This window comes from Hibiscus syriacus, unplaced genomic scaffold (assembly GCF_006381635.1).
Source record: "Hibiscus syriacus cultivar Baekdansim isolate YM2019G1 unplaced genomic scaffold, ASM638163v2 tig00111402_pilon, whole genome shotgun sequence".
NCBI classification, from domain to species: domain Eukaryota; kingdom Viridiplantae; phylum Streptophyta; class Magnoliopsida; order Malvales; family Malvaceae; genus Hibiscus; species Hibiscus syriacus.
Window position 1 is genome coordinate 7,782,590 of NW_024063082.1, and position 70,949 is coordinate 7,853,538.

Genomic DNA, 70,949 nt, shown 5'->3' on the forward strand with positions numbered 1-70,949 from the left:
AAGGTGTCTTTGTAATCATATTGAAAGATGGAGCTATAAGCCGGCATTAAAATGCTTAAATTAGTTTATGATGCAATTTAATTCTAATATTTGAGATTTCTTTATATTACAGTTTGACTGAAACTACAAGAATCTGGCAGATTCTTAAAACAAATGAATCAAAAACGCAGAAGCATTTAACAGTTTTCAACAGTGTTGACCCACATGATAGAAAATGTTTGATTCTGTTTGAAACATAAAACTCAAGGATGTTCCAACATTTAGTATCAGACAAACAATGCATTACTAAATTGGTTCCAACATAAAACAATACATTTAGTATCTAGATTCTCCATTTCTTTCAATGGGAGTCTTGTGGGATTCTTTAAAGGCGCAAGGGGTGTTAGACAAGGGGACCCCTATGCACTCTCTTGTTTGTTCTAATTATGAATATTCTATCGAGAATGCTTGATGTGGCTGCAGGGAAGGGGATCTTTGGATTTCATACTTGTTGCAAGAAAGTTGGGCTAACCCACTTATGTTTATTTTTGGGGGGGGGGGAAATTACACTATTTTTAGTCTCAGGCTGAATTACACTATTTTCAATTGGAAGTTATCAGGGAGTTATTTAGTTTTTCATATTGAAAAATTGTTTGTCCGATATTTTGACGTGCCTCTTATTACGGGAAAGTTCACTGAGAAGGATTGTTATCCTCTTATCAATAAGATAAAGGACAAGTTTGGACTTTGAGAGAGTAGACATCTTAGTTATGCTGGCAGGATTCAATTGATTAGATCGGTTCTGTTCGGTATAACAAATTATTGGTGTAGGCATGTAATCAATGTTTTGAAAATCGGACCGGATTAGTCGGTTCAATCGGGAATCGTTGTCTAGTCCGGTTCAATTTACACCGGTTGAACCGCTACTAGTGAACTGCCGGAACCGCTGAATCAGAAAAAACCGGACCGGCTGAAAACCAGAAAAAACCGGAAAAAACAGCTAATTTTGTTTTTTTTAAAAAAAAAAAATTAAATCAAACGACGTCGTTTCTTAGTCGAACTCGAGTATTGCTGAGCTCGACTCGAACTTGAAAAACTTTAAAAGTAAGTTCAACTCGACTCAAACTCACGAGCTAAAAATTATCAAATTCAACTCGAACTCGAAATATATTATTGAAACTTGAACTCGAAAAGGTTTAAACTAAAAAAAAAAATTAGAAGCTCGATTGAAGCCTAAAATTCGAGCTTGATTGAAGTGAAAGAATAGTTCACTCGATGCTCACCAAAAAACTAAATGATTTTGAGTGCCAAATTACCTCTATTATTTATAGAAGTTAGTTTAGATGCTCTTCTATGTTTCTTAGTCATGTGGGATTGTTTTGTTATCATATTTTCTCTTTAGACTTTTGGGATGCTCTTCTATGTTTCTTAGTCATGTGGGATTGTTTTTTTAAAAAAAAATTAAACCAAACAATATCATTTTGTTATAATTTTTAGCCCCAAATTTATTTTTTAATTATAGTTATATAATTATATTTATTATTTAATATGTTTTACCTTAAATATTATGTTGTAGTTAATTTGAATCATTTTGTTTCACTTGGTTTTATGGTTTTTAACTTATATATGTTATGATTTGTTTTGAATATGACTTGTGATATAAAAAATTATTTTTTATTAAATATTTTTTGATATTTTTATTTAATTTTTTAAATAATTATGACGTCGTCCGGTTCTTTCGACCGGTTGAACCGGTTCGACTGGTTGAACCAGTGAACCGGTAACATAGCCGGTTCTCTAACCGGTCCGGTTCTGAAAACCATGCATGTAACACCCAAATTTAGGGGTTAAATTTTAATTTTTCAAAATTTATAGAAAATTTTAGAAAATTTCAGGTATTTTGGGGACTCATCCTGGAGTTGTACCATTAAATAAAATCAGATTATTCCCAATTGGAAGGAGGAATCCCTAAAAACTCTCCCCCGATCGAAACCTCGTCGGCCTCTCCAAGCATCGCCGTCCGGCCACCGTTCGGCCCACTGCTACCCCCATTTGACTCTTCGTTGACGGGAGACCAAAACCCCCATGGTCTCTCGCCGTGAAACGCTTCCGTCCGCCACGAATCGACGTTAAAATCATCGTTGAGATATGTCGTAGCTTCCGATACATACACTAAGGTTGCTAAGAGATACATTGATCATTCGTTTGTTTTGAAGTTGTTTGATTTGTTTGATTCAGAGGATCACAGGGAAAGGGAGTTTTTGAAAACCATTCTTCATAGGATTTATGGTAAACTCATGGTCCATCGACCTTTTATTAGGAAAGCCATAAATAATATTTTCTATAGGATTATATACGAAACATAGAGGCATAGCTGGATTGGGGAGCTTTTGGAGATTCTTGGAAGTATTATTCGCTTTGCCCATGAAAGAGGAACATAAGTTGTTTCTAGTGAGAGCATTGATTCCTTTGCATAAACCGAAACCAATAGCAGTGTATCACCAGCAGTTGTCTTATTGTATAATTCAGTTCGTTGAGAAGGATTCTAAGTTGTCTGATACTGTTATTAGAGGATTGTTGAAGTATTGTCCTTTGACTAATTGTCAAAAGGAAGTTCTTTTCCTTGCAGAACTAGAAGTACTTGAAGCAACTCAGCTTGCTGAGTTCCAACGATGTATGGTTCCTCTTTTCAGCCAGATTGCCCTTTGCCTCAATAGCTCTCATTTTCAGGTAATACATAAGGGCGTTTCTCTTTTCAATATGTCATTTTGGGTTTGTAAAATTCTGATTGTTTGCGTTGCCATTCATCTTTAGGAACCATTAGTATTCAGAATTGTAGAGTGATGATTTGTTACTAAAATTGGATTAACTATGATTTTGATATCCAATTGTTGTCAGGTTTTGATACTTTTCTCCTATAACTTTTTGGTATTTCTTATGAAAATTGTGATGGCTGTTGCGTTGTTTTGAAATATGTTACTCCATTTGATTATTAGTATCGGATAAGGATATCTTCGATTTTTCTAAGTTTCCCCCCCCCCCATCTATTGGGAGAGGTTTTCAAGGGTTATATATACTTGTTTCCAAATGTGTTGACATGTATTTAAACAGAAATTAGGAGGCAGAGCAATATATGATTTGAACCTTGTACATTTCACATTCCGGTATTTTCTCTCTTTCTGTCCAGCATCCAATTCAGTAAGCTATTAGTTTCAGTTTTCTCCCATGTTGTAGCTTATATGTGTTTGCTTGAATGAGATCCTTTGGCAGGGTTTCTGTTGGCCAAGATTCGTCCGACAAAGGGGAAATTTCAATTGCTTTTGCTTTATGTATTGTCTTGCATCTTTGAGTTTCTACTGTTGTCCTCATGATCAGTTAACTTTAAGAGTTATGAACAGTTGTATGTTGGCCCAAACTTTAAATTGTGGTTGCTTTGGAAGTTTTTTTTTTGTTACCGTTTACTTGCATTCAATTTAGTTTCTTGCATAGATGGTAATCTTTGACATAATTTATCCAAAATTTGAACAACAATTTCTTCTTTAATGATGTTAGTTTGAAGTTCATTTGCAACCCTTGTTGCCTGTAGATTCTATACATTGTAGTATCATCACGAGTCCCTTAATCATAATCTTCAGTCTGGTGATTCTACCTTTACTGTTTTTTTCTCCTACATCCCTTTTACCTTTTTTTGCTTTAGCATTTTGTGGCTTTTCCCCTTAAATACCATATGGTTGAATAATTATTAAGCTGTTGCTGTGGAGCTAAGATTCACCCCCAATGGGTTACCCGTTGCAAAGGAGTATATAGTGGAACATTTATTTTTTTGGTTTTTTTACTTTTGTTAGTAAGGTTTCTACCGTGTTCGTCCCAATTTAGAATTGTTTAGATGGAATGGGTTGCTACACAATTGTTGACTTCTTTAATACTTTTTTTCTTCCGAATTCTCAATAAGACCAATTTGTATTGCAGGTCGCAGAAAGAGCCCTCTTCTGGTGGAATAATGAGCACATTGTGAGCTTAATTGCCCAAAACCGGCAGGTGATATTACCGATTATCTTCAAGGCATTGGAGTAGAATATCCAAAATCATTGGAATCAGGCTATTCATGGGTTGACTGTGAATGTGCAAAAGGTGTTCATGGCAATGGATGCCGAGTTGTTCGAGGAGAGTGAGAGACAATTTGAAGAGAAAAAGGCCAGAGCCCAAGAGGTGGAAGAGCAACGAGAAATGACTTGGAAAAAAATGGTGGATGCGGCAGCGCAGAGAGGGAAAGATGATATGGTTACAGCCTAATGGATGAATCAGAGTTGATCCGTCAATGATTGGGTGCTGGGATGATGGCTGTGCTGCTGTTCCCTTCTCCGTTATGGTGGTATTCTCTTTTCAATTTTACTTTGGGGCTGAAAATGATCATTGAAGATACCTGAGAAAGAGCGGCGATCAATGTAATGTAAACTGTATTGAATTGGCTAGTAAAACATGTTGCAGATAAGAATGATATGCGAGGAACGACTTGTATTTTTTTCTCAAGCTATTTGTTCTTCCAACACGAAAATTATCAGATTTTTTATTTTTATTTGACAGTACTAGTTGTAATTTTAGTCAAAGCTTGGATCAAATTATTCTGCAATTGGATCTTAAGCTTCCAGCCCCAGAAGATGGTCATCTCAGGGAATCTAACTTTCCATTTTCTTCATGGCGGCATTTCATTTGGTTGATTGTAAGAAGAGATAGATAAAGGGGTATACGGGACAAAATTTCCTCGAAAATTTCAAATCATCATATATTTTAGATTTTTTTATTTTTTATTAATGATATATTTTTGTTCCTCTAAAATTTTAAAATTGTATCTCATAATATAAAATTTTATGTCTATCTTTAATCGCAAGTCAAGCTTCTCATGGTTATGGTTGGATCAAATCAAGATTTTTTTTTCTAGATGATTCAACCATTGTAACACAAGAATGATATGAAAAATAGAAAAGGAGCTCCCATTGGAAAGAAGAAAAGTTGCACTGATATTTAGTCTCCTTTATTAATTGATTTCATTTTAACTAATTTAAAGGAACAACCTTTCAAACTCACTTGCACTTGAAACTCTACAACTCGAGTTAATTCCCGCAATCAACCATTGGAAAGAAGAAATATAGTAAGATTTCTCTGCAATTTAAGAGCAACATCCACGGCCTTGATGAGCCTTACACTCTGGTTTCTGCTTCAAGATGTTTCTCTTCCCTACAGCAGAACCTTCTTCCAAAAAACTCGGAACTTCCATTATCTGTAAGAAAATCCACAGCTATTAGGAATCTGCAAATGGAGAACTCATACACACTAATGTGGTCCGACCTGATTGTCTGCATCCACGGATGGAAAACACAGAGATCACAAATGCTTTTGAATATTCATGTCGGAAACAACCATTCTCAATGATCCACTCTTACATATAACCCTACTGCAGGTTACTCATCATTTTAACTAACCCACCAGCCAATAATATCGAGTATATTGATTTATATTATTGAAAAGGTTGAAGCGCAAACTTGCTGTCAGGAAAACTTTACCTTCAATGCAAGCTCCTTAAAGCATTTCTCCACGTTTTCTCTTGTTTTAGCACTGCATTCAAGAAACATGCATCCGAGCTCTTTTGCGAGCGCGGTTCCTTCATCCCTACTTACTTCCCTTTCAGAATCCTGAAATGTAAACAAATCGAATGTAATGAAGCATATGAATCAAAAGAAAATGGCTCAAAAAGGAGTCGTCAAACAAGAAAACAGGACTTGCAACATCAACAGATCGGTAATATAAGAAGGCTGCTATCCCCAAGAAATCAATGCTTTGAAGTTTGAGATGACACGAAACGAAGAAACCTTCGAGGCATTTATGGGTCCTATGATCTTTATTAACAAACTTTGTTCCATAAGGTTTCTTCATCATGAATAGAGCAGATGAGTTCTTTCCAAGATTATGAAATTGTCAAGAAAAAACTTACTCTATCAACTTTATTTCCAACAAGCATCTTGACGCACTCCTGATTCGTAGAATAAAGCTCCAGTTCTTTGGCCCAAACGTCAGAAAGATTCGTGAAGGTTTCTCTCCTAGTTACATCATACACTACAGCCAAAGCCAAGAAATAAGTCACCATTGCAGTAATTTAAGTACCAGTCCAAGAGGAAAGTTCGATCGATATTCAACATCATGCATGCTAATATTCATGAAAGTGTCTGCTATAGGGACCTAGGATTCAGTTCAATCAAGATTGTTATCAGATGCATGAAAGCTTATGATACAATTTTGCAGAGAATCGGATGTCAACATTCGTAAACTGAAACCGTTGATGGGCTGCATCGAATCAAAATATAGAAAGTAGTGTATCTCATACATGCATCAAAAGATAAACTTACCAAGTATGATCCCTTGGGCACCTCTATAGTAAGAGCTTGTCAATGTTCTGAACCTTTCCTGTCCAGCTACATGAAGCATTATGGTTCCACAAAATCAATCATATGATTTCTCCATGTTCCAAGACAATTATTTTGATAAATAGAGAACTAATCAAAGGTTAAAATGGAACAACATCACATTTGAGAAGTATCAGCATACCACTAACAGAAAAATGAAAAGCAAGAAACAATTTAATGGATAAAAGGTCAAAATCCAAGCAGAAAACACTTAAGATTGACTTCAGGCTACAAATTTTGAAACTCAAAGACTAATAAGAAATATAAAATGGAATTGATATGAGGTTGATACCAGTATCCCATATAGTAAGCTTCAACCTCTTCCCACCAACTGTTATCAACTTGATCTTAAAATCCACACCTAAAACATGGATTCAAACAAAGGCCCAAATCAAATTTTACCATAAAATTATCTAAGATCCAACAATGAAAGAGTAAAAACGAAGAGAGAATGAACCAATGGTGGGAGCTAGATCTTCTGCAGAAGCTGAAATTAAGCTAACTAGCAAACTACTCTTGCCAACACCCGAATCTCCGATCAATAAGATCTTGAATGAAAGATCATAGCTTCCATTGCTTTGCCCTGAAGATGATCCCATCTCGATTTTTCTATGGTAGAATGAAAATCCAAAGTTTTATAAAAATCACTGCTTTTTTAATCTCTTTACAAAATCTCTATTGTATCCAATGATGATGACACTTATTAAAGAAATAAACTTGGGTGGTGAACGAATGGCCTTTTACTCTCAAAAGCACAGTGGAACTTGTTTTAATGGAGATGACGAAAGTAAGGAAATTTCGTTCAAGAGAAAGACCAATGAGAAGATTGAGAAACAATGTGTTTGTACGAGAAGAAACTAGAGGAGCACGGCCTAGCTGGGAACTCCCCACACTAACGTTGTTTTGGTTTTGTTTTGTGTTGTCTTTTTCATAGATTTTACTGACGTGGCACGTGAGATCTACGGACCGTGTTTTCGACGCTCCAACTTGTCGACTTTCATTTGTATCAGAAAATTTATTGAAATTTTGAATTTAAATATCATTTATGTAAAAGTACGAGTAGGCAATGAACTGAACGTTCAGCGAATCGTGCAGCGGAAAGTTCAGCGAATCGTGCAGCAGAAAGTTTGTTTATGTTCGTTTATTTATTAAATGAACGAACATGAACAAGATTTTGCGTTCGTTTAATTAAATAAACGAACACGAACAAAGGGCTTGTTCATTCATTTACGTTCGTGAACGTTCGATTATATATTCGTTTATGTTCGTTCATTTATGTTCATTTATGTCTTTTCATTTATGTTCGTTCATTTATTTTCAGTTATGTTCGTTCATTTATGTTCGAACACAGGGCAAGTTGAATATGTTACGAAGATTATTGAAGTTGTTTAGATTTCAAGAAGATTGTTTTGTTGAACAAAATTACTTTAAGACTTTATTATATTCATATAGCTTATTTATTATTTATGTATGTTTTTGTCATATTCGAACAAATTAACTCTAAAGTTACAGGTTATATTAATGAATTTTAAGTTGTTATTCTTGTTGTTTACTTTTTTTTACATTCATTTGTTGTGTTCGAATAAGTTTGTTTTTGTGTTTTTGTTGTTCGTTTATGTTCGTTCGTTTGTATTCGTTTACGTTCGTTTATGTTCGTTTGCATTCGTTTATGTTCGTTTGCGTTCGTTTATGTTCGTTTATCATTTAAATGAACGAACATGAACAAACTATATTCCTTAATGAACAAACATGAACAAAAAAAATTTGTTCGTTTATGTTCGTGTTCGTTTATTTATTAAATGAACGAATATGAGCATACCTCCGTTTGTGTGCGTTCAGTTCGTTTACAGGCCTAAGTATGAGTTTTATCGTTAATGGTAATATTTATTTCATATTTTAAAAAATTAAAAACTAATCTTAAAAAGTAACGATTTAAATAAAATTAACAAAAAAATATATAAAAATTAAAATTTAATTTAATTAATTTAAAATTATAAAAAATATTGTATTTATAAAATGTAATAAGTAAAATTATACTATTCAAAAAAAGAAGTAAAATTATACTATTAAAAAAAAGAAGTAAAATTATAAAAGCGTTCTCATCTTTTCACACTTTTAAAAATCTTTTCTGCACAAGTCTTTTATCATTTTAACTATAATCATTTGATAAAGGCCACTAATTTGGGAGGAGGTGTCTATTTCGTATATCAATTTTAAATTAAAAAATATTTAAGTACTAACTTGAAAAAAAAATATGACTAGTTCGCGTTTCAAATATATATTTAAGTTTTATATATTTTTAAAAATTAGTTTCAATCAGAGTTAACTACACAGATATCTCCAAAATATGATTTTTGTTTGAAAATGATCCCTAAATTTTTTAACGTTTTAATTCCATCCTCACACTATCTCTATGCGCTAATTATATCCTATGTAAATAAAAATGTTATAAAAATATTAATTATCATGTAAAAGCTGATGTATATTATGTAACAATATAATATGGCATAAATGATAATTAATTTTAGCTATAAATAAAATAATGATATAATTTTTAAACGTAGAAAATTATCAAATTGAAAGAACAAAAATAAAAATCGAAGAATTTTTCAATTTCATTATAAATAATGATTTCATAGGACCTGATACTACATTAATTATCGTTTATGTCAAATTATATTATTACATTATGCACACTGGTTAATAATTTTTTAATGGTTTTATTAACGAAGATGTGATTAGAATATATCGATAGTTTAGGGATGAAATTGGATCATTCAAAGGTTTGGGGCTTAATTTAGAATGAAGTCCTAGTTTGGGATGAAATTACAATGTTCGAAAGACTGGGGACTAATTTATAATGATGGCCATACTTGGGTATGAAATTGGAACATTAAAAAATGTAGGTGTCAATTTATAATTATAATAATATTTTAGGGACATATGATGCAATTAACTCTTTAAATAATAATTTTTTGATTTTAGTTAAGGTATTGGGTATACAAAGGGTCTCCGACTACGCTGCTTTATTGAGTTCTCTGACTATTAAAAGTTAAAAAATGATCTCTCGATTATAGGATGTTATTTTGTTGAGTCTATCGACTATTAAAAATTAAAAAAATCACTCGACTATTTATATGTTTCAATCCTGTCATTTTTCATTAAAAATTTGATAGCCGTTTGAACTAGACGTTAAATTATTAATTGAGATATGATAAAATCATATTTTAATGATGTTTACTGACGACAAAATTTTTCAAGCACTAGGTCGACGACATAATATAAATGGAAAGTCAATCCACAATTACAACTCAAACGATTCTGTGATAAGATTTTATTATATTCTAGTCAACAAGTTAACGTCCAGCCAGGGCCGGCTCTGGGCAGGGGCAAGAGGGCACCCGCCCAGGGCCCATAATTTTAATTTATATTAATTTATTATACTTTAATAAATTAAATTAAAAATAGGGCCCATAAATATTAATATATTATTTTCTACATTAATGCAAGAGGTCCCATAAATATTAGTGTTCAGTTTAAAAATTTTAAACGTTTTCTCATCATAACGTTAATGCAAGAGGATCCATAACGGTTACCATAAATATTAATATATTATTTTCTACATTAATGCAAGAGGGCCCATAAATATTAGTGTACATTAATGCTAGTTGAGTTTAAAATTTGTAAACGTTTAAATTGGATGTTCTCATCATAATAACGTTAATGCAAGAGTCAAGAGGGCCCATAACGGTTACTTTTTTTATTTCTTATAAATGATAGGAGAACAATGAAGTAAAATTAATTTATTTCTTATTGTTCTCAATTTTCAATTTCTCATATTTCTCACAATTCACAAACACAATTCCTTATCATAAATTGTGGTCATTGAAGATATTTTTAAAATCCTAAGTAAGTTCGTGTTTTCAATTTTTTTTCCTTTTTTATAATTCTAAATTATAGATAAACTTATTCTCTTTTTTTGTTTCATAAATTTTGGATATGAATGTCAAACGTGGATATGCAGATACTTCATCTTCCTTCTAAGTTCAATCATTACGGTGTTGTGAATTTGGCGTATAAATATTTCGATCGAGGATCTTCCCATTTACAGGTGTTATTGTTCTTTTCTACATTAGTTGCATTGTTATATAATGTTGCCTAAAAAACATTTGTCTAGTAGTGAAAAAAGAAAAAAAAAACACATAGACGATTTAATAGAATCACAAAAGGGAGCTCTTAATAAATTCTTTAAAAGTGGAGTAGGAGAGCCTTCTAATAAAAATTTAAATGATATTGTTGGGAATTTAAATAATCTTGATAGTTCTTCAAATTGTATCAATCTAGGTGTTACTGATGCAAATTATCATGATATCCTAAATCATATAGATGGTGACATTTCTAATTTAAATGTCCATAATCATGCACAAAATGAGTCTAATGTTGAAGATGTTGGGATTTATCAACACTTAGTCCCTACTGTGGACATTTATGATCCTAGAAATTGGGGTAATATTGATAATAAATCTAGAGATATTTTAGTTGAAAAGGGGCCTATAAGAGAATTGAATTTGAAATTTTCCTTAGCCAATAATTATAGGCATTTTGCATATGCTTATTTTTCTAAAAAGTTGAGTAATAGAGAGATTAACGATAGAAAATGGTTGGTATATTCTAAACATGTGGACAAAGTTTATTGTTTTTGTTGTAAATTGTTTACAAAGCAAAACAATAAGAGTTATTTAGCAAATGATGGATTAAATTATTGGAAGCATCATAGTGAGAGACTCGAACAACATGAAAATAGTATTGAGCATATGGCTAACATGAATATTTGGAGTGAATTAAGAGTGAGATTAAAAACTAATCAAACACTTGATAAAGATTTACAACAAGGAATTTCAAAAGAGAAAGAACGTTGGAGGCAAGTTTTAATAAGAATAGTTTGTGTTGTAAAATGTCTTGCTAAAAATAATTTAGCTTTTCAAGGATCTAGTGAGAAAATTTACGATGAGAATAATGGAAACTTTTTAGCATTAATTGAAATGATTGTTGAATTTGATTTGCCTATGCAAGACCATATTAGACGTATTCAAAATGAAAATATTCATTATCATTATCTTGGTCATATCATTCAAAATGAACTAATCTCTCTCTTGGCCCATAGTATTAGAACTTCTATTTTAAAGATCATCCAGAAGGCAAAGTATTTATCTGTTATTCTTGACTGTACCCCTGATGGAAGTCATCAAGAACAAATGACTCTAATAGTGCGATGCATAAATATGTCAAACAACAAAGTAAAAATAGAAGAGTACTTTTTAGAGTTCTTGAAAGTGGATGATACATCTGGATTGGGGCTTTTCAATGAATTAGTAAATACATTGCAATCTCTAAAGTGGAACATTGATGATGTGAGGGGCCAACGATATGACAATGGTTCTAATATGAAAGGAAAACACCAAGGTGTTCCAAAGAGATTACTTGAAATAAATCCTAGAGCTTTATATATGCCATGCGCTTGTCATAATCTTAATCTTTCTCTTTTTGATATGGCACATTCTTGTGTTAAAGCTATTTCTTTTTTTGGGATTGTGCAACTTATATATTCATTGTTCGCAAGTTCTACCAAAAGGTGAAAAATTTTATGTGATAATGTTCTGGAAACTGTGAAATCTTTATCTGATACTCGTTGGGAAAGTCGAATTAAAAGTGTCAAAGCTATTAAATGTCATGCTCCTAAAATAAGGTTAGCTTTGTTACAATTATATGAATATTGTGGTAATGATGCAAAAGCAAAAAGTGAAGCAGAAAGTTTAGCTAGTGCCCTTCAAAGTTTTGAATTCTTACTTGGAATGGTTATCTGGTATGATATTTTATTTGCTATCAACACGGTAAGTAAGAAATTACAATCTAAATCAATGTGCATTAATACTGCCATAAAGGAGTTGGAAGGTGTAATGTCATATTTTGAAAACTATAGAAATAAGGGGTTCGAAGATAGTACATATATTGCTAAAAGTCTTGCATTAGATATGAACATAGAGCCAATTTTTCCTAATAAGCATCGTATTTTTAGAAAAAGACAATTTGAGACCATGATGAAGAAATGCAATCAGCAAAGGAGTCTTTTAAAGTTAATTATTTTGTTGTTGTTGTTGATATGGCGCTCGCTTCTTTGAAAGATAGATTTGAGCATTTAAAGATTTTTGAAAATTATTTTCGATTTTTAATTGATTCTACAAGATTGAAGTCATTGGATGACAATAAATTAAAAGAATGTTGCAATAATTTTAAGATTATTTTTCTCATAATAATTTGTCTGATGTTGATGCAGATGATTTTTTTCTGAAATGAAAGTTTTACAATTGACTTTGCCAAATGTATTCATGTCAGCGCTTGAAGTTCTTGAGTTTGTTAAAGATAGAGATTGTTATCCTAATGTTTCAATTGCTTATCGAATCTTATTAACACTGCCGGTAACGGTAGCATCCTCGGAAAGAAGTTTTTCAAAGATGGAATTATTGAAGAAATACTTGAGGTCAACAATATCACAAGAAAGATTGAATGGGCTAGCTATATTATATATTGAGAAAAATATGTTGGAAAACATTGATGTTGACACTATCATCAATGATTATGCATCAAGAAATGCTCGAAGGCAATATTTTTTATAAGTATTTATATGCTTAAATATGTTTTTGACATTTTTGATATTGTAATGAATTAATATTTATTTAATTTAATAAAAATTAATTAAAATTTTATATTGCATATTTTTTAATATTCTTTTAAATTAGGGCCTATTTTTTAATTTTGCCCTGAACCAAGAAAAAGTCACAACCGGCCCTGCGTCCTGCTCAGACAACCGTTAAATTTTTAACAAAAAAATGATGAGTTTGAAACATATAAATAATTGAGTGATCATTTTGTAACTTTTACTAGTTGAGTGATTCAACAGCATAACACCCTATAATAAAATATTATCTTATAATTTTTAATGATCGGAAGACAATAAAGTAACATTCTATATAGTCCGGGACTACTTAATTATTTAATTTGGACTTTAGTCCAGTTCAGTTACCTTCATAACTTAATTTCCCTCACAGCGTCACTGACTCACTGTTAAGCAAACTTAAAACACCGCTTAACTATTAAGCTAAACCGCTAAAACCTAACTCGGTCTCAGTTTAGCACTATGTAATCCCCGCTCCATTCTCACCGTTAATAAAACAAATATCGATTGAAGAAAATTTGAAACCAAACGGCGATGGAACCGGGCACGTCAACAAGATCGGGAAACATAGGCGAATTGGCAGTCGACGTTGGAAACTTAACAATCGACGAGAACAAAATGATCATCAATGAACCTGAAGAATCCAATCTCAAAGCCGTATAAATACCTTAATCTAAAATATTTATAGTTTTTTTGTAGGTTTAATTATATACCTGTCCGTGTACTCTTCTGAATGTTGAAATTTAATCTTTCGGCATTGGTTTTTGAGAATTTAATCTTTTTTATTTGAAAAATCAATAAATGTCAACTATGTTGTTATCTATTGAACTTTGAGTTTTAAATCAAAGGTATCCGGGATTAGAAGTCTTAAATTAGAAGCACAATAAATGAATTTCGAAAATTTGATGTAGAAACTGAAAGCACATTTAAGCATTTTCCTTTTTAGTTTGACTGCGATACAGGGTTTTGATTTGGATTTTCTGTTTGGATTTTTTAAGTTATATCAGGGGATACACCGTACACATCGGCATTTACGTTTGAGGAATTGAATTTGTCACCAAAACTATTGAAGGGAGTATAAGTTGAGATGAAATTTGGAAAGCCTAGTAAAATTCAAGCTATTAGTTTGTCTATGATTTTGAATCCCCCTTACAAGGATTTGATTGCTCAAGCTCATAACGGTTCTGGGAAAACCACTTGCTTTACGCTTGGAATGCTGTCCCGTGTTGATCCCAAGTTAAAAGCTCCTCAAGCATTGTGTATTTGCCCCACTAGAGAATTGGCTATACAGGTTTTAGTCTTAGGAATTCTGAATTTTCGTTTTCTAATGAAATTTGGTTTTTGATGATGGATTTTGGATCCATTTTTGCAGAATTTGGAGGTGCTTAGGAAGATGGGGAAGTATACTGTGATCACTTTAGAATGTGCTGTTCCAACTGATCATATCCCCATGCATCAACGGCCTCCTATTATGGCGCAAGTAGTTTTCGGCACTCTTGGCACTATTAAGAGCTGGATGTTGGCCAAGAAATTGGGTGCGAGTTTTCTGAAGATTCTTGTCTTTGATGAGGCCGATCACATGCTTGCTGAAGTAACCTTTGTTTTAATAGTTTGTTTGCTTGTGTTTTTTATAATTTTATATTCTCTTATCCTCGGTATTAGGGAAAAAATCATCTTTGTTGCAATTTAATATTTTAAGAATGTTGTGTCTTGTGGAAAAAAAATTGGAGCTTTACTTGTCTATGTTTTTAAAGGTTAGATGATTGGTTTTGGAAGGATGAACATTGTTTTAATTATGTTGTGCAATCCTATGATTTAATGGATTGAATAAATGTCATGGTTTGATGAACTGATTGTTTTTTGTTGCTTGCTGGATGGATTTAAAGGTGAATCTTTGTATATAATGGAGAATATAAAAAACATCAGTTCTCACTGCCAGGTTTGTGTTAAGAGTCTTCTCTAAATGTTATTTATACGGTCTAGAATGTGGCGTGTCAGCCTTTTTCTATATGCTATCGTACAATTTCTTTATGTTAAGATTTTTGGATAGATTATTTGATTAATCATTATTATTAAGGATTCCCATGGATTAGAATGGCTAATTAACTTGATGCCAATGAACGGATACTGTGTTTTGTCTACAAACACTAGTTTATATGGGTATTAAAAGTAGGTATCATCACAATTTAGTTGCATTCGTCGTTTTGGAATACAGTGATTGATTGAATGCCTGGATTTGAATCAATGCCTAGGTTCTCCTGTTTTCTGCCACTTTTAATGGCATTGTCAAGAACTTCATATCCATGATAGTGAGTAGTGATCGTAATCAATTATTCGTCAAGAAGAAAGAACTATCATTGGAGTCCGTGAAGCAGTATAAAGTGAATGTCCCAGATGAACTTTCTAAGGTTATGGTGGTCAAGGATAGAATTATTGAATTGGGGAGCATGTAGCGCACACAATTATATTTGTCCGCGCAAGGAATAGTGCATAGGTCCCTTGCCGACCTTGGTTATTATTGTACAACGATTCAAGGTGCTCTCAAACAAGAAGACCGAGATAAGATAGTGAAAGAGTTTAAAGATGGGTTGACTCAAGTCCTCATTTCAACCAATCTTCTTGCCCGTGGTTTTGACCAGCAACAGGTACCATTTCCCTCCATCTTTCTGAGTTGCCTAGCTGCTATACGAAATGCATCATCCTGATATTGTATCTTTCTACAAGTCAATTTGGTGATCAATTATGACCTTCCTGTGAAACATGACAATCGCACGGTGCCTGATTGTGAGGTTTACTTGCATAGAATTGGGAGAGCAAGGCGATTTGGCTGCTAGGGTAAGTTACCAAGTTCTTGAAATGAAAATGTGATTTTCCTTTAAAATGTTTATATGGGAATTGAATCCCTTTACATCCCATCCCTGTGTCTTACTTTTGGTAGACATCACATACATTTATTCAATTCAACAGTTGTTTAACAATATAAATTCTTCTTGTGTTACTTACATGGTGGTGGAAGAGCAAATTATTTATTTCTATCTGATTTACAGGAGCTTTGTTCAACTTATTATGCTGGGATACAGACGAAATGATAATGTCAAAATCGAAAATCATTTGGGCATGAAAGTAGCAGAGGTAAGCCTTCCCATGTCTCTAGTTATTTGTTGTTTTATGCTTTTGATATTTGAAATGTGATGTGGATGCAGGTTCCTGACTGGAGAAGTGAATAGAACTTTAAAGCTGCTCTCAGATCAGCAGGCTTATTGTAAACTAATTTCGTTTACAAGTGTCATGGATTTTTGCAGAAACAAGTCTTGATAACTTGTGCAGTGTTTATTTGATTACTTGCTATGTTTTATGAAGTCAATTTATGAGAATCAAAAGCTTTGTTTTATCACTTGAATATTTGACATATTAGGAAGTAAATATTTTTTTAAAGAAAATTATGTGCAATTATTAGAGTGTCGTCTCTCTTTCCCTTTCTTTCTCACTCGTTTATTACTATAATCTGAGTTTCTCTCGTCACCTTGTATAATCTGAATCTTGTCAATTCCGACCGGCGGCTTGTTGTTTGACATATTCAATTAGTAGTGTAATGTTAATATAAGATGACCCTCCTTCTTCAGCTGCTGTCATGGCCATTTTCGCAAGCTCTTTTGCCCTTTTCCTTCTATCTTCTCCTTCATCCATTAATCTCTCCACTGCATTCACAATATCTTCCTTCTTCACAATGCCCCCCAGATTCCTCCTCTCCCATCTGCACAGCTGTTTCAACGCCCACACCAACACCAATTTTCAGTATCTGTACCACCAGCTTGCCGTTCATGAATTGCTCGGAGAATAAAGGCCACGTTATCATCGGCACACCCGCGCAAATCCCTTCGAGCGTCGAGTTCCACCCGCAGTGTGTCAAGAACCCTGCCGTCGATGGGTGTGATAAGATTAAAACCTGTGGCGCCCATCCTCTTATCAACAGCCCTCTCCCCTTTATCCGATCCTCGAATCCTTCCTCCTTTAACCATTTCTCTATTTCTTCTTTCTTATAACCTCCTCGGGCTCCTCTGATGACCCAAATGAATGGTCTTTTCGAAGCTTCCAAGGCTAAACCAAGTTCGATCAACTGTGTTGGTGTTTGTCGACTAAGGCTACCGAAACAAGCGTAGATTACTGAATTTGGTGGCCATGAATCAAGCCATTTCAAGCACTGGTTTTCATCACCAAATGAACCGTCGTTTCCCCTTTGTGCTTTCTCGACATTGTTCCTGTTGATTAGTGAAACAGGACCTATGCACCACACTTTTTGTTTCGTAACCTTTTGAAATGATTCAAAGTACTCACTTTCCAACTCCTCAAAACTGTTTATAATCAATCCATCCGCTCCTTCTTCTGCAATGCTTTGCCTTTTCACTTTGTTCCTTCATGGCTGATGAAACCCCAGGGTTGAGGTTCCCAGGTAGCTGCGCCGCCCTGAACTCGATTCTATCGGATAATCCAGGCACCGGAAAAGTGACTGCCACTTGGGAGACGCGTTCATGGACCTTGGATTTGGTCAAATTATGATTACACAAAAGAGAGAAACAGTTCTTTCCATCAAACCAGATCCTCGGAATTTGATACTTGGCAGCCGTTTCACCTATCCAAGTGAAATTCCTGTCATATATAATGCAGCTCGGCCGGGGTTTCAGCTCCTCGAGAATCTTCTCCACCGGTTGTTTCATAAAGCTCAATGCAGTGAAGAAGCTGCCCATCAGCTCCATTGATGGGAGATTGTCCACTGCTTCACACCCTTCGGGCAAACCGACATCCGCAGCCGGAAACTGAAACTGTTCGACACGGATAGCTAGATGGCTGCCGCCTTCGATGGAGCTGATAAAGCGGGCAACGTTGTTGGGTGTGGTGATCACAGTAACGGGTACACCACGACCGGCCAATATCTTGGCTATGTCTATCATCGGAATAAGATGTCCCTGGCACATAAATGGTATCAAAACAAAATGAGGCGGAGAAGACGAGTTCAAGGCCATTGAATTGAAACTTCAGTGTGTTCAAGCGAAAACGTAAACGAATTGGATACGGGGATTTTTTTTTTTTTTTACTTTAATGGTTCGTTTTTCAATAGTGTGGGCAAGCGGTTATTTATACATGTGCTGAAGTGTTTGTAGCATTACGTAAGGATATACGTTTGCATCTTCTATTGAGTATTTGTACCTTTAAAGAATAATTTTTAAATTCAGTGTCTGACGGCTGCGATCTTTATTTATTTTGTGATAACATCCAAATGCAACGAATCAAAATAGACCAAAACTCTTAATTATGATTGGATTTAATGACATTGTGGGTCCTCCGATTTTTGTTTTTAAAAGTCATTTTAATTTTGTTTCTTGTAACTCTCAAAATTTTATTTATTTGTCAAACTAAATAAAAAGCAATTTTTTATAATTTTTTGTAATTTAAATATATAGTTTTACATTTTTTAATATTTTGTAGTTGTTATACTTTTTGATTTTTTAAATTTGCGTGTAAAAAGACAATAACTTTCATCGATATTGATAAAAATATTTATTTTAATTTAATCATTTCTTATCCGATGATTTAATTGAATTTTAAATAGAGACTAAAAAGGAGAAAAATATTAAAAGTTAAAGTAACTTCTATGAGCTAAAATTATTATTTGTATTTACAAACAGATATTCAGTCATAGGACTGTTTGACTGGGAGTGTGAAAATCACATATGCTTGCTGCCAAAGATACATAAAATTATTATACTTTGACCGAATAGTGTCGACATCCCATATACTTGATGTCCAAGACAAAAACTAAGCAAAGATGACCACATTCCAATGCCATTGCTGTCGACTCCATATAATTTCAGAGTTCAATATTTATAAAACATTGATCCACATTTATGCACTTTTATATTATTAAAATACCGATAATTTCACAAACAAAGCGATCTTGGTATAAAAAAATTATTATTCATCGAGACCCTAAGCCCGTACACCATTAATGTCAAACATGTGAATATTTAATGTCAGATGATATTTTCGATTACGCCTATTCCACTATTTTTTTAACTTTAAATTAAGTTGTTCCTTACTTGATACTCGATTCAAAAAGCTCGCGAGTAACTCAAAAAATGTTTAACAATAGACACCTAAAAGTATAACAAAGAAAATGTAAAACACATATTTCTAATGAAAAATTCTTTAGTTATCTAAAGTTAACTTAAGGTATAATTTAGACATTTATTTTTACATTAAGTCTTATTTTAATTTAACTTTTCCAAATATAATGTTTTACATATTTTTTACTTTGAAAACATTCTTAAAGTGCTCGATTAATTTCTGTATCACTCAATAACACCAACTCAAGTACTCAACTCAAACAGTACACAAAAGTCGAACTAAAAAAACTTAAAAATATAGATACAAAAGAACCTAAATTTTAGTACACTAGCAAACCTCCCAAGACTTGATACAAAAGAAAGACGAGCCACTAAGGAACCGATTAACAATAGAAACAATGAACTGCAGTCCCACTGTAGTAGGAATCGACTTACAGAAAAAATCCAAGAAATCAAATACGAAACCTACTAACCTCCAGTATATATTCACCATTCGTCCCTGGCTGTTTTCGTTAAGACAGGCAACAGCATTTCACATTGGAGCTCCTTCCGGTTCTTCACAAATGGAGCTCACTTCTTTATCTTTGACCTTTAACTGGCAGGGAATAAGACATTTATGTACATCCATATTTGTGTACATGCAAGAATTAAATAAAACAGAAACGCAGAGATGCACCTCATTCGGCTTCAAGACATAGCTCTCCCTTTGACTGCCCTGATATATAACTGTTGGTTCCGTATTAATAAAATCTCGACAAGGAGGAACTTCTCTTTGGAGCATTGAAGTTCCTTGGAAAATAACCATCTGGCAGCAGGATCGTTTATATTCCCTAAGCTGAAGCACGAAGAAAGACGTTTCAGAAAACATGGCAACTGAGTTGGACAACAAAAGAACAAATTACCATGTATTGACGAACCTGATCTAGTCCTAATTTCTTGAAACCAAATTTGTCTATCCAGATTGATTCTGCTTCTTCGGCAGCCGGAAGCAAAATGTTTTTGACGTTCAGGAATGCAAGCAGCTTCTCAATACAAGTGAACAATAACTGGAAGTAGCCCTAAAAGGTAATTTAACTCCAATGAATCAAGATTCATCCAGGTATATATATTATGAATTCAGAACTAATAGTTTCCTTCAAGGACAAGTGTAGGAAAATTAACTTTTAAGGAGTAGTCAAGAAGGCTATTCTACAGGTTGTTTGGGCAGGGAACAATTCATATGAGAGAGAAGAGAAGAGAAGAGAAAAGGCAGACAATTGGAAATCCAGTTGACTAGAGCCATGTAAGAAAGCCGAGGAATGTAGGCAAAGCTTATAAAGAAAAAAATTGGGACATAAGCCTCACCTTCCCACGGTTAGCAATGCTTGTAGCAACTAAAGGGAGTTCTGCAATTTCTTGCCCAAAAACTCGAATTATTCCAGCTGATACAACGAATGAGCTGCAGCATTTGTGAAAAAAGAATATTGTCATTATTTGAACAACACAAGCATTGAAAGCGTTAAATGTTATGCAAATGTTCTTACTTGATTGTCAATACTGCACAGTACATTCCCCCAAATTCTTGGCCCTTTAAATTCCTCCTGGGATAAAGAGAAAAGACAGAAGGATCGACTGTCAAAATAATGTATAGCCTACTCATGTAAATATGCAACCAGATTTTATCATGCACAAAAATATTAAAAAATTAAAACAGAAATCATGCTTACCCATAAACCATGCATGGGATAAGGTCCAGCCCAGTTTTTACATCGACTATAGGGTCGAAACATTCCTTGACAAAAATAATAAATAAATAAAGGGAAAAGTTAAAAAAAAAGAGTGAAATATATTAGAGAAATAGAATATAGCCTGACTTAAGTTCCACGAGAAATTAGAGCTCAACAAGAGCAAAGCTATATTGAACGAGAAAATCCTAGTTTGAAATAGAACATGACAATGACAGCTGCATTTAGCCAAGCAATGTGACATTTTAATCTTTTGGCAGAAAAAAATTGCATCCATTCATCAATCCTTTTGGCTTAAATGCTCTTATGAAATTAAATTCATAGAATCGAGTTCTTGTCCTACATATACCCATTAATGTTTTGCAAGCTCCACCATGAAGATAATGCAAAAGCAAGGTAACAGTTAGATGCCTCCAAATTTTAGTATTGATATAACAGTAAAATAAATAGCTAATCTTAAGGATGACTAGATTCCAAGGTTATCAAGGGAGCAAGGCGAACTCTAGGCGTTTAAACCCTTACATTGCCTCAAGCCCTCAAGTGCTAAGCATAAAAAAGGCACTTGCCCGAGTAAAGTGCAATATGTATGTGTGAACTTTTGTATATAATATATGTATAGATACAGCTTAAGATACATAATAAACTCCAAAAGTGGAGTCTAGTTTATCTACAAAGCATGCAATTTTGTTATTGGTCAATATGCATGATTTCCTTATGGTCAACGTTTGTTGTTAAATGTTGAAACATTACAAAGTATCGAGTTTGATACTATCCTTTTCTTACTAGTAAAGATATATCAAATGAAAGAAAAAAAAAGGTGAAAAAAAATTTAAACCAGGCAGGTTTTCTTATGCCTGTTGCCTTACAAAAAAAAATGCCAAGGCATGCGCCTGATCAAATAGACCTGCCCTGAAAGTGCCTGAGGCGCTGTTGTTGATAAAAGGCAAGTCGCAAGGCACAACACGGCTAAATTCTAGGAAATTAAGTGATTCTTATTAATTACATAAACTCAATATCCTGCTGTTCCCTCCCGCTGTAACAGAAGGGAAAAGAAAACTAAATGAAAGAAAAAGAAAAAAGAATGAGGGTGAGAAGCATAAAGGATTGTTACAGGGCTACTGATGCTTCAATGCAAACAAATTATATCCAGAAAGCATAATGTCAAAATCAATACTTGAAATAAGAATATAGCAATAGCAAATAAAATACAGAGCCATTGCACGATCACTGTTTATCAACAATGAAAACAACAATAGGTCAGAAAGTGAAACATCTAAAACCACATGAACAAGACTTACATGGAAGATGCCAACAGCTTGAGAAAGCAACAATCTAGTTTCAGGGGAAGCAAATTTGCCACTAAGCAGCCTCCATCTCACGTCAATATTGATATCAGCACTTAAACCCTTTTCTACATGCTTCTTTTTTATCACAACCAGAAATGAATCTGGCAGCTTTTCTGACCCACAGATGAGCAACTTCTGCAGTGTAGAATGGATCCTACTGCAATCAGAGGTGCAAAACCACATCCCTCTTGGTATTTCCTGTTGAACCAAGTGACCTCAGTATCTTCATCCATTAACAGAATAATGTGTCCAAAGGACAGGAATAAAGGTGTTCATATGGGATATTTAAAGGAACAACAAAAATAATACATACATACATACATACATACATACATACCCTTAGATCAGCCATTTTATGTGTCCTCAAACAGCCGATATGATATTCTTTTTCGCACTGATCCATATTGATTAAATATAAAGAAAAACAAAGGATGTGCAAATCAGTGGAAATACAATTAAAAGAGAAACATGTTCAGCAGACATGATACCAATGTACAAAACAGGATAAAGTGAAAAACTAATATTATACCTGATCGCACAATAAAACTGTCCGAGGACCAAATCCTGATTTGCTAAAATCACAAGCCCTATATGACATAAATCAAAGAGAACCATATCAAGCCAAACCAAGGGGCATCGAGCACAAAAACAAAGAAAGTTCTAGAAATATCAGAGTGAAAACTGCATAAGAATAATCTTCTAGATCATAAACTTCAATCAGATTCAGCCAAACAAGGACTCCTCACCTGCATAAAGCACATCCACTAAGCTCTGCCTTGATGTTTTCTACAATACGTATGCATCTGCTGGTTATTTTCTCTATAGCATCAACTCCTAAAATCCTTCCAGCAGCAACAGCATTTGCATTATTCTCCACACACTTTTCTCTCATAAACATATTCTGGCAATATGTGCAGTACCAGTGACCATGAACAGTAGATAGAGATGCACATTCTGCATAGATCAATAAAACCACGCAATATCAATTAGGTAATTCAGAGTTAGCACAACCATCTTCGTTCAAGATTTAGAAAGAAGAAACTGAATCTCAATAAGTGGAAAAACGGAAGGATACACCCGAAACCAAGTTTTGAATTTCTTAAAGTTCAAAATAAAAGTCCGGGAAAAGTAAATATAAAAGCAAAATGCCAGTAATACACAAATATTGTGCCAGAGAGACTAGGAGATAAAAGATCTACGCTAATATGAAATGCCATTGACTGAGTAAAGCTACAGTATCCAAAAAGAATTTTACAGTCATGACATTGACAGATAAATAAAACCTTACAGTATATGGCCCCGCAGGGAGAGGGAAGGGGGACGCACACACCCACAAAGTAAAGCTTCTCAACCAAGAAAACAAGATCAAACCATGCATCTCAGCATTTCTGATTTAAAGTGAAGAAATTCTTAATATCTACAATTGAACCTTTATGGAAGGCCCTTGGGCATCCATCACAAAGCAAAAGGTTCCCACCATCTGCACAGATGAAACATGCATCGTCATCATCCTCGGCAGAATAATGTCGATCTTTTGAGAGAGAGATTGCCAGTTCATGGAGAGACACCCCATTAGATGTGTAGATGTATGCATAGCTGCCAAAAAGCACAAATATAATCAACATATACCTAAGAAAAGAAGAATATGAAGGAAGCTCAAAAGTATCTGATACAAAAACATACGGTTTTCGACGAGAAGCCCAACCAGCATGAGCTTCAAATTTTGAGGGGCTAACCTGCACAATAAAAGGAAACAACCTAAACAGACACCCAAAGCAATTTTGAAATTCTGAAGCTCAAGCAATAAGAGCACAATACCTCACAATTGCAACAACGACAAATTATCCCACCGCCCTTTTTGTAGCCCTCAAGCAATCTCTGCCCATCAAAACTAATCACATTTTATGCACCACTGAGGTACCAAGAAATAAAATAGATTACTTTTATCCCAATTACCTGTCCACGGGCATAGTATGCAACTTCAGTTCCATCAGGCAGTCCATTTTCCTCAAATATCAACTTATGCAATCGCTGATCTCTAAAAAAATTATTAAAAAATCCAAGAAGAAAAAGAGATTATATCAAGAAAGGAAAAGAAAAGGCTTAGTTTAGAAATATATTAAAAAGGAACCAACTTTGTTGTCATCTTCCATTGACTTCCATTGGGTGAATACATTGGCGATGAGGCATCTTTGAAGGTTTTTGGAATCAAAACCAGGTTAACTGACCTAAGAAATTCAAATAAAAGAAAAAAAAGGGAAAAGGAAATAAGCATGAAGAAAATACCAAAGACTATGAGCAAATGCTTTGGAACAGTTCTCTGTGTTATAAACTTAGCAGGAATATGTTGTAAAACAGAAATAAGAAGCCTATGCCATGATAAATGAAAAAAGCAAAAAGATAAAACAAAGGATACTAACTTCTTTTTTATTTTCCTTTGGCCCTTATATTTTGAGGGAATATGAACTGATCCAACTGAAGCACTCTTCAAGGACTTTGTGAATAACCCTGGTTTTGTTAACCTGGATATAACAAAGGGTGAAAGCATGATCTACTAACTACAACCTAAAAAATGGAACACTATTTGAAGTTTAAACTAGCCCCTAGAAGCTAGAACCATTATAGGTCTTCACATTAGACTATTTTTATTCCCATTAATGGGGAAAAAGATTAAAGACAGAATTAAGCAACAGCAAACAATAACAGCCGTAAGACATAATGAATCACTAACTTTCTTGATGTCTTCCATGGACTTCTATTTTTTGAAGAAGTAGATAATGAAGAAGAACACTCTGCTGAACTTGAAGTCAAATCAAGCTCTGATGACCTGAAACAACGCAGAAAGAGGCACACGAAAAAAGGCATAAAATATCAGTAATTCATCGCTTCTTGTAAAAATAGAAAGCACCGAATAGGAATAGATAATTAAGTGATACTAACTTGCTTGCTTTCTTCCATTGGCTTCTATTTTGTGGAAAGATAGTCAATGGCGAACTTCCAACAGACTGGGACATCAAAACAGGTTCTTTGGATCTGAAATAACACAAAAATAGTACATATGAAATAAGATATGTATCTAGGCACTAATGCTGGAAACTTAGTGAAAAAACTATAAAAGAACATCAAACAAGTATTTCCTTACAACTTTGTCATGTTTAATTTCATATTGTAATTCAGTTACATAGGCTCCCATGGAAAAATTAATAAAATGAATTTATGTGAAGGGGTGTGCATGCTGAATAATATCAGTCAAGTAAAATTAACATGCCTATTTTTGTACTATGTACCGATCAGTTATAGCCAAATGGACAATCAATTATAGCTGAAGGGAAGATCAGTTATAGCTGAATGCACATTGAAAACCCAATAGACACTATACACAGAATCGCAGGTTTCAATTTCAATCTAACTCCATCAAGGGTTATTTCATTACATGATAATGAATAGTAATAAATGCTACGTTATCATGGAGAGTGCAAATTGCAAACTGTTTACATAACCCAATCATAAAACTAAAAATTCGGAAACAGTGCATTTGCCAAAGCCAAACTAAAAGAATATTCAACTAGTGACAAACATTAAGATTCTGATGTGGATGCCTTATTTGAAAGCAATATCTAAGAAGGAAGGCAATAAATACATCGAGGGCAGTAAATTAGAGTTTTATTTGTTTCCTCTATTACATTAGATCTTTCCTTTATAACTTTAGTCTTGCTAGTCAAGATCCTATATGTTAGGGATCTTTATTTTACTTCCATTAGGATTATTTCCTTTGTCACTAAAGGCCTATTAAAGGCTGCAAATATTGAATAAAGAAGACAAGCAATTACTCTATTAAGAAAAACGTTATTCGTAGAGGGGGTTCTGTCAAGGACGAATCTGCCTCTCTGATTAACCATAGGTCAGAGCAGAAATTCTTCCACGTCTAGACCCGTGACTAGATCCTATGCTAAGGCTCATAACATATTCCTACCAACTGAACTCTATTGCAGAAGAGACATCAATTACTTTTCTTTTACAAGCAATGTTTATATGAAAGCATACCTAGCTCGTGCACCGGGTGCAATCATTGAGCTGCACTGAGATTTCTTTGACTCAACACATGAATTGCAAAGTGGCCCAATTTGGCCAACATGTATTACAGGAAATGAACCTAGAAACAAGAGAACAGAATAAGAATAAGATCCCAATACAATCAAAATCATTTTTGTTACTTGTCTCTGTCAATACTAATAAATTTAATTTCTTGAAGAACGACTCGGAGGGTGAATGTATCAGATCACACTCTAAGTTGAAAGTGGGGAATGGAAAGTCTGTTTCATTTTGGACAGATACATGGGCTGACGAGTTTCCTTTAAAAAATCTTTTCCCTAGAATGTATATGCTGTCTACAAACAGATGGGGTAAGGTTGCTGAGTTTGGCTGTTTTGATTCGAATGGTTGGGTGTGGAACGTCGAAACCAAAAGGAATTTGTGTGACTGGGAATTGGAGCAGTGGCTGGAATTGATGACAAAACTGAATGACTTTAAACTGACAGAATCAGTAGAAGACTTTCTTTCTAGGTCTGCAAGTGGGGATGGAATGTTTTCAGTAAAATCTTGCAAAAATGCACTCGGGAAGGTGTCGGGGGGTTCTGATATGTGGTTAAAAGGGGTGTGGCAGGGATTATCTCCTCCTCGTGTTGAAGCTTTCCTGTGGCAGCTAGCTCATCAGAAAGTGGCAGTGAGAGAAGAATTGGTGAAAAGAGGAATGCAGATTGGGGATGAAATTCTTTGTCTGTTTTGTAAGGAACAAGTGGAATCAGTGCAACATTTATTTATTTCGTGTGTTGTAGTCTGGGAACTATGGAATAAGATAGTAAGCTTTTGGGATATAGCTTTGGTTTTTCCAAAGGACCCGCCTTCTTTGCTCAGTTCTTGGGGTGAACTGAGGGGGAAATCGTTGATTTGGAAATTTATTCCGGGAGTAGTATTTTGGTCGATTTGGAAAGCTAGGAATGCAATGGTGTTCGAAGGTGCTCCCCTTGATAGGATGTCTCTGTTTTTTATTGCTAGATTCAGGTTATCTAAATGGTTTCTAGCCAAGTACCCTAAGTTTCCTATTCAGGAGGATGTGCTGATTGGTGATCCATCTCTTGCAGACGGTATTAAGGCTCTTAATCCTAAGAATGTTCAGGTGATTCGCTGGTTCCCACCCCCTGTTGATTTTTTGAAGATGAATGTTGATGGAGCTGTTAGACTTGATGGCACAAATGGAGGTATAGGAAGTATTTTGAGAGACTGGAACAGCAACTCTCTTCTGACTTTTTCAGAAAATATAGGTCAAGGTCCCCCTCCGGTTGCTGAGTTAAAGGCTATTAAGAGAGGAATTGAAATCTATATGTCTTCTTGTTGGGTTACTGTTGGAAGGTTGATTGTGGAAAGTTACTGTAAGTCAGCTGTGGACTAGATATTGACCCCAACTTTGGCCCCTGTTTTTATCCTACCTTTAGTTAAGGAGATTTCATCACTCATCTCGGATAGGGTGCACTCAGTTAGATGGATTCCAAGGGCGTGTAATGGGGAGGTTGATAGTTTAGCAAAGATGGGAATTGGTTGATTGTTAGGCATTATCAGTGGGTTTTATTGTTTGAGTTTCCAGGTTTTTGGTTGTTACTTGAGGGGTTAAGTTTGTTGTGTTTTTCAGTTTGGAGTTTTTGTTAAACATTATGTAAGTTTGTATGAGTAATAAAATTTTTAAGGCACTCTTCCTCCCTCTGCAGATTAAGGAGCTGATTATCAGGCTCCGGTAATCAAGGAGGAGGTTTTTAATGAGGCCTGTTATTCCTATAAAAAAAATACTAATAAATTTAACAAGAAAAAATTTACCTTTGCATCTTCTACAAGTAAAATATTTTTGCTCAGGTAAAGCGTGAAGGATACTTTGAATTGTTGCTTCTAATATATGCATAGGTCTTCTCCTGCATGCACTCAACACTTCAAGCAGGCTCTTCCCATTTTCAAAGCAGATATACTGTGCTGCACGTTTGTATTGTTTACAAGCATGAATCTCGAATTGGGAAGGTGGAACAACCTAAAGTAAGAAACAAAGTGGCAGCAAGAAGTTCAATAATATCATTTATAACTTCATGGAGTTTCATGTCCAACACTGCAACTTAGGAAATAAACTCCTTACTCTCCGTCCCTTGCACAAGGAACATGAACACAATATTCCTCCATCTGTAATGATGCCCCGAAGGCCAGCTGTCTGACATTAATATAAATATACAAGTAATATCAAGCCTTAAATTACTTTCCACATTGAAATTTCTAATTAAAATAACAAAGAAAAGAAAATACATATTCAAAAATAAAATAAAATAACTGAGGAAGCAGAGAGCCACCTTACTACTAATTGTACCCGTATAAACTACTGGAACCCCATCGAGCAACCCAGTGTCAAAGAGCTCTTTAACTGTCATTGGGCACCTATCTAGAGCAATTTTTTTTGACATTTTAAATTCTAAATCGTTCCTTGAAGTCGTCAAGCCACTATCTTCAGTTGCTTCATCTCCACAAAAATTTGAAACCAGCACATTTTTAACAGTCTGTTGTTGGCGATTCAAACTGTCTATTGCTTCAATTTTTGGTTTCAATAATGATCGTTTAGGCCGCTTCAGGGTCTTCAAGAGTAAATAATCATTATTTCCATCCCTACTGTCAATAATCTGCATTGAAGATCCTTCAAAACCTCCTTTCTCAACCCGACATTTCTCAAGCTCATTCATCGACTCCTCTTTAGAGATGACCATTCCCAAATTATTTCCAGTCACGTTACAAAGCCTAGATTGAACAGCAGGCCTACCATCACTTCCAATTTTCTGAACTACCAGATTCCCTACAATAGCATTTTCTCCAATAATATGGCTCTCTTCAATGAAAGCCTCTACAAGTGGACCCCCTTCAACAATATTTCGATCAAGTAGGCTCTTATCAACAACATTATCCCCCACTACATTTTCTTTTCCCATTCTAACTCCAAACACACCTTCAATTACATGATTCTTCACACCACTTGCTTCTTTCAAAGCTTTATTCTTATGATCCTCATCAATTAAACACTCTTTAACACCATTTATCGGCTTATTAAAGTCCTTGAGCTTTATCTTTCCTAAGTTCTCCGAAAATCCATCACAGCAATTAATTCTCGACTTTTTAACTCGAGTGTAAACAATGTAACCATTAACTTGGGTACCTTTATCTCTTTTACAACTACTACCAGAACTGGCCTGAGCTTGAGACTGAGACACTGGATCCCGACTTCGAAGGAGTGAAACCTCCAGTCCGTAGTCCAACTCCCGCTGCATGCCTCACTCGCTTTACTCTCAAAATCCACTTAAATTCTGCGATAAATAAAAAATCAAATTAAAAACCAGAAAAAAAATCGAGAAATTCAGCAGCAACGGAGTTTACCAAATATGCTCAGATAAAAGCCATGACAGATTGATTTTGAGTGAGGAATTGAAGATCGGATTCGAAGAGATTTATGGTTTTCGAATTAATCTTCGAGTACTTAAAAATTAATTTTTAAATATTTGTGGTTATTTATGGTTATCATTGGGAGATGAAACCGACCAGCTCGAGAAAAATAAGAATGAGATGGGGTTTTCTTTAGGGAGGGGGTTGGGGAGGCAAATGGCAAGTTCCGTAAATAATACAAAGTGGCAGAGGTTATAGAATTGTCAACTTTAGCCCTTTTTTATTTCCGCATTTACAATGTAGCCCTCATTTGATTTTAAAGGAGTGTGGCGCAAGCCTGTTAGTTTGTGTTTATTAAGGCCCGTTAGGCCCACCGTACTGGTTTTCTATTTGGGCTACTAAACAAATCATCTCAATTAAACTAAAATATTGTCAGTAAAAAAAATATCAGTAATAACAAGAGTAACGTAATCATGCATGCCTCATAAAGAGGAAGTAATCAAATATACTAACATTAATTCACATTAAAACGATAAATCCAACTTCAATCCTAACCAAAAATATTATTTATTTGAATTTATTAAGTGGATTCAATAGTTAAAAGGAGTGTTATTAGCGCTCTAGGTTTTAAATTCGAGGAGCTGCGTCTATAGAATATGTACATTATCAATGACTAAAAAAATCTTGAACAAATATTATTTTTTAATCACTTAAAATTATTTAAAAAAATACTTATTAAATAAAACGTTTGAAGTCAACAAAAAATAAATTCATCAAAATGGAGAAAATTATTTCTCCCCCGAAAAAAGACATTAATAATTTTTATTTGCATGGCGAATAATGGTTGTCGTCAGCAGCTGGTTTAGGACACCTTTGAGTAGTGTAGAAGAAGGTGCCGAGTTGATATTGGACCAAGTCGCGATATAAAACGGTAGGCCGGTTCGGGAGGTGGATGCCGGTGAGGACTCACCGGCGAAGTTGGTCGGAATGTTGCAAGTTACATGTGGGGAAGACACTAACCTAACCAAGCATGTTTTGGGTTGCAATTCTTTGCCATTAATGTATTTGTTGACAGAAATATATTGAAGTTCCCTTCATCGGTTTCATCACTTCCATAAAATATGACTCTGCTCCGGTCGTCCTTGCATATCACAGATACTTTACCGCCTGCAAATCATTCGTTTGAAAATTCAGAAAAGAAAAAATATATACTGAAAATGTAATGTGAAGAGAAGAAAGGGAAGAACCTTGAATGGGATGAGTGCCCTGTGTCCATTCGCCATAGGTTTTGGAGCAGTCCTGGCACATAACTTTGCCCCCCTAGATGTATGAGTTGGAGAGCAGGAACCACCGTTGCTACTGCTTCATTAATGGCGCATGCCATCCAGAATGAGGCTGCCATTAACATCATCAACATCTTTCTTCCCATTTTAATCTATGTATCAACCCTTTTTTGCCTTCTTTTGTAGAAACGACATTTATATATAGGATTTAGGAGTAGAGTAGTAGGGGTGGAATGGCATTACCTGAGAGATGCAATCCATTTTCAATTACATTATTTGGGTTAGTTTATATATGTGTATGATATTAATTCATGATATATATTAGAATTAAATAGTATTTTGACTTTTGAAGTTGTATATTATTATATTGGATAAATTATACGGATGATCCCTTATGTTTTCGGTTCGTCCGATTTTGGTCACCAGTTCAAAAGAAGTATTTTTGGTCCATTACGTTATCGATACGTTTAGTTTTAGTCCCTCGACCATTAACTCGTTAATAGAAGTCTGAGTTGACAATTAAAAAGTGAAAGAGGGTAAACTACACAAATAGTCACTAATGTTTGAGTAAGTTTTTGTTTTTCCACTTAAGTTTCAAAAGTAATAAATTGGTCACTAACTCTATCAATTGGTAACAAATCAGCCACTTGACGTTAACAACCGATGGGTAACGAAAATATTACTTGGCCCGTTAATCACTTACTTGGACCGCTGACTGCCACGTTGGACTCCTTATTGACTGACATTTAAAACTATTATATTTTCACCATTTTCTTCCCCACAACAACGGTTGCTTGATGGGGAAAAAAATTTAAAATAATTTTTTAAATATTAAAATTATTTTCAAATATTTTTCTTAAATATTTTTTTTATATTTTTTCTTAAAAGTTTATAGATATAACATGTATTATGTCGCATTTCATTCTTAAAGTGTTGCATGAATTTTTATAAAGGAAAAACAAATTGGGATAATGTGCTTTACAGTAAAATGTTCAAAGTAAAATTAAACCAAAAATTTCTAATATTAAAATAATAATTAGGGATTGATCTATGGGGTACGGGAGACTATCGCATCTTTAAAATTTAAATTCTCACATAATTTAAATATTTTTTATATTTTATATTGATTATTGAACTTAACGCCCTCAATATTTTATAATTTTACGCTACTAATTTTTTAATATTAACTTTTAAAAGGTTTGCATCCATGACATATCTTACATGTCCCTGATAATAATAAAATATAACTCGTATATTATGTTATGGTTGACTCAAGGTTTTTTTTTAATTTTATTTAAAGAACCCACAATCTGAAGAGATTGAGGCTTGTGAGTTATGAAAAGACGAATAGTTAAATAAGTCGACATGTTTGCGTTTGTGTTGTGTTGGAAAGTACTGATTATATCAAAGGAGTTTCAAATTCATTATAGGCTCCAAGAAGAACAAATATAGAAGATGAAATTTGTAGGAAGACAATTAGAAAATAATGGGCTACGTCGATGAATTTAATCTTTAATATATATAATTTAAATTTGATTTTTAATATTTGAAAAGGAGAAATTACATTTTATGATAAAAATATTATTTAAATTAATAACGTTGACATGACATTTTGTATAGGATCTTGATTTTTTATCTGAATATTATCAAAATAAAATTTAACTCTGAACATAATAATTTTCAGATTATCAATCTTCTTTTCACGTAAAACAAAAGTATGTTTTGTAGGAAGCGCTTTCAGAAGATGTGTATTGCAGGAAGCGTTTTCTATCTACATGGTGCATATTGGCACGAGTTGGGCTAAAAGGGAAAAAGGGTAAATTTGATCAAAAATATGGGGGGGGGGGGAATTATGCAAATTTCATCCAAAAAGAATAAATACACACAGTACATGTCAAATACATGTAATTGCATGAGTTGAGCACCTATGGCTCGCATGTATTAATGTTATCTCTAATCACTCATTAAATACATGTTAAAAATACTATATTTAAATAATTAAAAATCCTCTATATCTAAACAATGTTTTAAAAAGTCATTCCTCTCCACGTCTTTAAAATAAGATACGTGGAGCTAAATAGTCAATTAGGCATTATATGCCCCATCTTTGTGGATTTTGAATGGGGAGACAGCATACAATACCCCAATTGCAAAATAGCCTTAGAGGCTAGAGTCATAGAGGTTTGGAAGAACAAAATAAAGTTTTAGATTTATACAAGTCCCAAAATAACAGAATTCTTCTAGCAGTTCCCAATTTAAGGAAAGATCCCCAATTCTTTTCCCTCTAAACAACCATTACTTTAAGAAACTAACTCTCTTAATAAATAAACCATTTCTGGCTCTCCATGTCACGCTTATGTCTTGTCTTTGTTTCATGAGCTTTGCCTACTAAATCTATTAAATTTGATTCTTGGTAATGATTAGGGGTTATGTAATTAAAATAAATGTTACTGCATTTTCGAAATGATGGCTCTTTTTAGCAAAGGGTTTGGCTAGTCAATAAAAAAATAGTATTGAAAGGATTCTTAATATTCTTTAATGTTAGCAATAGTTATAATTTGTCTTTTAAAATATAATTTTTTGGTGAGTTGACTCCAAGGATGATACATAACACTTTGGTTATAAAATTAAGGTTTAATTGAGCATTGATCGCTAATCACCACAAGTTGGGGATCTTGTAAGTAATTATTTTTTGCTTTTGACTAATCCCATTTTCCAAAATATACCTTTTATGGTAATTTGCATGTGCATTGCATAAACCTTTTGAGTTGTAGAAAACCTACTGGATAAAGTAAGGAAAAAACATGAGAATTGTTTCGTATGACAATCTAATTTAAGGTTAAAAAATGATAGAAATAGACTCAATTAAAAATGTAATAAAAAATATAATATTTTAGATTGAATTCAATCTAAAATGTTACATTTTCCCTAACATTGTCGATTAAATCTAAAATATTACAAAAAATATAACATTTATTGTTGTCAACCAAAAACATTAAGAAAAAGGCAACGTTGTAAGTTCAACTTAAAATGTTAGAAAAAAAAGTAACATTTTAATTAATTGTGTTCAATTTAAAATATTATGTTTTTTTTATATATTTTCAATTATATATATTTCCGCCGTTTTTAGCCATAAATAAAATTATGGTTCCTTAGACTCTCCTAAAAAATATGTGGATCAATATCCAAAATGTTTATTATTTTTATTTAAGATTGTTGTTCCATTTTGTTCTTATTATATTACAACAACCGATGATGGCCAAAGACAAAAGTCAATTACCAACCGAATTTGTTCACGATATCGCATGTTTTTCTTTAATACATGTGTTTAATTTGATATTTTTATTATGTTTAAATGGTATATAATTGTGAGTAAAATTGAAGTGAAGTTGCTGTTTGGTCAGACAGAAAATCTCATATGAATACCAGCACAACATAGATTTCCAGCTATGGAATTGCATGATATTCACACAGATACACCAAATAACCAAAGTTGAAGACATAAAATAAAATTCCCATTAAAAGATCATCGATGAAGCAATAGAAACTACACAAACATAATTTTCCAAGAACACTTAGACCAGAGAGAGAACACTTATTATATATATAAATGACATATTGGCAAAGCAAGTGAAATCTAGGTAGTATCACAAGCCTAGCTACTACCTTCATCAAAGCTTATATATATAAGCAGATGCTTTTCCCAATTCTAAAAGCTTGTTTTGCTTTATATCCACAGCTAGATATTCTTCCTAAATCCTTACAGATTCCAGTCTCGAAGCCCTTTTGATCATCTAAATGAAACCAAGAATCTGATCCCAATCTTTACTTTACATCTCTGGAATCCACATTTTTCCTTTGTGTGCGGTATTCAAAGCCAATGTCCCTCTCAGCATCATTTTCCCCATAGCTCCTCAACTTTTCCTTTGTTATATCATATATATATATATGAATACACATTAATTGCATAATACATATCTAATATTACTGTTCATTTATTTAATCTCCAGGCTAACCTCTTTAGCAACATTTACTTGATCTATAGTTTGAATGATGCAATGGAGTTCTTGGACAACATCTTTCATGCCGGGTCTATCTGATTTCTTCTCTCTTAAACATGAAAATGCAAGCTCTGAGAAAAGTTCAAAACTCTTTAGCACATCAGATGATGGCTCCTTGTTAAGCAGCTGTTGATCCACAACTTCCATGATTGCACCATTGCTGGCCCGTTGGCTAACATAAATAGCCAAATTCACATCATCTTGATCTCTTGAGAAATCAATCGCCCTTTGTGAAGTCAGCAACTCCAGCAACACCACTCCATAGCTATAAACATCACTTTTATCTGTCAACTGGTAGTTTCTATAGTACTCAGGGTCCATGTACCCGAGTGTCCCCTGAGCACATGTCGAGACGTGGCTCAAACCCGGTCTAGCCAATCTAGACAACCCAAAATCGGAAACTTTCGTGTTGAACTCATCGTCTAAAAGTATGTTGGCGGACTTGACATCCCTATGGTAAATAGGGGTGTATGCTGCAGAATGAAGATAAGCCAATGCCTCAGCCGTTTGCAAAGCCATTTTCAGCCTTGTTTTCCAGCCTAAAAAAGTGGGATACTTCCCATGCAAATGATCACTCAAGGTCCCATTTGAGATAAAATCATAGATCATCAATGGTTGATCAGCTTCCACACAACAACCTAGGAGTCTGACCAGGTTCTTATGGTTGACTTGTGACAGAATCCCAACTTCATTGAGGACTTGTTGGGTACTTTTAATGTTCCCAACTTTGGCTGACTTAACTGCAACAATATCCCCACTTGGAAGCTCACCTTTGTAAACCTCCCCGAACTCACCACTTCCTAGGAACCTGTCTCTAGAGAAATTATTTGTCATCTTCTTCACCTCTTTTACGCTAAATATCTTGGCTGGTTTCCCACCATTGCTTGATTTCAACATGTCTTCCCTTTCCTTCATTAACTTTACTTTTGCCTGCTTAGAATTCCTCCATGGTTTCTTTGAAGTAATTGCAGCAACCACCATAGCTAGTGTGAAAAAGGAGATCACTCCAATGGACGCCTTCAAGCTAACACTAGCTCTTTTATTCTTTTTCTTTCCCGAGCAAGTTCCAACAACAGGGTCCCAATTGTATCCCTTGTTGCAAAGGCAACGAGAGAAGCCATTTGAAGCAGTAGGTGAACACTTTGAAGCCCCAAGGCAATCGAGTTTGCTTTTACAAACAGGTTCAAGTGGAGGATTCCATTGGATTTCCAACCCTTCTTCCCATTCATAAGCATCCTTTTGTGGATCCAGATGAAGGATGCTTCTGAAAGCTTTGCAACCTGAACTGTGAAGCCGTATTTTATACGCCGATGGCATCCCCCCGGAAACGAACGTGCAACATGGATCGACCCCATTAGCACACTGCAATGCTCGTTTGGCCTCCACATGTCCGGAGCTTTCCAAATAACGGTGGCAAAGACTGGTGGGAGTGCAATTTAAAGGAGACATCAAAAGGCGTGGGGAACAATTGAAGAGAAAGATAGTGTTTGATGAAGTGATGTTAAAAGGAAGCGTTTGGTTCAACCATATGCCCTCACTTACACCCATATCTCGAGTCTCGCATTGACCAGGCAACCACGGCGATGGCTGAACCACCATGCGGTAAAACGAAGCCATGATTCGAGTAACAACGTAAGAACTTCCATTCAAGGAATCAAAGTAAAGCTTACGAGACTGAGAATCACAACGAATAGAGTAGCTAGGATCACCACAGCCAGGGTGAGTGCTTAGGGGATAAGGGACCTCCATTGAACCACAGCTGGGACAAGCTCTTTGGGAAGAACAGTAATGGCCGCCATGGAGTAAAAGAAAAATAGCATAGATGAAAAGAAAGACTGGGTTCACCTTCAACTCAATGGAGACCATGGTGAATCAACAAAGGTGGGTGTGCAATAGCAAAGGGAAGCGATGGTGTGGGGATAATAAAATGGGTTGAGGAAGAAGAATAAAATAAAGACAACTCAACCATAATGATGAAAAGTTGGCTAAAAGAATCTAGGTGAAAAAAGCCTCACATATCTTTTGGCATTTATTGGAAAGATGGATTCCTACTGTATGACATCCATTAGGGAAAGGTGTTGCTACCTATGTTCTCTTCACAATGCTTCATATTTCCAGTAAATGATCTTTTGTCTTCTTCTTCTTCTTCCCCTTTGATGGGGTTGAAGAACAGATCATAAAAGAAAAATTCCATAACATAATTAATAGCCACGCACTACAACTTTCAATGCTCATCTCTTAAAAACTCACAAGTGGCTTGCACAAACTCTATCATCCACAAACAATGTGTGTGTGTGTGTCTCTCTCTCTATATATATATAATATAAAATTTGGTAGTATATTTTAATTCCACATAATTCAATCATTATCTGTTAGTCCAAAAAGTATAAATTGCTGATTATTCCTATTAAGATGTGGAGTTTTTTTATGAATGGCCTTGAACATTTGGTTAACATGTAAACTTTTAATGGATGAAGTTGAAGTCTTTAAAAAAATTGCATTTAAACATTCTTTTTGTATGTAATTTTTGTTTCAGAAAAAAAAAATTGCATGTCAGCGTTTTAATGGGAATAGTTAATGTTATTAATTATTTAGATCAATTAATAACATTATGACAGTATGAGAATTAAATTATTTTAATAAATTTTAAATTTTGGCATAATAAATGGAGTAAAACAATAATCAGGCCTATATATTAAAAGGTGTTTTCTATGAGCACCAGGTGCGTATTGAACTGTACACTGAGTTGAAGTAAAAACCAAATGTTATGATTGTGAATCGAAAGTGCTGTGGTACATAACTAAACCAGCGGCATCAGCATCTAGAGAATGTTGCTTCCCATGTGTGTTAATTCGACGGCACATCGGTTGCCCTCTCCCAAAGAATGTTGCAGATTGTACTGCTCAATGTGATAGACCAAAACCCTGCAATCATGAATTAAAATATGTTGATGGTAACAAATGGGTTGCGTCGGCTGTTAGTGGAAGACCTGGAGAGAGGGACCAATGGCCGGAATCCAAACGTCGTCCAGGGGCCGAGTAAATGCACCATTTCCAATAGACCATGCATTGTTTTCCCTTAACTTGCTCCAAGAATTGGAGAGAGCTCGCCATAATGAAGAGCAATTCGCCTTTGCAATTGAGATTGGGCAAAGTTAATAAGCTCATATCTTTGGCGTAGAAGCCTTATCCAAAGAGACTCAGTTTGGTTAACCAGAGCAAACCCCATCTTGAAAAGGAAAGCCTTTTCTATTTTCTAGTTTAATTATTAGTATATGATTTGTAGAACAATTATTAGTTATGGTTTAAAACTTTATTTTTTTTATTTAAATTCGTTTTAAGTTAGGGTTGGGTCATTATTTGTAAAATAAAAAATAGTTAAATAATTATTTTGCAAAAATTCATATTGTATAAAAATTATATGAAGTAAGGCTTGATTCTTTAAAAATAAAAAGTATAAAGTATAAAAATATAAAAACGAAAAAAATGAAATTTTGCATTGAAAGTACAATAATTATTAAACTCTGCTATTTTTCGTTAATAGAATAATTTTATTAAAAGAAGAAGTTTGAGGATCAAAAGAAATTAAAAGAACTTAAGGATTGAAATGATTTTCTTAAAAAAAGGCTTATTATAAAATAAGTGTCTAAACTATATCGTTTTTCTCAAAGTGGTGTCCAAACTTTTTTGGTCAATCGAGATGCCTAACATTATAAATATTATCATTTTAAGTGCTTAGACTGTAACGGCTGTTAAAGGACATGTGTTGTCTTTATGAAATTTTAAATTTTTTATTTAAATAAAAAAATTTAAAATTATATTATTTTAAAGAAAAAAACTCAAAATTTTATAAAACTACAAAAAACCCAAAAACTATTAAAACCCTAATTTCAATCTTTTGTCACATATGACGGTCACCACCGTTGTCAATCGTCAGACCACCCAACGGCGTGTGACCGACTAACCACCAAAACATCTTGTTTTCACAACCGGTCGAGCATCCTACTGGTTGCGATTTAGGTTCATCATGGTAGTTGTTCGTATCGATTTAAAGGTACTTCGGCTGCTGTTATGGTGATTTTTTGTCAGGTTACTGATCGTCGGTCAAGGCACAACCAGTTGGAGGTCCGATAGACAGAAACAAAGGCAGCGGGAGGCAGCGGGTGTGGGTATAGGGATTAGATATAGGGTTTTTAAAGTTTGGGGGAGGTTTTTAAGATTTTTGAAAATTTTGGATTTTTTAAATATAATTTTAAGTTTTTTTATCTTAATTTTTTTTCTTCAAAATTACTAGAACGTGACACTTTTCACTTAACGTAGTTTTTTAACAGTCGTTACAGCCGGACACCTAAAGTGATAACATTTGTAACGTTAAACACATGGATTGACCGAAAAATTTAGACATCGCTTTGAGAAAAAATGTATAGTTTGAACACTGACTTTTATATTAAGCCAAAAAAATCGCTTTGAGAAAAAATGTATAATTTGAACACCGACTTTTATATTAAGCCAAAAAAAATCAACAAAAATGGAATTATACCGTAATATAAAGTATTTGACCATGTAAAATTAACAAGCATGTGATTTGCTCGGCCGATAATGTATTTATATCATATAGATTTTTGGCGTTGTATTTGTTTTTCCATTTCCAAATTTTTCAGTAATTAAATACGTAGGTATAGTAGGTGAATGTGCATGATTGATTTTAATATGGGATATATTTTATTTTTAAAACAAATACGTATGGAGAAGAGGGACTTTGATGAAATTATAATTATTATTACTATTAAATGGAAATATACTTATATTCAAACATTGCGTATAATAAATTGAGTCAAATATAAATTGATTATCAAATGAACTAAGCATGTAATTTAACAATAAAAAAAATAGTATTTCAACTTTTCAATCTCTATCATTAAAATATAAATAAATAAAAACTATAGCTATATTCGATATATTAAAATGATTATAAACATAATCAATTATAATGGTTTCTCCAATTTATAACTAAAATAAATTAAAAAAATACGCATGCCTATATTTCAATTTGAGACATGAAAGTTCTCAAAACTTCATGATTAAGGGCAAAGTTAGTGAGGTAATGTAGGCAGGCCGATTAATTAGCCTAATAGGGTAATTTGTTTTTTATTTCGGGACCTACGACAAAAGTTATTGTGTAGCTGAAACTTGTCATGCGGGCGTGATGAGTTCCGTTGAATATAAATTTTTAATGGGTCATGGGATGTGGGTCATAGGGGCCGAATATATTTAATATATTTCATGAGACTCGTCACTCGAGCATGACGAGTCCTAATAAAAAACATTGTTATATTATGTGGGTACAATTGCTATATTGTTTTTTTAATTAGAGTATTTGTTATAGTATTCGTTGCAAATCATTTAAATTATACGATGATTTTTTAAAAATACTTAAATCATTCATCGCTTTCTAGAACATCACTAACTATTCATGTTATCGTATATGTATAAAGATTAAAAAAGATTTTCTGTGATCTATACGACTTTCAGAAGTCGTCGTATAATTCAAACAATTCTTAATGAGTATTGTAGCAAATACTCTTGTTAAAAAAACAATTTTCATACATATGGCTACTTTCTTTTCACAACATTATTAAAAAAAATTGCTCGCTACGTGTTAAAAATGTTTTATAAAAAAAAAGTATTTCTGACGTTTTTAACAATAATTACATATTAAGTATTGAATGTTATATGCTACTGATATTGAATGTGAGTTAAATCGAATAAATTTTAATTATTTTATTTAAATATATAAAAAATATAAAAATAAAAATATTATTATAATATTATGAAGTATTATTTAAAAAATGATATTTTAATAATTGTTCAATTAAATTTTAATAATTTACCAACTGAATTTACACTCGACTTAGTGAGGCCAAGTGAATGTGAATACTAACTTTTCTATTTTTTAAGTTAATGATCTCTTTAATATTATGTCGTGTCTATCATAGATTGATCTGAATATTTTTATAATTTTAAAAATAAATATGTATATTTATGCATATTTAAATACTAATGAAAAAATTAAAAATTAGTGAAATATTGAGAATTAATTTTGTTATGATATCTTAAATAAATGAATAAATATTTTTTCAAAAAATATCACATGTTAATTTTAAATATACATTGTAGATAAGATGAACCTAATTGGAAATCATATATTTATTATCCGTATTAATTTTTTGATATTATAATTATTTTTTAATATTATATATTTTATATAAATTTAAATTGTTTACGTATTTTTATTATTATTTTATGCCATTAAATAAATGAAATGACAGAATTTAAAGCAGTGAAAGGTAGGTCAGACAGAGCCAAGCTTCAATCTCATTATACTCATAACCACAAACTATTGGCTGTATTTCTTTTTAATTTTTTGATGTTGATGTTGAAATGTACGTCTTACATGCAAGTTTCCAATGATTAACCTTTTTATTAATTATTAACAATAATTTTAACTAAGGTATAATTTTTTTATTAAATTGACATCATGGGCACATCAAGTATTAATTTAGTTAAAAAAATAAAATATTTTTATAAAGAATCATTAATTTGTTTTTTAATCTTTTTATAGACATTTAGATAAAGTGACTAAAATTTATTTCTTAAATTTTGATCGCAAAACAAATAAATTCATATACAAAATCTTTGAGGTCCTCGATTCGAGCACCATGAATGTTAGAGGTATAAGTGTTTAATGTCAAATGATTGAGAATTATCTTTAAACATATATTACCTTGTACTTAGCCTAGATTAATAAAAAAATCATAATCACTACATCTATGATCAATTGTCGAATAATTTTCATAAATATTTTTTTACATAGAACTTTTTGGTTTATCATATTATGAGTGTGATAAAGTATAATATAATTTAGATTATATTTCTGTTAATTTTCAATTAAATATAAAAGTATTGACGTAGAAGTGATAATTCAAATATATTAAAGTTATGGTTTAACAAATTTAATTATACCAGGAAACTATCATCAGAAGAAATTTAACTATATTAGACCATTGATATTTTTTAATCTGAATATGTATCACGTCAATTATTTCAAAAACGATAAATTACTACAAAAATAAATAAACAACTTATCGAATAGACGATTATTGATCTTTTAGATATTATAAATCTATTATATTATTTTTAAAGAAAAGAAAGCGTGGAGAATTAGATAAATGAAATATTATCATATATTATTGCGATTAACAAGAAAATATTTTTAAATAAATCATTAATCCATTATGCCTTAACAACCTCCATTAAGATATCTCCGTTAGCTTAATCCTATATATTGAAATCTAAATTTCTAAAAAACTGTAAATTGAAGGATAAAGTTATATGTATATTTGATATAACTGATAAATTTTAATATTAATCTAATCGGATATTGTAAAAGTCTATTATAGGATGATATTTATAATTAAATTATTTTCATTCATAAAGTTATATATACATATAATAATTTTATTTTTTATAGTTTCTGGAATTGAATAAATGCGTCCACTGAGTGTATATGTGATATCAATAAATTAAAAAAATTGAATAAATATTAATTTATAATCATTCTAAACTATTAAAAAATACACGTTGATATGAGTGGATTTTTTTTTCAAAATATATTCCTTTTAGTTTAAAAAAATTTGAATTAATTTAAAAGAAAATTCAACCCCATGATTGACCTCAAATTCCAACAAAACGAAGAAAAATAACAAACAAAAGTCCTGGAAAATTGGTGAACCTTTTACGCTTTTTTTTAATGATTTCTTTTAAGGTTTACACAAATTTTGTGGGTCAATTATGTTTCAACGAGAGCACTAATATTGCAAATTGATTGCGTGACGTTCAACCACTGTGATTAAGCCACGTGGAGCAGAGTATATCCTGACATGTTCTTGACTGACAAATGCATGATATGAGTGAATCATGAATGACTGTGCAGCTCTTTGATTCACTAAAACAACGTCTTTGGATCCTTTATTTCACTCCATCAGATATTTATTCAACTTTTTTAGGTTTTTGATTTTTAGTCTCTGCTGTTTCTCTTCTCCTCCACCTGAAACACGAGAAGTGCATACAATATTCCAAGGACAGTCTTCAATTATTTGTCTCTGGTTGTGGCGGCAGCGGCGGTGTAGTTTCTGTAAACCAAAGATCAATCTCCAAACCTGCCATGGCCACGACGACTAAAGGATTCGTTTTATATCTCCTGTCTGGGTTTTCAATATCCGTTCTCTCTGTTTTGTTCGTCAACAATTACAGCGCCGTCAACCGTCAACAATTGCAGTCCCCAGATTTATCCAACAATGATCGAGTTTGGCCTGTAAGTTTTTTTTTTCTTTTGTGTCGGGCATAATTTTTATTTGTATTAGAGTTTTAAAACGTTGTTTGATTTGAAAGGAATTAGAGTTGAACTGGAGGCTTGTACTGGCGACGGTGATTGGATTTCTAGGTTCGGCTTGTGGAACCGTGGGCGGCGTTGGAGGCGGCGGCATCTTCGTTCCCGTACTTACTTTGATTGTTGGATTTGATACCAAATCTGCCGCTGCTATTTCCAAATGTAAACTTCTTCCTTGCCTTGTTTTCTTTGTTGCCTCATCTACAATGGAACAGTTATTTTAAACACATCTTTTAAGGATTTCTATATAAACAAATCGAAGTGAACTTTGGGTTTGAGAAAAAGTTTGTTTTTTTAACACGATGTATGAATGGGTGTAGGCATGATCATGGGGGCATCGGCATCGTCAGTTTGGTATAATCTTAGAGTGCCACATCCGACAAAGGAAGTGCCGATCATCGACTACGATCTGGCTCTTCTTTTCCAACCTATGTTGATGCTTGGCATCACCGTTGGTGTGGCCTTGAGCGTCGTTTTTCCTTATTGGCTCATCACTGTGCTCATCATCGTACTCTTCATAGGTTTCTTCAGCACCCTTTTTCTCATTTTATTTATATTTGTGACGTGTCATCCTTATTTTGACATTGAAATGCTCTGTTTCTTTCTGGTTTTTTAGGTACCTCTTCCAGGTCTTTCTACAGGGGAATTGAAATGTGGAAGGAAGAAACTATTTTAAAGGTATTTTTTTCCTTCAATTATTTGATAATAGCAAAAAAAGGAATCACCATTTTAAGTTTTAATCACTTTCTTTTTCTTGTTTTAATTTGTTAAAAATGGCAGAATGAACTCACAAAGCCACATGGAACAGTTAATTCCAGGGGTGAACGTAAGATTCATAATAAATGATTTCCTTTATCCTGTCTTTAGGATATTTGAAAAGAATATTTACTTCATTTTTTTAACCTTAAATTCTTGAATTTCAGTACTGATAGATACCGAGTATGAGCCACTGATTCCGAAAGAGGAGAAATCCGAACTGGTTAGTGAATCAAGCTTTTTCGATGAACCTACTTTTCATTTTTTTTATACTATATGTAGGGATAGAAAAGATTTTATGTTAGTGGTGGTGTGAATTTAAGAAGTTATATTAAAAATTTAGGTGTGGAATTAGATAATAAATAAAAAAAGTACTCAAACTATATAAGAACTTAAAAATTTTCAAAGGGTGCCATTGTACTCCAATACCCCTCGATCCACCTCTAACTATATGTATCTGATGCTCACACGTATTGATACTTCTCCGAATTTTGCAGCAAATGCTATGTTCCAATCTAAGGTGGAAAAGGCTGTTGGTAATAGTTACAGTCTGGCTCCTTTTCACTGTTATCCAAGTCATCAAGGCAAGCTTAAAACTATCTCAGTTCATCAACAATTTGGGTGTGTTAAAAGTTTCAAAGTTTGGCAACCAACTTTGGAAAATGTTTTTTCAAAGTTTGGTAAATGTTTCTTTGGTAAATGTTTTTTTGAAAAATGTTTTTCAAAGTTTGGTAAAATTTTGGTAGATGTTTGTTGAAAATATGAATGGGTAAATTCACTTTAGTCATTGCACTTTAGGGTATTTTCAAAGATTAGTCCCTAAGTTTCTACTATAAATACCCTTACCCATTTAGCTTCAAAATCATCCCAAAACATTTATTTCTTCCTATACTAGAGAGCTTTCTTGTGAGTAGTGAGTGTTTTGTAAACACCTGTAAATTTTCTCTCTTAGTAAAAGATCTGCAGCAGCCCGGAGACGTAAGCACAATTGGCTGAACTCCGTTATCAATTTTCGGGAATTATTTTTCCGCTTTTATTTCGCATTCTCACTAATCTGGTTATAGAGAAATTACTTGTACTCGGTTTATTTTCCTAACAACTGGTAATCAGAGCTTTTGGTTGTGAATTTTGTCAAATTTTCTGCGAGGTTACTATTCATTACTATTCACGTGAATAGTGAATTTCGTGAATAGTGAAATTCGGTCGGCGATACGAGTTTGTCGACGGTGGTGTTCTAATACACGGTGATTCGCAAGAATTGTCAGAAACGATCCAAACGAAGCCAGATTCGAGTGGGAGCGATGGCTGCAGACGAAGGGAAGGTGAAAATTGAAAAGTTCGATGGTGCGGACTTTGGCTTTTGGAAGATGCATATTGAAGATTTTTTGTACCAGAAAAATCTATATCAACCTCTCTCAGGAAAGCAACCAGAGGGCATGAAGGATGAAGATTGGGCTCTTCTCGACAGACAAGCCCTCGGAGTTATCCGACTGACGTTATCCCGCAATGTTGCTTTTAACATAGCAAAGGAAAAGACCACGGCTGGTCTTATGGCGACTCTCTCCAGTATGTACGAGAAGCCATCGGCCTCAAACAAAGTTCATTTGATGAGGCGATTATTCAATTTGCGGATGGCGGAAGGGGCATCGGTGGCACAACACCTAAATGAACTCAACACAATCACAACCCAGTTGAGTTCAGTGGAAATTGAGTTCGATGATGAAGTTCGAGCTTTAATTCTCTTATCATCTCTACCAGACAGTTGGAATGCTACTGTTACAGCAGTCAGCAGTTCGTCGGGAAACAGCAAATTAAAATTCGACGATGTTCGGGATCTGGTATTGAGTGAAGAAATTCGACGAAGAGAATCGGGTGAAGCATCAACCTCCTCAGCCTTACACACGGAGTCTAGAGGGAGAACTTCAGAAAGAAATTCAAATCGTGGCAGATCAAAATCTAGAAGGGGCAAATCAAGAACTGGAAATAAAGATTTTACCTGTTATAATTGCGGCAAAAAGGGTCACTTCAAAAGAGATTGCCGAGCACCGAAGAAAAATATCGGCGCACAGGAATCTGCCAACATGACGGAGGAGACAGGTGATGCCATGATTTTAAGCGTCAACAGTCCGATTGAATCATGGATCTTGGATTCAGGGGCATCTTTCCACTCCACCCCATGCCGAGAAATCATGGAGAACTATGTCAGTGGTGATTTTGGGAAGGTTCATCTAGCTGATGATGAAACCTTGAAGATCGTCGGAAAAGGAGACATCCGACTAAAGCTTCCAAACCAGACCACCTGGAAGCTGACAGGAGTGAGACATATTCCTGGCCTCAAAAGAAATCTGATTTCTGTTGGGCAGCTTGATGGAGAAGGATATAGTACAACTTTTTCAGGCTGTGAATGGAAGATTACCAAAGGAGCACTCGTCATTGCTCGTGGTAAGAAGACCGGTACTCTCTATGTAACCTCAAATTTAGAGAATATCATTGCAGTAGCAGATGCTGATGGAAAATCAAACCTATGGCACCAAAGGCTCGGCCATATGAGCGAGAAAGGAATGAAGATACTTCTGTCAAAAGGGAAGCTGCCGGATCTAAAGAATGTAGATGTCGGACTATGCGAGGATTGCATCTTTGGAAAACAAAAGAAAGTCAGTTTTACAAAGATTGGCAAGACTCCCAAGGCAGAAAGGTTAGAATTGGTTCATACTGATGTATGGGGACCATCCCCTGTTCCATCTCTTGCAGGCTCACTATATTATGTCACCTTCATCGATGATTCAACAAGGAAGGTGTGGGTTTATTTTCTGAAGAAGAAATCAGAAGTCTTTGATACCTTCAGAAAATGGAAGGCCATGGTGGAAAATGAGACTGGTTTGAAAGTCAAGCGGTTGAGGTCTGACAATGGAGGAGAGTACAGAGACAGTAGTTTCAGAGATTTCTGCGCAAACAATGGAATCAAGATGGAGACAACAGTTCCCATAACACCGCAGCAGAATGGCGTAGCAGAGCGCATGAACAGAACTCTGAATGAACGTGCCAGAAGCATGAGGATACATGCCGGATTGCCCAAATTTCTATGGGCTGAAGCTATCAACACTGCAGCTTACCTGATCAACCGTGGGCCCTCAGTTCCTTTGGATGGCGGAATACCAGAGGAAGCTTGGAGCAAGAAAGAAATAAACCTTTCACACTTAAGAGTGTTTGGTTGTATTTCTTATGTACACATAAACTCTGCTGAAAGAAGTAAACTTGATGCAAAGTCCAACAAATGAATGCGTCTTTGTTGGTTACGGTGGTGATGAGTTCGGTTACCGGTTTTGGGACTACGAAAATCGAAAGATCATCAGAAGCAGAGACGTCATTTTCAATGAAAATGTGATGTACAAAGATAGGTCAACCGCAGAATCAAGTAATACCGAAGCTGAAACAAAGGAATTTGCTGAGTTCGAGGATATTTCTGGAAATGATGTTTAGATCAATCCTGAAGCAGTTCAAGAAGAACCACACACACCAGAACTGAGACGCTCCTCCAGAATTCCTAAACCAACCCAACGGTATTCGCCTTCTTTACACTATTTGTTGCTGACTGACAATGGTGAACCAGAGTGCTATGATGAAGCAATGCAGGTGGAGGATTCAGTCAAGTGGGAGTCTTCCATGAAAGATGAGATGGACTCACTAATGTCAAATCAGACGTGGGAATTAGCTGAATTACCACCAGGCAAGAAAGCGCTCCATAACAAGTGGATTTACAGGATCAAAGAAGAGCATGATGGGAAAAAACGCTACAAAGCAAGATTGGTTGTCAAAGGTTTTCAGCAAAAAAAAGGTATTGACTACAATGAAATTTTCTCTCCAGTCGTAAAACTGTCTACAATCAGACTGGTGTTGAAAATTGTAGCTGCGGAGAATTTACATCTCGAGCAGTTAGATGTAAAGACAGCTTTCCTTCATGATGATTTGGAGGAAGAGATCTATATGAGGCAGCCAGAAGGCTTCATAGAGGCAGGCAAGAAAAACCTGGTATGCAGGTTGAAGAAGAGCTTGTATGGTTTAAAACAAGCTCCTAGACAGTGGTACAAGAAGTTCGATAGTTTCATGAGTAGCAGTGGTTTTACCAGATGCCAAGCAGATCATTGTTGCTACATCAAGAGGTTCGACAATAGTTTCATTATTTTATTGTTGTACGTTGATGACATGCTCGTTGCAGGCTCAAACATGCAAGAGATCATAAACTTGAAGCAAAAATTGTCGAAGCAGTTTGCTATGAAGGATTTGGGCGCTGCAAAGCAGATTCTTGGGATGAGGATCAAGAGAGACACAAAGTCAGGGACTTTGATGTTATCGCAGGCTGAGTACATCAACAAAGTACTCTCCAGGTTCAACATGCAAGATGCTAAACCAGTAAGTACACCTTTAGGTGTTCATTTCAGACTCTCCAAAGACCAATCACCAAAGACGGAGGAAGAACGTGCACACATGGTGAAGGTGCCGTATGCCTCAGCAATTGGAAGTCTGATGTATGTCATGGTTTGTACCAGACCAGATATTGCTCATGCAGTGGGAGTTGTTAGCAGGTACATGAATAATCCGGGCAAGGTACACTGGGAAGCAGTCAAATGGATCCTCAGATATCTTCGGGGTACCACAAACAAAGCACTTTGTTTCAAAGGTGGAGATATGATACTGACAGGCTATGTAGATGCTGACTTAGTCGGAAATGTCGACATCAGAAGGAGCACTACAGGGTATGTCTATACTCTAGGAGGAACTGCAGTGAGTTGGGTTTCTCAACTACAGAAGATAGTTGCTCTCTCCACAACTGAAGCAGAATATGTCGCTGTTACGGAAGCCAGCAAGGAGATGGTTTGGCTCCAAAGTTTCTTGGAAGAGTTAGGCAAGAAACAAGAAAACAATATCTTGTATTGCGACAGTCAAAGTGCTATCCATCTAGCAAAGAATCCGTCTTTTCATTCCAGGACAAAGCACATACAATTGAGATATCATTTTATCCGGTCTCTTCTGGAAGATGGGATTTTGAAACTTGAAAAGATTAGTGAAGCTCAAAATCCGGCAGACATGTTGACAAAGACGGTGACTACGGACAAACTGAAGTTGTGTTCAGCTTCAGTTGGCATGCTAGAATAACAAGACCAGACATGCTGCTGCATTGATCGAGGTGTGAAGACATATTAAAATCAGTCTTCAAGTGGGAGATTGTTAAAAGTTTCAAAGTTTGGCAACCAACTTTGGAAAATGTTTTTTCAAAGTTTGGTAAATGTTTCTTTGAAAAATATTTTTCAAAGTTTGGTAAAATTTTGGTAGATGTTTGTTGAAAATAGGAATGGGTAAATTCACTTTAGTCATTGCACTTTAGGGTATTTTCAAAGATTAGTCCATAAGTTTCTACTATAAATACCCTTACCCATTTAGCTTCAAAATCATCCCAAAACATTTCTTTCTTCCTATACTAGAGAGCTTTCTTGTGAGTAGTGAGTGTTTTGTAAACACCTGTAAATTTTCTCTCTTAGTAAAAGATCTGCAGCAGCCCGGAGACGTAAGCACAATTGGCTGAACTCCGTTATCAATTTTCGGGTATTATTTTCCCGCTTTTATTTCGCATTCTCACTAATCTGGTTATAGGGAAATTACTTGTACTCGGTTTATTTTCCTAACAGGGTGATCATAATGTTCTTCATTCATGTTGGGAGTTTGTCTTTTTTGCAGAATGATGTGGTTCCTTGTAGCACTACGTATTGGGTGTTGTTCTGCTTACAGGTAAACCCTAAATTGATGAAAACATTGCAAAATTTGTCTTTGGTTCAAAGATTGAATTAATTTATGTTTATATTTCAGTTCCCAGTATCAGTATTGGTTTTTGGATACGAAGCAATCAAATTATGCAAAGATTACAAAAAGAGAACAAGCAGTGGGAACACTGAAACAATCTGTGAAGCTTCAATTCAATGGAGTCCATTGAACATCGCATTTTGTGCACTTTGTGGCTTCTTGGGAGGCACTGTTGGTGGATTGCTTGGTTCTGGTGGGGGGTTCATTTTGGGTCCTCTCCTCCTCGAAATTGGTGTGATTCCACAGGTAAGTTTGTAACCGTGGATTTCTTGAGTGGACAGTTTTATAACTGCAAAAGGAGACATTAACACTGACAGAACAAATAAAGAGTATTACCATCAAAACTAAAATCCGCCATGCTTATCAATTAACAGGTGGCTAGTGCAACAGCAACATTTGTAATGATGTTCTCTTCATCTTTATCCGTCGTTGAATTCTATTTACTCAAGAGGTTCCCAATCCCCTACGGTGAGCCATTGTTGTTACATTTTCTAGAATTATTTCGTAAATGCGATCGAAACTTTGACATTTATTTTCCAGCTCTGTACTTGATGGGAGTGTCAATCTTGGCTGGTTTCTGGGGACAATATTTCGTAAGAAAACTAATAGCAATCCTGAAAAGAGCCTCGCTTATAGTTTTCATTCTTTCTGGTGTGATCTTCGCAAGTGCACTCACAATGGGTACGTAAACTTATCATCAAGACTCGGTTGTTCATTTCTTTTCTTTTTCGATTAATAACTGATATCTGTGATGAAACAGGAGTCGTAGGCATTGAAAGAAGCGTTCGAATGACCCACAACCATGAATTCATGGGATTTTTAGATTTTTGCAGCAGTCAATGATCGTTGACTAAAATCTAAATGGAGATGTTGTTGGTCACCTGCTTGTTGACCAACCCCAATGTATTGGATTTCTCTTGTAAGAATAAGGGATTTACCTCAAATGTGTGTGGTGGAATGTGACTGTTAGCTCCTCGCTAACAACCCCATTCTTCATTTATGAAATTACCATCTATTCTACTTTCAGCAACAGATTTGAGTTTTTTTTAAAGTCATACCTAAAAGTTATGTTTAGTTTCATTTTAGTCACTCATTGTTAAAAAATTAATTGTGATGTTGATGTGTCATCATAAAATAATACTACATCGTTATGTTTACCACATTAACAGTCCTGTTTATTTTTTAACGACGGATAACCAAAATAAAATGTTAGATATAAATGTGAAAATAGAATAATCAAGTGACTAAAACATAATTAAAGTGATAATTGAATGATTAAATATGTAGTGTACTCATTATTTTTTGAGAAAATAATTTGTTCAATATCAAATTTAAGAAGAATTTAATATTTCTTTTTACTAAAGATGATATGAAATTTGAATGGATAATCTGACCCTGTGTAAGTCTAATTGAAGTTCTTTGACATAAAAAATATAAAATATATTAAAAATGAAAAAAAAAATTATGAAACGCAAATTTTTTGTTAAAGATGAAATGATTTTTTTTTCTCTCTCACCATTGTCTTTTTTGTTAAAGTATTATCGGAAACCCAAATTTATTTATCTTAATTATTCGAAAGGTCACACAATGAACAGACAAAGAAGGGTGATAAAATAAATAAATAAATAGCATACGGGTTGCCTCCAAATTAACTCTTAACCCTCACATGCTTATCAATAGGGAGAATCTACCTTTTTCTAGAACCACTTTGTTTTATTTTATTTTATCTTTATGTATAATATAATAAAAATATTATAACAGAAAATATTTTAAAAATATGTAAAATTTTAATGACTTTTAATTGAATGAAAATTTCAAGACTTTGTTTTTTTTCTTTTAGTTTTTAACTAAGTGGATGTGATTTGAATTTGATATAATAATTTGAATAATATATTTCCAACTAAATTATGATTAAATTTTTAATAAAATTAAAAAGATGAATTAAGTAAAGATACAGCTTTTATTTACTATTAGTTTAATAATGCTGCAAAGAATCGCGTGTTTGGTTTGGGCCGTCAACGGTCTTACCGACAGCTGTTTTATCACCGCTCACTTTTGCAGTGTTAGTGTTATTTATTTAACGCACATTAAGATGAACGAGAGAAACGATACAAACGCACACTTCTTTAGAAAAATAAAATAAAGTAATCTTTAAGTGTGTGTTTGATTCATAGAATGTAAGATTATCAGTTAGAATAAAATATTACCAGAGAATATTATGACTGAAAATGTTGTATTTTGTGTTTTATTGGTTTAGCAAGAATGTAAGATTACCGTGTTTGGTTAAAGGAATAAAAAATTATTGGAATATATATTTAATTAAATTGTTCTTATTATATATTTATTTTTTAACAAGTTGTAAAATATTTATATATTTTCTTTAAAAAATTTAAATTCATAAAATTTATATAATTTTTTTTTAAAAATTAAAAATATAAAAATGTTTAATAAAACGGTAAAATTTTATTTTAACCCCTGAACTTCATATAAAATTTTAATTATAGACTTTTTTTTTGTAAATCTAAAATAGTTTAAGGATAAATTTATAATTTAACATTCATAGAATTTTTATTATTCAATGATAGAATAAGGATATTTTTTAAAGAAAAAAAATTAAGGGCATTTTAGTCTAAAACGCCGGTAATCCAACATTACCTAAGGAAAAGAAGGTAATGACATTCCTGGTAATATACCCCCAAAAAATCCACTATTAGTAATGTAAGATTATCGAAAATGACATTCCCGACCAACCAAACGGAGGAATGTGGATTTTATTCCCATGAGAATCTCATATTCCCCCAACCAAACCCACCCTAAACGATGCGTTTGGTTCACAGAATGTAAGATTACCAGTAAGAATAAAAGATTACCAGGGAATAGGATTATTGGGAATGTTGTATTTTGTGGTTGGTTGGTTTAGCAGGAATGTAAGATTATTATGTTTGATTAAAGGAATAAAAGATTATTGGAATGTATATTTAATCAAATTGTCCTTATTATATATTTGTTTTTTTAACAAGTTGGAAAATATTTATATGTTTTCTTTAAAAAATTTAAATTCAAAAAATTTATATAATTTTTTTTACAAATTTGAATATATAAAAAAGTTTAATAAAAGGGTAAAATTTTATTTTAACCTCTGAACTTCATATAAAATTTTAATTGTAAACTTTTTTTTTTTGTAAATCTAAAATAGTTTAAGGATAAATTTGTAATTTAATCTTCGTAGAATTTTTATTATTCAATGACAGAATAAATATATTTTTTTAAAAAAAATTAAGAGCATTTTAGTTCAAAATGCCGGTAATCCAACAATACCCAAGGAAATGGAGGTAATGATATTCCTGTTAATATATCCCAAAAAATCTACTATTGGTAATGTAAGATTACCGTGAATGACATTTCAGGCCAACCAAACTGAAGAATGTGAATTCTATTCCCATGAGAATCTCACATTCCCCAAACCAAACACACTCTAAGGTTTTTTAACAAAGTCTTTGAATTTTTTTTAATTATATTGATCTTTGAATTTAAATTTTAAGTTATTTTTAGTCATTCTGATTATATGATACTTTAAGATTACATCACGTGATACAATTTCATATCTCACTTCACTAGATGGATTCAAATAAGAAAAATTTCAAGTTTTTAAACTAATATAGATCAAAATAAAATTCAAATATTAAATTAAAGTAAAAATTAAACGACGTAAAGAAATTACCGTTATTCCTTAAAGTCTCAAGTTTGAGCACTATGATATCAGAAGTGTGAATGTTCAAAATCAAATGGTTAAGAATTATTAAAAGAATACTTAATATAAAAAATATAAGTTCAAAATAAAAATTACTTTGTCTCTTTTTGTTTTAGGTGGTTAATTTTTTTTTATCAAAATAAATGTTTAAAGTTTCATTTTATTTTCACTCAAAGTTTTTTTATTAAAAATAAATATTTAAATTATGTTTCTTATCTAAATATTTAAATATAATGTCAAAGTTCACCACTAATGTTTGATAAAATAATCATTTTGATATTTATTTTTTAAGCACTTTGATCCCCCACCGTTTATGATATCTAAGTATTTTATTAAGTATTCATTTTAGGATAAAATGTTACTTAGTTAAATAAAAATGGTTAATTTACTAATTGTCAACACTAATCGTTAATAATGATGATGTGATATATACTGTATCAAATGTAATAATGTGATATATTCTACATAACTAAAATGATGATATAATATGTGTCATATGTTAAAGTAATGACGTGATATGTAATATTTAAAATAATTATCTTAATAGTCAAATAACTTATTTTGGTAAAAAAAATAAAGAAGCTACTTAAATAGAAAAAATACATTTTAAGATTTTTTTTAATTTAAGCCATTTATAAATAAAAGAAGGGGAAAGCATGAAAGTAATTTTACAAGTTGCAAGGGCATATTGGGAATGGAATGAACAAAAAGCTTTCAAAGTGATCGACTCTGTTTATAAGCTGTATAGAGTGAACATACAATACAAGGGAAGAAAAAAGCCTTAGTTATTCACTTTTTCCCTCCTCCATTAATGGAGGGAGGTTTATAAAAATCTATATTTTTCCTTCTCTGTTTCGAGGCTACTTTTTCTTTAAAGAAAATCTCTATTTTGTCTCCGGTTTCGGTTTGCCGGTTTCGAGAATGGAAGAAAAGAAAAGTACGATATCCGGGTCAGCACTTAACTCGGACTCTGACTCACCACCTGCACCAGTGAGTAGCCTGCAAGTGTTACCTCAGGTGATGAACGTCAACACGGGGTTGGAAAGAAGCATTGTTAGTTCAACAGCAGCGACGGCAATAACTACAACAACAGCGAGTCCAGTATCAGGTGTAGGGGGAACACTGAGTGATTCTTTAGGGAAGAAAAAGAGAGGGAGACCCAGAAAATATGATGCGGATGGGAACCTTAGGTTACCATATCAGGTGGTGACGGCTTCACCTCCTGGTTTCACTTTATCACATTCTTCCGCTACTGAGTTCAACTCGTCCAAGCGAGGTAAAGTACGGTCTTCTACTGGGAACTGGCAGCTTCTTGCTTCTCTAGGTAAAGTTCAACAAACTTGAGAGTTTCTTTTTCTTTTTCATATAAAACTCCGTTTGCTTCTCGAGAAAGCCACCGCAGAAAGTAGTTTCCAGCTTCTTCTTGCTTATTCTCTAGGTAAAGTTCATAAAAGTTAAAAGAGTTGTTTTATTTCTGTTTAGTTTCGGATAAAACTCTTGTTTGGTTCCCGAGAGAGTGCAGAGATTAAAAAAAAGAAAGAAAGAAGGGAAAATACGGGTTGCTTGCATTGCATGTCTCTTGTTATTTTCACTTGTTTTTTTTATGGGGTAAATAGTTCTTAGCTTACATAACAAGAATCATAAATATATTTAATTTGGTAAATCTCTAATGGAGCATAGAAATATAGCCTTAGAGACTTGCTTTATTTGTTTGTTTTTTTCTCTATTTCTCACCCAACTCATTGTGGGTAGTTGATTCATGCTTTCTCTGGGACTTGGAAGATTTAATTAATTAATAAATAAAATGCATATCAATGGACAGAATTGCTTGAATAATGGAATAAAAGAATATTTATATAAGGTGAAGTAACTTTATTTTTTTTTAAATTAAGATCTTTGTTACCGTATTCGATGAAAGCCATTAGAATTGCACAATAATTTTCTCATATAATCGAAGTAGAGTATCAAGTTTTAAGCCAAAAATCTTAATGTAGTCCTAACGACTTCTAAAAGTTATCGTGCAAATGTTTAGTTTAAAAAATAATTTTTATTGTAGGAGCAATTTTCCCTACTCTATTAACCAAATAAAATTTTGCCTATATCGGTTTCTTTAATTAAAACTTCAAAAAATCTAAAATCATGTGATATACTATTTTAATCACTTTGAGTGTATAAGCATCAAATATTGATTAAAATAAATGTAGTTTTTCACATTAATTACAACTTTGGCAAAAACGACAAGAATTTAAGGAGTAGTTTTAGGAGGTAGGTATTTTGCTTCTCATTTTTTCTAACCATTGGTATATTTGCTACAAATTTAAGTATGTATCTATAAGAAGGTATTCCTTTAAGTTTAAAATTAATTAATGCATTGATAACTTCATTCTCTCTTCCAACCAACAACATTTGGTCTAGTGGAATGATTTTTTTATTATTATTAATGGAATGAGACACTAGATCTCTTAAGTAAAGGTCGGGAGCTTGGATCATGACATTTGCGAATGGAGCAAATTAAATTAAGAGGATCATTTTTACCTCTACAATATTGATCTAAATTAGTTGATTAATAAATCAAAAACCGTTGGTTATTTTTTCTATGTTTGTCCATTGGTATATTTGCTACAAATTTAAGTATGTATCTATAAAAAGATATTCATTTAAGTTTAAAATTAATTAATGCATTGATAACTTCATTCGCCCTTTTAATCAATGATAAATTGATCTAGTAGGATGGAACACTGGATTCTTTAAATAAAGGTTAGGGGTTTGAATCCTAACGAATGAAGTAAATTGGATTAAGAAGGTTACCCTTGCATCTATAGTATCTAATTCGAATTAATCGATTAATAAAATTAGAAACAAGCGATTATAAAAAAAACTTCATTTACCCTTTCAATGAATTACCTAAAATCATTAATATTATATCTATTAACCATAATAATTAACCCTAGCAAAACGTATCCTAAGTTGGTCCATTTTTGTTGGCCAAAGTAATATTTGGTGAATTTTAGCGTTGCTTTTATTTTCATGAATAATTTCGTTCAATTAATGTGCATTGAAAGTAATATATGCAATATAGTTTGTTTTGATTAACTTTAATGTCACCGATTAGTAGGTCATTAAGTCATGTAATAAAAAGACAAATAATATATATATTTAAAAAACTGTATATATTAAAAGATATTAAACGTTCAATATCTTTTTATTCAATATATATATTAAATTTGGGCAGGTGAATTGTTTGCTAATACGGCTGGAGGGGACTTCACTGCTCATGTGGTCAAAGTTAATACCGGAGAGGTAAGTTCCCCAAATTTTAGCTAATTGAGGGTTTGTAATGATATTAATGTTAATTATTTGATTAGGATTTTCAAATAGAAACAAATATCAAAATTTAATTTTTAGTTTTTAAAGTATAATGATAAAATATGGAACTGTACGAAGTATAGGGATTAACAATATTTTATTATGAATTTTTGTAGATCCTCCTTTATAACGGGAGACATTAGTTTCTAATTTATTGAAATTGCAGGATGTTGCAGGGAAAATTCTTTCGTTATCACAAAAGGGTCCTCGTGGGATTTGTATTCTGTCCGCAAATGGAGCTGTTTCTAATGTTACCATCCGACAACCCGGTTCATCTGGTGGGATTTTAACATTCGAGGTTGGTTTTTCTAATTTTCGTTTGTCATTCTATTTTTTTTTGGGTACATACAAAAGTTTAGGCTAGGAGTGACTTCCCCAGTCCACATATTTAAGACCCAATTGGAATTTATATAGGAATTTACAGATAGTCTATCAAGAGTGACGATCGTAGGATTCGAATTTGACCTTACAATCTCAAATTCCTGAATCCCAACCACTTGTACAAACACTCATCGACAAATACAATAAACTCTTTTGAATTAAAATAATATAGATATCCGTTATAAAAACAAATACAATAAACTCTTTTGGTTTATTCAACAGTTTATTTTCTTTTAGTTTTTTTTTTAATATTTTCAGCATCACTGAAGTTGAAATTCGGAATTATTATACATTGCAGGGCCGGTTTGAGATATTGTCATTAACCGGCTCATTTACATTCAGTGACAATGGTGGTGCGAAGAATAGGACTGGTGGTCTAAGTGTTTCATTGGCTGGACCTGATGGTCGTGTAATAGGTGGTGGACTTGCTGGTACATTGTTGGCTGCTAGCCCTATACAAGTAAGTCCTTTGCTCTTTCTTATCCTATCCCCAACTCTTCATTTCATACAATTCCATTTTTCTTTTGATAGATTGTGGTGGGAAGCTTCATGCCAAATGGCTACAAAGTGCATAAAAAGAAGCCTTACCGCGAGCAGCACACGATGGTGGCTTCCACGGTTGCCGCCATCCCTTCAGCTACGGCAATGGCGGAAGAAGCACGGCCAATCATCTCACAAGCAAAACCCGACGGTGAAAACAATATGAAACGGACATCGCCATTTCAAGTGGTAACCCTCGGGGAAGCGAGTAATAACATAATTGACCATAAAAGCACAGCAGCCTCTATTGTTTCCGGTTGGAATAACGGCTCGGAACCGGTCTTGACCCATCGGCCATCGCCCGATATTAACATGTCAGTGCCTAGTGAAAAGGGTAATTAGTTCCCTTGAGAAAATTCTTCATTTGAGGTAGTTTTTTAAGTCATGCACTGACATGATAATTGAAACTGCAAACTATTTTTTTATTCACATTTTCGCTTGTGTTGTAACAATTAGATGTAGTAACTAGATGCTCAATTTTCTAGGATTTGTAATGGATGTTTCGATAGATGGAACTTAACTTCACTGAATTTAGACAGATTTATGATCAATTATTGTGTTTGGTAACATTTTAATTGTCGTTTGCTTGTTACATTCTCATTAGCAAATTGTAAAGGTGTATGTGTCACGAAGTTATACTCGAATTTAGCAAATTGCGTGACCCTAAATATTAAAACTTAAATCGAGTGTCCAAGTCAACCTTGTCGACGAGTAGAGACAAGAAAAAGAAAGAAAAGAAGCAAAGGGAAGAAGGCTTAATAGGGAAACAAATATTAGATTAGATTTGGATTAATTAAGTGGGAGTTTTTGAGTAACGTGTCACGTTAAATAAAACTAACGGGAAGTAATGTTGCGTGGGTAAACTATGAAAGAAAGAAATGAAGAAGAAGAACAAAAAAGAGCGTGGAGATAAAACTAACGGGATGTAACGTTGGGGTGGATAAACTATGAAAGAAATAAATGAAAGAAGAAGAAGAACAAAAAAGAGTGTGGAGAGGGAGGGGGAGGGGTTAACAGAGGTAGCGTGTCATGTCAGATAAAGCTAACGGGGTAACGTGAGAGACTTTAACTGAAAACGAATTAACAGTTCAGTGATTGTATTATAAGTTTTAAAAGTTGGGTGATCAAAATGTAAATGAGTTTAGAGACTATTTATATGTTTTACCCTATATTTTAATGTCCTTTCATTGTGTCATAGTTCGGTTGAATATCTAATCATGAGATTTAGGTTCAAACCATTACTATCCTAATAGTTCTACTCCATGGCCCATTATGTGGATTCGTAAGGCCATATGGATGATTCATTATTGGGTTTCAAATGGTTACTTTGGGGTAAGATCTTGTCAAAGTGGTGGAATGTAAAAGGGTATAATACTTGTCCCTCTTTAATCATGTGACAATAACGTAATTTAGAATGTGATATTGCTCAATTGAGAGTTATTTATTTATGAGATTGTCCATTTGTTTATGGAGTGAAAAGACTTCCATAGGTTTTAAGCTTTTTACTCTTATTTATCGAGTTAATTTAAATGATGGGAAGATGGTTTCTTTTCTTATTAATATAATGACAAAAAATGTTCATAATTATTTGATCATATAGTCATTTTGTTTGTTTTTTTAAGCATTGTGGCCCCCAACATCTTATTTCTGAGCAAAAAAATTCCTATGAAGATGAAAATCGTTAGTCAACAAACGACAAACGCTCTAAAATATGAGTCATTTTTCCCTAAAATGAAATGATGGGAGTCAAAATGCTCCAAAAAAATGAAAACGAGTTGAAGTAAATGTTTAGTCAAACATTAAGGGTCTTTTTGACATAAAAATGAAATGTTATGGGCTAAAATGCTCTAAAAAATAATGATCAAAATGATTACTTAATCAAATATTAAGGACATTTTTATTATTATTATGCCTTGATTTTATAGATGAATGTCTAAATGCTCATGTTTTTAAGGTTATTAGATTCTAACCTCTTTACGACCTTACATCATTTACATTTGAGGGAAGGTTTCAGTGCCTTGAATTATGCATGGATATCATTGAACATCTAGTAGTTGAATTATCTTCATCCTTGTCGGAACCGTCTTTCGGTTGGCCCCAAATTGAGCTTTGACTTAGTAAAAATATGGATTGGAGTCTCCACCAACCATTTATTTTAAAGAAAATGGGTTGATCAGATACCGTATGTCTTACATGATCTGCGTCTTACTAAAAATATGTCGGATTCGGGAGTCGGTTACAGTCAAGGAAGGGTTAGCACCCTTGAACTGCCCTTTCGGTACTACGTAGTTTCCAGTTGTCTTTAATTAAAAAAATTGAAAGTTTAAATTAAAAGGTAAAATAGAGATCCAAATTACTTACCTTTAACAAGTTTACGAAAATACCCCTATATGATAAAATGTTATATAAAAAGGAGGAACAAAAATACTGCAAGGAAAACAAGTTTATTAACGAAAATAAAAAAATAACCATGCTAAATACAAGATCAAACAATAAAAGAAACACATATAATGAAACAAATAAATCCCCGAAAATGGCTAAGACATAAAATAAAATAATACAAGAAAACAAATTAAAATAAATAAAATAATAAAACAAAACGAAATAATAAAATAAATAAAAATAAAAGAAGGGAAGAATGAAAAGAAAATAGTGTTAATAAATAAGGTAAGTTAGAACAAAATATATATATATATATATATATATATATATATATATATATATTGTTGAACTATGTTTCGATATAACAATTTAAGGCAAAATGGTTTTTGGACTTGAATTGAATTTACAAAATGTATTTGGACTTAATTGAATTTATTCAAAATTTACAAAAATAATTCAAAGTTCTTTTAATTTAAAATTGAGCACAAAAATGTTTTTATGAATAGTAATTTACTATTTGAACAGTATGTAAAAGGGGAACCGATTCCCCCCAAGGGGTACCGATTCCCTCACTGTTCATAAACCCAACGGTCATAATATTTGAATATTATGAAGGGGTATCGATTCCCTATGAAGGGGTACCGATTCCCCCTATTTTGGGCAGCCTATTTTTACAGAAAAATCATTCCCAAACGGCTCCAAAACATCCCCAGCGGCTAGATATGACTTCAAACACATTCCAAGCTATAGATACAAGCTAAGGACACTTGAAGAAGGAAGAGAACAACTATCCAAGCAATCAAACACAAGAGAAGAGTTTTTCATTCTTATTTCATCTTTCTCTTGTAAATATTTTGTTCTTGTGAGCTCAATCTTGTAAACACCTACCTTAGAGAGGTTTTCTTGTTTACATCTTTTATCCTTTTGTAAAGGGGAAAGGTTCTAGCTAATCCCGTGTAAAAGCTAGGGAAAGGTTCTAGTTTATCCCGGAAAAACTAGGGAATTTGTAAGGTTACTCTTTATCCGCAAAAGAAAGAACAAATTAGTGAATTTGTTGGAAAATCCTTGGTGAGGAGCTAAGGTAGTGGACGTAGACTTTGATTGAGAAAGTCGAACCACTATAAATCGCTGTGCAATTCTCTATCTTTCAATCTCTTTACTCCCTAAACACAAAACCGTTCTGACCCCTCTTTGCAAATCGTTTCGGTTGTCGTTTCGAGCTTTCGAAAATCCTAACAATTAGCATCAGAGCCTAACTCGTTAAGAAGGTTTAACCACCTTGAGACGATCCTAGAAGAAGCTCTACCAATTCCCTACACAACCGAGAAGACGGCTTCCACCTCCGGCTCGTTCCACATGGAAGACTCCCTACCAACCGACAAACCTCCATACTTCAATGGAGTCAACTATCATCATTGGAAGAAATTAATGAAGGTATTCATCCAATCCAATGATCTTGATGTATGAGAGATAATCGAGAATGGCTACTCTTCTCCAAAGAAGAAGGAGAAAAAAACGGAAGAAAGCTCAACTTAATGCCAAGGCCATGCACATGTTGTTTTATGCATTTGGTCCTAAAATCTATGAAGGGGTTTCTTCATGTTCAAGTGCCAAGGAGCTTTGGAATAAGCTCGAGGAAATCCATGGAAACAAGAAAGAAGAACCAACAAAAGTGGTGTCTCTAATGGCTTATGAAGAGCCCGAGATATCTTATAACTCAAATGAATTTAATTCATATACATTTGATGAGTTACAAGATGCTTTTAATAGGTTATATTCAGAGTTTGAGACCATGAACTCCAAATATAAGAAAATGATTTCAAAATTTAAAATTGAAAACGATTTTCTTTTGAAAACAAAAATAGATTTTGAAAGCCAAAATGAAATTTTGAAAAAGGATTTAGAGCTTTCAAAAATAAAAATTGATAGTTTTGAAAAACAAAATTTTGATTTAAAAGTTAAGCTTGAATGCTTAACAAAAGAAAAAGAAATCATTTTAAATAATTCATTTAGTTCAATAATGACAATATGCTCACATTGTCATTATAATGGTCATTTAGAACATACTTGTCCTTTGAAGTAAGGAAAACATTTTAAAATTAGGCAAGTATGGGTTCCGAAAGGAACAAGGGGCATTGAAACTAACGTCCAAGGATCCAAAGCAATTTGGATACCAAAATCTACTTAAATGTCTCTTGTAGGTGTGTGTGAGCAATTGTGATGAGAGTGATGATATTCAAGATGCTCTAGCCACACATGAAAAAGGAATGGGTAACCTCTAAGCTTAATGCTTTTAATTTAGGTTATTTGGTTGCTCATTTGATTTTAAGCATGCATGAGTTTTGGTTTTAAATGATTATGCATCATTGTTTTAATCTCATGTATGTTGAAAAGATGATTATGATGAACATTTATTTTTGAGAATTTTTAGTTAATTATAATGAATTTTGGTCAAAATTGGTTTTAATGCAATTGATATCTCTCTAACAATTGATGTCAAATTTTCAAATACTTTGATTTTACAAATTTTAATTTTTTTTTACCTAAATTTGAATGTTTATGCATGTGGTTTAAATGAAAATGATATCTCTCTAACAACTGATATCAAAATTTTCAAATGCATAGCATTTTTGAAAAACTTTATGCATATGCACTTAATTTTAACAATTGATATTGATATCAAATTTCAACAATTGGTATTGCATAAAGTATTTTAGTCTTGGATATATTGAATTTCATGTGCTACTAACATGTTTGTTATTCTTTGTTGAAATTCAATTTTGTTTAAGTGTCTTGTTCTTAAAGCTAAATTTTATTTGGAATGTATTTATTGAGGGGGAACTTTGATTTTTCAAATGATTTTTTAAAATGTAAAATTTACTACTTACTCTCCATAGTTATTTTAAACTTCAAAGATCGAATTATTTTTGATATAACAAAAAGGGGTAGAAGTTTAGTTTGAAAAATTCAATTTTTTAATGAAAAAGGGACTAATATCTTTTTCATTAAACATTTTATTAAGGGGGAGTTTTTGCCAAAAACAATTTTTTAAATGTTTTGTTATATCAAAAAGGGGGAGATTGTTGAACTATGTTTCGATATAACAATTTAAGGCAAAATGGTTTTTGGACTTGAATTGAATTTACAAAATGTATTTGGACTTAATTGAATTTATTCAAAATTTACAAAAATAATTCAAAGTTCTTTTAATTTAAAATTGAGCACAAAAATGTTTTTATGAATAGTAATTTACTATTTGAACAGTAAATCAATGTTTGAACAGTAACCCGAGGCTAAAAAATTCCAGTATGTAAAAGGGGAACCGATTCCCCCCAAGGGGTACCGATTCCCTCACTGTTCATCAACCCAACAGTCATAATATTTGAATATTATGAAGGGGTATCGATTCCCTATGAAGGGGTACCGATTCCCCCCATTTTGGGCAGCCTATTTTTACAGAAAAATCATTCCCAAACGGCTCCAAAACATCCCCAACGGCTAGATATGACTTCAAACACATTCCAAGCTATAAATACAAGCTAAGGACACTTGAAGAAGGAAGAGAACAACTATCCAAGCAATCAAACACAAGAGAAGAGTTTTTCATTCTTATTTCATCTTTCTCTTGTAAATATTGTGTTCTTGTGAGCTCAATCTTGTAAACACCTACCTTAGAGAGGTTTTCTTGTTTACATCTTTTATCCTTTTGTAAAGGGGAAAGGTTCTAGCTAATCCCGTGTAAAAGCTAGGGAAATGTTCTAGTTTATCCCGGAAAAACTAGGGAATTTGTAAGGTTACTCTTTATCCTCAAAAGAAAGAACAAATTAGTGAATTTGTTGGAAAATCCTTGGTGAGGAGCTAAGGTAGTGGACGTAGACTTTGATTGAGAAAGTCGAACCACTATAAATCGCTGTGCAATTCTCTATCTTTCAATCTCCTTACTCCCTAAACACAAAACCGTTCCGACCCCTCTTTACAAATCGTTCCGGTTGTCGTTTCGAGCTTCCGAAAATCCTAACATAAATGTATATATAAAAACGTGATGAAAAACGAAAGGAAAGAAAAAAACAAAATGAGAGGGCCCCATGCCATCAATTCACCGGGAAAATATGATGAAAGAGAGAAGGTAGGAAAACAAAGGGGGGCCTATGAAGAAAAGCTTAGAAAAAAAAATTAGTTAGATAATATGTATATATATAATATAGTATTAATAATAAAAATAATAAATAAATAAATAAATAAAAATATTTGGTAAAAAAAGTAGTAATAACAAAAAAAGGATGGAAAATATATATATTATAATATTTATAAACAAATATATACATAAAGATACCATATATATAAATAACAAAATATAAAAAAAAGAATATATATATATATAAGTGTATAAAAAATTTAATAAAGAATAAAAGAGGAAAAAATAATGCAAATAATAAAGGGAATATATATATATATATATAAATAAAATTAAATAAATAAATAAATAAAATACTAATAATTAGAACATGAATACAAGGGACTAAATTGAGAAGGAAGCAAATCAAGTGACCAAATTACGGGAATTTCGAAGCAATAATCGGATCTTGGGGTAAAAACAGAACTTTAAAATTGGAGGGACCAAAAGCGGGTTTATCCCATTTTAAACAGAAACACGCGGGTCTAAAGTCACTGGGTCGGGTTATCGGGCCGGTATATAAGCTAATGCTTTGGCTTTTACTTCTCACTTTCTCTTATTCACCAACGAGAGCCTTCCCCCTCAATCCTCAAATGCTCTCAAATATTCATCAATAAGATGAACAGCCGCCACCTTCTCCAGAAAAATAGTGGCCACCGCCTCGCCGAACGCTGTGTATCGGTGCCGACTTCCGCTCATCGGTGGTGGCCCACCACAAAAATCACATTTTTAAAGAGCACTTCTTTTTCACAATCCGAAAATCGTGTTGGTTTTTTTGAAAAAACAGCCTCGGGAGGGTAGATCTAGAGATATCTTTCCGAAGAGCCCCTCCCCGGGTCCTCGGCCTTTTGGGTTTTTGGTAATTTTCAAGCCAAACCACACACGCAAATCAACATGCAATAACAAGGAAACGAAACAAAACCTACATGCAAGTGAAACAAAACAAACAAAGGTAAGGACTTTCACCTTTTTTATTGTTTTTCAACCGTTTACAAGGCCTGGATTTCTCTATGTTTTGTTTGATTTTCGTGCTTAGTAATCTCGTGTGAAGTCATAGTGTTTGTGCGTAAGTGGCCTCTCTCGAATGTAAAACTCTCATCCCTCAAATGTGTCGATTACATGAGTTTTTATACTGGAAAAAAAAATCTATTTTTAGTCTCAAATCTAGAGTCTTAATTGAGTTGATATTCTGTTGCTTGGTTGTGGATGAGTCCTAGGTACCCACGCCGTTGATGTGCTGTGCGAAATGGTCGGAGTGGCGTTGGTGGTTGCCGAGAAAATCGGTGCTGCTGAGATGCGTGTGGTTGTAGGGATCTCTCGGGTAAGCGGCACTGGATGCAAGAGTGGGGCGAGCTAGGGTTTTTCACGGGCTTGTTGGGCCAATGTACATTCTGTTGGGCCACGCGTATTTTTGGGCCTGATACAGAAATGAAACAAAATGTAAAATGTGTTAGTTTTAAAAATAATAATAATATTTATACAATATATATAATTAAATATATATAATATATAAATATATTTCGGTCGTATATAATGTGTCTACAGCTGCCCCTCTTTGCCTATAGTCGTGTAATGTGGATAGGGCAAAGATTAAAAGATGCACTTTCCATTCAACATCATCCATATAGAGGTCAAATCCCATCGAATACCTTCTGTTGTAGAGTTGAAATCCTATGTTGAAACTAGTTTGTCAATTTAAATCAGAAAATATCTCCCTCGTTGTGAGATTGAGTCAAAACTGGAAAATTCTGAGCACGAATCCTTCATCGTGAAGTTGAAATCGAACTCAAAACTTTGACCAGTAGCTCCTGGATCGTCTTATGGCTCAAGATACTTCGTCGTGAAGGTGAACGTTGTCCTGAAGACTTTCGGTATTGTTGTGTCACAGATGACTCCTTCGTCGTGAAGTTGAGTCAATTTGTTGGTGGAGTTGAGATTGTATATGGCCCCTTCGACGTGAAGTTGAACCTGGGAATTGGATATCCTTCGTCGTGAAGTTGAAATCCAAGTAAGTTGAATTGCTCCGAGTCCAATATCCTCCGCCGTGAAGTTGAAATCCAAGTAAGTTGTATTGCTCCGAGTCCAATATCCTCTGCCGTGAAGTTGAAATTGGTTATGGAACTGAGAAATTGTTTGTTGACAGTCAGCCGCCCCTTCGCCGTGAAGTTGAGCTTGTGCTGTCTTGAGTCCAATATCCTTCGCTGTGAAGTTGAATTTGGCTATGAAATTGGGAAATTATTTGTTGACAGTTAGTCGCCCCTTTGCTGTGAAATTGAGCTTGTGTTGTCTTGAGTCCTATATCTTTCGCTGTGAAGTTGAAATTGACTATGAAATTAGGAAGCCCATTCGTCGTGAAGTTGAGCTCCGAATGGCATGATATCCTCCGTTGTAGAGTTAAAATCACGGATGTGTGGGTGCGATTCCCTTCGTTGTGAAGTTGAAACCGCGGATGGCCCCTTCGTCGTGAAGTTGAGCCTTGGCTTGAATATCCTTCGCCGTGAAGTTGAAATCCAAGTATTGTATGTTGCGGGTGGACACGATTCCCTTCGCCATGAAGTTGAAACCGTGGATGACCCTTTTATTGTGAAGTTTGGCTTCGAGTTAGATATCCTCCGTTGCGAAGTTGAAGTTGACTCTAACTAAAACCTGAAAAAGTTATGCATATATGTGATGCTATGAATGCAATGCTCTTAGGTGTACCTAGAATGCATATGCAACATATGTTATCTTGGGGCTCTGGAGAGAAATCTTAATCTCTGGTTGCCTATCTGGATTCTTGATTCTGGAATCTTGAAATTCCGATCATTGGTCTTGAATTCTTCAAATGTTGAAATCTGATGTGCATATTTTGTTTTTTTATCCTTGATCCGGGAAATACTTCTCGACCATCTCAAGTATATGCATGAGCCTTGATCGGCTTCCGGGTACCTGTACTTTTCAATGAATCTTTGTACAGTAATATGCGATTATCTTTTGCATAAGTATATAAATCATTTAGTTTAAGTTCAATTCAAGATGCTCGAAAGGAATTGATTTAGAGAAAAAGATTGTCTTTATTCATAAAGGAGAAAAAGAACAAATAATACATGACAAACATTTTGGAAAACGAATACATGATGAAGTATGAGATCTCGATAATGTGAGCACTTCTGAGCTGAAAAGCCGTCAGGTGACTTTGAACACAACCTTTGCCAAAGGATCTTTGAAAATGTGACAACGTTCTGGAGAGTGCAACCTTTCTCCGACTTGTTGAGTTTGTAGGAGATTCAGATGCCGGGATGCTTTCACTGTCAGTATTTCTTGAACTGATATCCAAATCGCCGTTTCGGGTTTTCAATTTGGACTCATCCTTGGTTGCAAGACACCCTTTGCCAGTTTTCATCTTGAACCCACCTTATTTTTATTTTCTTTTTCTTTTGTTCTTTTTCTTTTTTTTTCAATTTAGGGCGCCCTTTCGGGTTTTCACCCTAAACGTTTTTCTCTTTTTCTATTTTTTTTGTTTTTTTAAACTTAGGACACCCTCTCGAGTTTTCATCCTAAGTGAAGTACTTTTTGACTGCATCTGAGTTGATGGGATGTGGCAGTTCAGGTCCGTCCATTTCAGCCAGGACAAGGGCTCCCCCGGAGAAGGCCTTTTTCACGACATAAGGTCCTTCTTAATTTGGCATCCATTTTCCTCGAAAATCTTTCTGGACTGACCAAATTCTTTTTAGTACCAGATCTTCTTCGCGGAATATTCTCGGGCGCACCTTTTTGTCATGTCCTCGGATAATTCGTTTCTGATAGATTTGACCATGATGAATGGCTTTCAGTCTCTTATCATCTATCAGGTTAAGCTGATCATATATAGATTGTACCCATTCCACATCATCCAGTTTGACCTCTGTCAAGACCCAGAGCGACGGAATCTCTACTTCAATGGGTAGCACTACTTCCATTCCATAAGCTAGTGAAAATGGAGTTGCCCCAGTTGAGGTTCGTACCGAGGTTCGATAAGCGAACAAAGCAAAAGGCAACTTCTCATGCCAGTCTTTGTAAGTTTCAGTCATTTTCTCCACTATCTTCTTAATGTTTTTATTTGCTGCTTCTACTGCTTCGTTCATCTTTGGTCTGTAAGCAGTGGAATTCTAATGTTTTATATTGAACAGTTCACAAGAAGCATTCATCATTTTGTTGTTCAAGTTTGTAGCGTTATCGGTGATGATCCTTTCAAGTAGACCATACTGACATATGATTTTTTTTCTTCAGGAACTTGCAAATAGTGGACTGAGTGACACTGGCATATGATGCAACCTCTACCCATTTCGTGAAATAGTCAATCACTAAGAGAATGAAACGGTGACCATTCAAAGCCTTCAGATGAATTTGCCCGATAACGTCCATGCCCCACATTGAGAAAGGCCAAGGCGTCGTCATTACATGAAGTGGATGAGGTGGAACATTGATTTTATCTCCGTAAATCTGACATTTATGACATCTTCTAGCATAGTTGATGCAATCACTTTCCAGTGTGGACCAAAAATATCTGCATCTCATTATTTGTCTTGACATCATATGTTCATTTGCATGTGCTCCACAAACTCCATCATGTACTTCTTCCACTATCATTTTTGCCTCTTCAGCATCAACGCACCTTAATAGGACTTGATTATGGCTCTTCTTATATAAGACCTCTCCGTCATGGATGTATCCAGCTGCCATCATTCTAAGGGTTCTCTTATCGATTTCGGTGGCTTCTTCTAGATAACTCCGATGCTTAATATACTGCAGAATGTCGTAGTACCAAGGCTTAGTGTCTTTCACTTCTTCAATTTGGTAACAGTGAGTCGGGTACTCATACGACTGCATGTTGATTGGCATCATTTCAGACTCCTCGCCAGCATTGAATGCGGCAGGCAAGGTAGCTAAAACGTCAACCATTTGATTTTCTTCTCTAGGCACGTAGTGGAAGGTGACTTCATCGAATTCTTCAAGCAGATCCAGTATTAGCCTCCGGTATTCCATCAGCTTTGTATCCTTGGTTTCCCATTCTCCGCGAAGCTGATAGATTACTAACGCTGAATCTCCGTATATCCGCAAGGTCTTTATGCTTTGCCCTAGTGCAGCTCGGATTCCCAAGACACAGGCTTCATACTCTGCCATGTTATTGGTGCAATCGAAGCTCAGTCTGCTGGTAAATGGAAAGTGATTCCCTTCTGGAGAGATCAGAATTGCCCCGATGCCATGTCCTAATGTATTCGATGCACCATCGAAATGCATTATCCAGGAACTATCCGTTGAAGTACTTGTTTCTTCTAAGGATATGGCCATCAATTCTTCATCTGGAAAATCAAATTCTAATGGTTCGTAATTCTTATCGGTTCTACTAGTCAAGAAATCCGATATGGCACTTCCTTTGATTGCTTTTTGGCTCACGTACTCGATGTCAAATTCAGACAAGAGCATCTGCCATCTGGCTAACCTTCCAGATAGAGCAGGTATACCCATTATGTACTTTAAGGGATCTAACTTGGAAATCAACCAAGTAGTGTGGTACATCATGTATTGTCAGAGTCTTTTTGTGGCCCAGACTAAAGCATAACAAACCTTCTCGATAGGAGGATATTTGACCTCACAATCGGTGAACTTCTTGCTTAAGTAGTAGATGACTCTTTCTTTCTTCCCGGATTCATCATTTTGACCTAGGACACACCCCATGGAGTTCTCGAATATAGAAAGATACAAGAATAGAGGTTTGCCCGGGATAGGGGATATCAAGATAGGAGAGTGAGACAAATACTCTTTTACTTTCTCGAATGCACTCTAGCATTTTTCATCCCACGTTCCAGGGTTGTTCTTTCAGAGAAGACGGAAGATGGGGTCATATTTGTCGGTTAACTGAGATATGAACTGTACTATGTAGTTCAGTCTGCCCAGAAAACCTCTGACCTCTTTTTGTGTTCGTGGTGGAGGTAGACTTTGAATAGCCTTAACTTTATCGGGATCGACCTCGATACCTTTTCTGCTGACCACGAAGCCTAATAGCTTCCCGGAAGTTACCCTGAAGGTACACTTGCTAGGGTTCAATCTCAGTTGGAACTTCCTCAATCTCTGGAAGAGTTTCCTCAGATTCTCGACATGTTCATCCTCGA

At 34.0% G+C, this 70,949-nt stretch overlaps 6 protein-coding genes, 1 long non-coding RNA gene and 2 pseudogenes across 7 annotated transcripts; 5 read left to right on the forward strand and 4 right to left on the reverse strand.

Annotated features, from left to right (window-relative positions):
- The first annotated feature begins 2,593 nt into the window (after positions 1-2,593).
- LOC120161926 lies at positions 2,594-4,573 on the forward strand. Its single transcript, XR_005519513.1, has 2 exons — positions 2,594-2,709; positions 3,949-4,573. It is a non-coding gene; the product is annotated as an uncharacterized LOC120161926 (long non-coding RNA).
- Positions 4,574-4,951: 378 nt separating this feature from the next.
- On the reverse strand, positions 4,952-7,328 carry LOC120161965 (ras-related protein RABC2a-like). The gene is made up of 6 exons (XM_039172166.1): positions 6,895-7,328; positions 6,730-6,798; positions 6,381-6,446; positions 5,969-6,090; positions 5,541-5,669; positions 4,952-5,257 (listed from the first exon to the last, which is right to left on the reverse strand). The coding sequence occupies exons 1-6, from the start codon at positions 7,034-7,036 to the stop codon at positions 5,147-5,149; spliced, it is 639 nt and encodes a 212-aa protein (XP_039028097.1). The 5' UTR covers positions 7,037-7,328; the 3' UTR covers positions 4,952-5,146.
- On the forward strand, positions 7,170-12,073 carry LOC120161512 (zinc finger MYM-type protein 1-like). Its single transcript, XM_039171736.1, has 3 exons — positions 7,170-7,277; positions 11,159-11,456; positions 11,598-12,073. Exons 1-3 carry the CDS (start codon positions 7,170-7,172, stop codon positions 12,071-12,073), a joined length of 882 nt encoding a protein of 293 aa, XP_039027667.1.
- Positions 12,074-13,704: 1,631 nt separating this feature from the next.
- Positions 13,705-16,517, forward strand: LOC120161513 (annotated as a pseudogene).
- A 146-nt stretch (positions 16,518-16,663) lies between these two features.
- On the reverse strand, positions 16,664-18,240 carry LOC120162487 (annotated as a pseudogene).
- Positions 18,241-19,566: 1,326 nt separating this feature from the next.
- Positions 19,567-29,980, reverse strand: LOC120161869. The gene is made up of 23 exons (XM_039172078.1): positions 29,815-29,980; positions 28,746-29,744; positions 28,538-28,609; positions 28,231-28,435; positions 26,407-26,515; positions 25,303-25,395; positions 25,094-25,189; positions 24,783-24,884; positions 24,498-24,590; positions 24,319-24,400; positions 24,181-24,240; positions 24,046-24,098; positions 23,792-23,958; positions 23,109-23,316; positions 22,892-22,949; positions 22,700-22,756; positions 22,315-22,560; positions 20,999-21,063; positions 20,816-20,872; positions 20,637-20,730; positions 20,210-20,350; positions 19,969-20,127; positions 19,567-19,887 (listed from the first exon to the last, which is right to left on the reverse strand). Exons 2-23 carry the CDS (start codon positions 29,706-29,708, stop codon positions 19,825-19,827), a joined length of 3,243 nt encoding a protein of 1,080 aa, XP_039028009.1. The 5' UTR covers positions 29,709-29,744; positions 29,815-29,980; the 3' UTR covers positions 19,567-19,824.
- A 4,771-nt stretch (positions 29,981-34,751) lies between these two features.
- Positions 34,752-37,069, reverse strand: LOC120161870 (wall-associated receptor kinase-like 20). Its single transcript, XM_039172080.1, has 2 exons — positions 35,108-37,069; positions 34,752-34,995 (listed from the first exon to the last, which is right to left on the reverse strand). Exons 1-2 carry the CDS (start codon positions 37,028-37,030, stop codon positions 34,993-34,995), a joined length of 1,926 nt encoding a protein of 641 aa, XP_039028011.1. The 5' UTR covers positions 37,031-37,069; the 3' UTR covers positions 34,752-34,992.
- Positions 37,070-43,244: 6,175 nt separating this feature from the next.
- On the forward strand, positions 43,245-51,241 carry LOC120161872 (sulfite exporter TauE/SafE family protein 4-like). Its single transcript, XM_039172082.1, has 12 exons — positions 43,245-43,537; positions 43,615-43,774; positions 43,933-44,133; positions 44,229-44,290; positions 44,393-44,438; positions 44,536-44,591; positions 44,866-44,952; positions 50,102-50,152; positions 50,231-50,470; positions 50,599-50,692; positions 50,765-50,905; positions 50,985-51,241. The coding sequence occupies exons 1-12, from the start codon at positions 43,388-43,390 to the stop codon at positions 51,065-51,067; spliced, it is 1,371 nt and encodes a 456-aa protein (XP_039028013.1). The 5' UTR covers positions 43,245-43,387; the 3' UTR covers positions 51,068-51,241.
- A 3,520-nt stretch (positions 51,242-54,761) lies between these two features.
- LOC120161871 (AT-hook motif nuclear-localized protein 1-like) lies at positions 54,762-58,645 on the forward strand. Its single transcript, XM_039172081.1, has 5 exons — positions 54,762-55,299; positions 57,208-57,275; positions 57,508-57,639; positions 58,021-58,182; positions 58,254-58,645. Exons 1-5 carry the CDS (start codon positions 54,897-54,899, stop codon positions 58,602-58,604), a joined length of 1,116 nt encoding a protein of 371 aa, XP_039028012.1. The 5' UTR covers positions 54,762-54,896; the 3' UTR covers positions 58,605-58,645.
- The last annotated feature ends 12,304 nt before the right edge of the window (positions 58,646-70,949 follow it).

What these genes read in the sequence shown, in the direction of transcription:
- LOC120161872 (XM_039172082.1), top strand. Translation starts at nt 43,388, where the DNA reads ATGGCCACGACGACTAAAGGATTCGTTTTATATCTCCTGTCTGGGTTT. An exon ending in CATCATCGTACTCTTCATAG is followed by an intron (nt 44,134 to 44,228) that starts GTTTCTTCAGCA and finishes CTGGTTTTTTAG; the next exon opens with GTACCTCTTCCAGGTCTTTC. An exon ending in AAATTGGTGTGATTCCACAG is followed by an intron (nt 50,471 to 50,598) that starts GTAAGTTTGTAA and finishes ATCAATTAACAG; the next exon opens with GTGGCTAGTGCAACAGCAAC.
- LOC120161869 (XM_039172078.1), bottom strand. Translation starts at nt 29,708, where the DNA reads ATGCAGCGGGAGTTGGACTACGGACTGGAGGTTTCACTCCTTCGAAGT. An exon ending in CAATGGAAGAAAGCAAGCAA is followed by an intron (nt 25,190 to 25,302) that starts GTTAGTATCACT and finishes GCGTTGTTTCAG; the next exon opens with GTCATCAGAGCTTGATTTGA. An exon ending in CAAAGGAAAATAAAAAAGAA is followed by an intron (nt 24,591 to 24,782) that starts GTTAGTATCCTT and finishes TGAATTTCTTAG; the next exon opens with GTCAGTTAACCTGGTTTTGA.
- LOC120161965 (XM_039172166.1), bottom strand. Translation starts at nt 7,036, where the DNA reads ATGGGATCATCTTCAGGGCAAAGCAATGGAAGCTATGATCTTTCATTC. An exon ending in TGCCCAAGGGATCATACTTG is followed by an intron (nt 6,091 to 6,380) that starts GTAAGTTTATCT and finishes CTTTGGCTGTAG; the next exon opens with TGTATGATGTAACTAGGAGA. An exon ending in TTAAGGAGCTTGCATTGAAG is followed by an intron (nt 5,258 to 5,540) that starts GTAAAGTTTTCC and finishes ATTTTCTTACAG; the next exon opens with ATAATGGAAGTTCCGAGTTT.
- LOC120161512 (XM_039171736.1), top strand. Translation starts at nt 7,170, where the DNA reads ATGGCCTTTTACTCTCAAAAGCACAGTGGAACTTGTTTTAATGGAGAT. An exon ending in AGAAGATTGAGAAACAATGT is followed by an intron (nt 7,278 to 11,158) that starts GTTTGTACGAGA and finishes TTGTTTACAAAG; the next exon opens with CAAAACAATAAGAGTTATTT. An exon ending in AATTTACGATGAGAATAATG is followed by an intron (nt 11,457 to 11,597) that starts GAAACTTTTTAG and finishes CTCTCTTGGCCC; the next exon opens with ATAGTATTAGAACTTCTATT.
- LOC120161871 (XM_039172081.1), top strand. Translation starts at nt 54,897, where the DNA reads ATGGAAGAAAAGAAAAGTACGATATCCGGGTCAGCACTTAACTCGGAC. An exon ending in GCAGCTTCTTGCTTCTCTAG is followed by an intron (nt 55,300 to 57,207) that starts GTAAAGTTCAAC and finishes AAATTTGGGCAG; the next exon opens with GTGAATTGTTTGCTAATACG. An exon ending in TGGCTGCTAGCCCTATACAA is followed by an intron (nt 58,183 to 58,253) that starts GTAAGTCCTTTG and finishes TTCTTTTGATAG; the next exon opens with ATTGTGGTGGGAAGCTTCAT.
- LOC120161870 (XM_039172080.1), bottom strand. Translation starts at nt 37,030, where the DNA reads ATGGTCTCCATTGAGTTGAAGGTGAACCCAGTCTTTCTTTTCATCTAT.